At 48.0% G+C, this 60,948-nt stretch overlaps 1 protein-coding gene and 1 long non-coding RNA gene across 4 annotated transcripts; one reads left to right on the plus strand and one right to left on the minus strand.

Moving 5' to 3' along the window:
• Positions 1 to 28,663: 28,663 nt before the first annotated feature.
• On the minus strand, positions 28,664 to 60,549 carry LOC144587218 (uncharacterized). Of its 3 annotated transcripts, none has more exons than XM_078387070.1 (3): positions 59,115 to 60,549; positions 58,433 to 58,779; positions 28,664 to 31,290 (listed from the first exon to the last, which is right to left on the minus strand). In XM_078387070.1, exon 3 carries the CDS (start codon positions 31,079 to 31,081, stop codon positions 29,213 to 29,215), a length of 1,869 nt encoding a protein of 622 aa, XP_078243196.1. In that variant the 5' UTR covers positions 31,082 to 31,290; positions 58,433 to 58,779; positions 59,115 to 60,549; the 3' UTR covers positions 28,664 to 29,212. The 3 variants fall into 3 exon arrangements, with proteins under 3 accessions (XP_078243196.1, XP_078243195.1, XP_078243197.1); XM_078387069.1 differs by lacking the exons at positions 58,433 to 58,779; positions 59,115 to 60,549 and adding exons at positions 35,118 to 35,206; positions 35,704 to 35,832; XM_078387071.1 differs by lacking the exons at positions 58,433 to 58,779; positions 59,115 to 60,549 and adding exons at positions 35,089 to 35,206; positions 35,704 to 35,832.
• On the plus strand, positions 36,237 to 59,160 carry LOC144587325 (uncharacterized). Its single transcript, XR_013542484.1, has 2 exons — positions 36,237 to 37,740; positions 58,353 to 59,160. It is a non-coding gene; the product is annotated as an uncharacterized LOC144587325 (long non-coding RNA).
• Positions 60,550 to 60,948: the final 399 nt, after the last annotated feature.

A 60,948-nucleotide genomic window follows, 5' to 3' on the forward strand; every position in this document is an offset into this window, starting at 1 on the left:
ATACAGGTTGATAAAGAGATCAACGGGTGGCAACGTGCGAACGGGCGTGTTGGGATGCCTTCCTGAGCTCTGTGTTTGGTGAAACAAGAAGCAAGGGCCACGGGGCAAACGACACAATCTCCCCAGAAGGAAGACATGTACTTTTGTCAATTAGAACGGGAATGTTCAAAACTTGAATTTAGGAGGGGTCTCAAGATATTTGTAGTGGACCCCCAGAGACGGGGGCAGCCAGCCAGTCAATTAGCCAGAATAGAGTTAAAAGGGGGGGGGGCGGGTGATGGGCCCGATCTCCCTTCTCCCCGGCTGGCTCTTCTCTTCCACACCTCTCTGCCTCCCTTTCACACCTTTTCCAATCCTCTGGGGATCCATAGCTCACTTCTTGGAAATGACATTCTACAACGAAGGGTGTGTGTGTGTTTGTATGAGTGTGAGTGTGTGTGTGTGAGAGAGAGAGAGAGAGACAGAGAGAGAGGGAGAGGAGATCAGGAAAATTTGGTTTATGAGACTTTTATAAGCCACGAGCTAGATGGCCAGAATAGCCATTTTGGAAGAATCCTCAAGGGGTTTCAGCGAGAACTGGACACAGTGAAAAGGGGCAGATGGCAGCACAGGAAAAATTAACAAAGAAGCTTCAGGCAGCGAAAGGAATAAAATCCCCATCCATCCGACCTCGTTAATGTATTAGTGCAGTGGTTCTTAACCTTTTTGAAAGAAACGCCCCCTTGAGCCATTGAGGAAGTTATCATCGCCCCCCTCCCTGCGGTGATGATTGATTTATTGATTTATTGATTTATTGATTTATTGACTTATTGACTTATTGATTTATTTATTTAAGACATTTAAATCCAATGACCCCTGAAAACAAAATTAAATTCCAAGAAAATGAAATGCCCCCCAAAAAGTAACATTTAATGATTTAGTTGCAAGTGAATTTTAAGATGCAAAAAGAAATATAAAAAGGGCATAAGAACAAATGCAGGAACTAAAAATTTCAAGACAAAAAGTCTGAAACTAAATTAAAATTGGAGGAAAATATATATTCATGCACACTGTAAAAAGGCTGCAGCCATCTTCACAGGTTTGGCTTGCTCCAGCGCCCCCTACTGCCCCCTTCTGCTCCAGCGCCCCCACGCTGCCCCTTTTCGTTCTACCGCCCCCCTGAAAAATGAAATCGCTCCCTGGGGGGCATTATCGCCCACGTTAAGAACCACTGTATTAGTGTATTTAGTGAGGAGGGAGAACCTTTCATAGATATTGATGAGTAGCAAAGCTAATCTCAGCCTGTGAGGCTCTTGCATTTGGGGGCATCATGAGGCAGATTGAAATGTGAACATTTTAAGGGCATGTCTCGAAGGTCTCATATCCCACGTCTGCAATGGGACAGAAAGTGGGGTGGGAGGAGGGAGCAAGTAATAAGAAAGACTATTTTATTGAATATGTTCTATATTCAATTGATTTTTTTAAAAATGCATTGAAATTAAAAACATGCACTGGATCCCATCTCTCCGGTCGGGTGCAGCAGCAGAACAAAATGCTTTCTTAAATGTACGGTCATGTTCTTGACTGTGGCACAGGAGCTTTGGGCTCCCGACACACACGCTCATCCCTTCCAACCATCATCCTTCACAGTCTCAGCCCAAAAGGGAACAGGATCCTTACCTGGAGATAATTTGGTCCCAGAAATCTCCAGCAAGAGGCTCTCACACAGAGATCTCTAGTCTTGATCCAGAAGATCCGGGGTCACCTCCTCAATGGACACTGGAAGCGGGAAGGAGAAAACAGTCTTACTGAGTGGAAAAGTGACTACAACTTCCAAATGCATTTTTTTTTAAAGTTTCAGAAATAAAGCAAAGCGTGCTGCTTAACAGGCATAGTCTGAATTTCAGCTTCAGTAATGTGAGTTGCATGTCCAGTTCTCTGACAAACAGGACGGCTGCCACAATAACTTCTCACTGATTTTGAAATAGTGGAAGCGGGAAGGAGAAAGATGACCCATATTTAATCCTCCACCCCTTTCCCCCGACGTGCAGAGAGGCTTTCCTGCCCTCCGTCTCCCAAACACTCCCGGCCGGGACGGGGGAACCGGCCGGCTCCGAGAGCCCTTGCCTGGATTGGGTATGAAGGAAAGAATTTATTTATTTCAAAAATTCATTGACGTTTTGTCTTAGGGTTAGTATTCTCAGGGGTTTCTTAGAAAAAAAATGATCCTAACCACCACCACCCCGAAGACCAACATTTGCTCCACAAAGAGGGCATAGAGGGCACCGTAAGCAAAATGAATGGTGAACAAATACCTTCCTATATTTCCTAAATTTTTAAAAATTTTTAAAATGCCCCTCTCCCCCCCCCAAAAAAAAGGAATCACAAAGGCCCCATGGCCAAGCATGGGTGGAAATCCCTTGGTGTGTTTGTGTGTGGGGTCACCGGGAGAGTCGGCGGGGAGGAGGAAGTGAAGGGGGAGCGGAACACGGAGGGGGGGGAGAGAATAAAGGGAGGGAAGAGACCCAGTCACCGCCCCCCCCCCAGGAAGGAAAGCCAAAAAGGCACGGGGGGGGACGACAACCCACCCCCAGAGAATGATTCCCTGCACGCACACGCACTTGTGTTCCCCCTCCCCGGTGGGATCGGGACCCTCCCTTCTCTCTTCCCCCCCCCTGAAGAAAAACATTCCCCCGACAAGAGGAGGAATAATAAAAGGGGGGGGGTTGAAACCAGGGTCCTTCTTTCTTCCTTCCTTCCCTCCAAGGGGAGCAACCTTTTCTGGAAATCCCCTCCAACCCACACAAAGACCCACAAAAACACCACACACACACACACACCTGCCGACCATCAACACCTCCTTCTAAGTCCTCTGGCGGGAAACGGTGGGGGAACCATAGAGGTGGAGGAGAGAGAGAGAGAGAGGCCGGCGGGCACCCGGCTTCCGCTTCCGGTCCCCCTGGGAGAGGCCGGTCCTCTCTACCTCCTTCCTACCTCTATGGTCTTCCCCCTCCCCCCTCGCTTAATGGTTTCCTGAAGGGAGACCAAGGAGGACGAAGGGGGAGGGGTAATAATTATTCAGAATAATTAAGAGCCCTCGGCCTTTCGTCTTCTTGGCGAAAGGAGAGCTCTCAGGATGAAATAAGTCAAAATATTAAAAGACAAATTAATATAGGATTTGAATTAAAAGGTGAAAAAATGGATACATGTTTTTAATTGATTCTTTTTAAGAATCAATTAAAAACATGGATGTTTAGGCAGGCCTTCCCATCAGATAATTCCTGACGCCCTTTCCCCCCCCCCTTTCCTTCAGCTTTCCCATTTTGTTCAGTATTTCTGTGATGTGAATTGTCTTTATACGTATATTTATTGTATTATCTTTTAATGTTGTTAGCCGTCTAGAGTGGTCCTGAAACGACCAGATAGGCGGGATATAAATAAAATAAAATAAATAAATACTATTGAAACTCTCTGCTAAAATGGGGTTCAGGGATTCACTTGTACTGTAATTGCTCAGGGAGAGAAGGGCCAAAACAAAAATTAAATCACAAAATAAAGGGAGGAAAAGAGACGAAATGGGTCATGAAATGAGAACAAGGGCATGAGCTGAAGGCCCTTGGAAGCCACGGAAGATGCGCTCGTTGTTCGGGGCCACCAGGTTCTCAAAACCTCGTGTCGACCCAAAAGGCCGGATGAAGGGGAGGAAGAGGGTTCCCATTGGGAGACTGGGATCTGGGGGGGGGTCTTGTGGGCTCCCCAGGGGGCATCTGGTGGGACCAAAGGGGAGAAACCTAGGAAGCGGGACTAAGAGGGGCCCGGGCCTGATCCACCACAGGACTCTTCTTCGGTTCTGATGACCCTGTGAATAAGCACTCTCCAAATCGCCCGGTCCTCAACAGTCCTGCTGCTACTTGTCCTCTGCTCTTCCTCAGTAGCATGTTGGACGCCTTCCGACCTGAGGGTCCCATCTTCCAGCATCATATCTTTTAGCCTTTTGTTTCTGTCCATGGGGTTTTCTTGGCAAAGGTCCTGGAGTGGCATTGCCAGTTCCTGCTCCAGGTGGATCACATTGAGTCAGAACTTTCCACGATGTCCTGTCCGTCTGGGTAGGCCTGCACGGCGTAACCCATAGCTTCTGTGAATTACTCAAGCCCCTTCGGCAGCAATTTGTGAAGGGATAATGGAAGGATAGGAAGGATAACATTTTAAAAGAATCAATGAAGGGGTGTTTTTGCAGAAGAATACTTAATTTGGTTAAATCTGTTATGAGTGGAACAGCAGTTGAGAGAAGGAGTAAAAATTAAATTGAAGGATAGGCAACGAACAAAGTTTGAACATATCATAAAGATTATGGAGAACGTGAGATGAAGAGAAAAAAGGAGAAAGAGAGAATTGGTAGTATTTATAAAATATTGACAGAAGAGGCAGATCAGTTTAAAAATCAGATGGGAGGCAGATTAAGGAAAAATGAAGAGGAATGGGAAAATAGATGGAATAGAAGGGTGTTTAAACCATCTCTCTCTCTCTCTCTCTCTCTCTCTCTCTGTTGTATTAACGGATGGTCATTGAGGTGAGGGGGTGCACTATTATTTTTTTCCACTTATGTTTTTATTTTTCTCGAATGTAAATAAAACTTTTTTAAAACTATATTAAAAAGAAAAGAGTTGCAGGAGAAAGAAAGGGTTTCTGCCGATTTTTTTTTTTTTTTTTTTTGCGGAGAGGGATCCCTAGAACCCACACGCACACACGCACGCACGCACGCACGCACGCACACACGCACACACACAAATACCATGGAAAGGGTGGAGGATGTAGGGGGGAAGGCCAGCCCGCTTTCTTAGCCCCTCCTCCAAGCTCACCCCCCCCACCTCTCCCTCCTGGCCTTCCAGTCCAAGCCTGGCCTTTCTCAAGAGACCTGGAAGGGCTGGGTGTTCAATCCCTTTCTCCGGCCTTCCTGGTGGGTCTGCAGAGGGACAGACCCCCCCCCCACCTGGCTCTGCTGAACCTCCTTGGCTACCTGGAGAGAAAACGGTGGTCGGATCTCCTCTCCCTCCTGTTGCTGAATACTTAACAATAAAACAAGTTTACAATTTACCCACCAATTCACAACCTGCAGAAGCGGGAAGCCCACCAGTGGAGCCACGATTGGCAGGTGGGACCTCCACCCTCTGTGGAAACAGATAATTGGGGGGGCTTTGCCTCTAACAAATGGGAGTGGGAAGTTTCCACTGTGGGAGGGGTGGGCAAAGGAAGCCCACAGGATGGGTTAGGGAACCCTTGAGTCTTCAGGTCCTTTTTTGACTACAAACCCCATTATTCCCAACCATCTGCCATGCGGCCAAGCCTTCCGGGAAGTGAAATTCAAAACATCTGGAGGGCCAGGCCGTTCGGTCTCTCTCCCCTCCAGAATAAGACAGGATGCCTCCCTGTGTGAACCCCAAGCTGCTCCAGCTTTTGAGAGTTTTTATTATTATTATTATTATTATTATTATTATTATTATTATTATTATTATTATTATTATTATTATTATTATTATTATTATTATTATTATTATTATTATTATTAGGCATTTTTATTACCTGATAAGGGGAATCAAGTGGTTCACCATATTAAAAGAGCAGAATTAAAAACATCAGAAGTTAAGCATGTAAAAAAACAACTGTACACCAATTAAAGGACCATAGTCTAATTAAGGACCATAGTCTGCTTCATTGACTATGCAAAAGCCTTTGACTGTGTGGACCACAGCAAACTATGGCAAGTCCTAAAAGAAACAGGCATGCCTGACCACCTTATCCATCTCCTGAGAAACCTATATGTGGGACAATAATCAACAGTTAGAACTGGATTACGGAACAACGGATTGGTTCAAAATTGGGAAAGGAGTACGACAAGGCTGTATATTGTCCCCCAGCTTATTTAACTTATATGCAGAATACATCATGCGGAAGGCTGGACTGGAGGAATCCCAAACTGGAATTAAGATTGCAGGAAGAAATATCAACAATCTCCGATATGCAGATGATACCACTCTGATGGCGGAAAGTGAGGAGGAACTAAAGAACCTTGTAATGAGGGTGAAAGACGAGAGTGCAAAAAACGGTCTGAAACTCAACATCAAAAAAACTAAGATCATGGCCACTGGTCCCATCACCTCCTGGGAAATAGAAGGGGAAGATATGGAGGCAGTGTCAAATTTTATCTTCCTGGGCTCCATGATTACTTCAGATGGAGACAGCAGCCCTGAAATTAAAAGGCGCCTTCTTCTTGGGAGGAAAGCGATGACAAATCTTGACAGCATCTTGAAAAGCAGAGACATCACCTTGCCAACAAAAGTCCGAATAGTCAAAGCTATGGTTTTTCCTGTAGTGTTGTATGGAAGTGAGAGTTGGACCATAAAGAAAGCTGACCGCCGAAGAATTGATGCCTTTGAATTGTGGTGCTGGAGGAGTCCCCTGGACAGCAAAGAGAACAAACCTATCAATTCTAAAGGAAATCAACCCTGAGTGCTCACTGGAAGGACGGATCCTGAAGCTAAGGCTCCAGTACTTTGGCCATCTCATGAGAAGAGAAGACTCCCTGGAAAAAACCTTGATGTTAGGAAAGTGTGACATGGCTGGACAGTGTCTGCAAAGTTACCAACATGAATTTGACACAACTCCGGGAGGCAGTGGAAGATAGGAGGGCCTGGCGTGCTCTGGTACATGGGGTCACGAAGAGTCGGACACGACTAAACGAAACGAAAGACCATACTGCCGACCTATTTACAAAACCTCTTCCAGAAGAAAGACATGTAGTTTTGTCAAGTAGAACAGGAATGTTCAAAACTTCAATCAGGAGGGGTGTCGAGATATTTGTAATGGACCCACAGAGATGGGGGCAGCCAGCCAGCCAATCAGCCAGAATGGGGTTAAAGGCGGGGCAGGTGATGGGCCTGACTTCCCTTCTCCCCGGCCGGCTCTTCCCCTCTGTGCTTATCCACCTCCCATTCACACCTTTTCCAATCCAGAGATCAATTCTTGGAAATGTCATTCTATACAACACGTTTCTCTTCTCTCTCTGTGTGTACGTACGTCTATGTGCATCTGTGTGTGCGTCTGTGTGCGTCTGTGTGCGTGTGTGCGTCTGTGTGTGTGTGTGTGTGTGTGAGAGAGAGAGAGCCTTTTATAAGCCACATGTTAGATGACCGGAATAGCAGCTGATCAATTTTGGAGGAATCCTCAAGGGGTTTCGGCTACAACAGGACACAGTGAAAAGAGGGCAGATGGCACTACAGGAAAAATTAACAAAGAAGCTTTGGGTAAAATCCCTTCCATCCCACTTCGTTAATTTATTTAGTGAGAAGGGAGAATCTTTCAAAGATATTTTTTGGTAGAAAAGCTAATACAGTGGTGCCTTGCTTAACGAGTGCACTTTAGAACAACGAATCCGCATACCGAGGACGTTTTTGCGATCGCAAATGCGATCGCATACTGATGGCCCCTATGGCCGAAAATCGCTTTGCGAAGATCGTTAAGCGTTTCGCTTACCAATCTTCGCAAAACGAAGCCGCGGATCAGCTGTTCGGCGGCTCCAAAATGGCCGCCGGAAGCCCCGAAATGGCCGCGCGCAACGTTTTCGCGCCCTCCCCTCGCTTAATGAGGGCGTGAAAATGGCTGCTGCAATGGAGCAACATCGCTGAACGGTGAGTTTTGGAGCCTATTGAAACGCATTAAACGATGTTTAATGCATTCCAATGGGCTTTTCTGTCCCATTCAGCGGTTTCGCCATAGCGATGATTTATCCGTAACGGATTAACCTCGCTATGCAAGGCACCACTGTATCAGCCTCTGAGTCTCTTGAATTTGGGGGCGTTGTGAGCCAGATTGAAATGTGAATATTTTAAGGGCATGTTTCAAAGCTCTGATATCCCATGTCTGCAAGGGACAGAGAGTGGGGTGGGAGGGGGGGAGCAAGTAATGAGAAAGGCTATTGCTCTGTTTATGTACTGGACAACTGATTTTTAAAAATAAATTGAAAACCTGCACTAGATCCCAACTCTCCAGTCGGGTGCAGCAGCAGAACAAAATGCTTTCTTCAATGTGTCATGTTCTTTACTGTGGCACAGGAGCTTTGGGCTCCCGACACACACGCTCAGGGCACTTCCGTTGACCGAGGCATCTTAGCAGGGCAACCAACCATCATCGCAACGAGACCCTTACCTGGAGAAACTTTGTTCCCAGAAATCATTTCCAGCAGGAGGTCCTCGCGCAGAGATCTTTAGCCTCGATCCAGAAGATCCCATCCTCTGAGTTGGAGTCAATATGGGGTCATCTCCTCAAAGGACACTGGACGTGGGAAGGAGAAAAGGCAACACGGGTTTATCCTCCAACCCTTTTCCTGACGTGCAGAGAGACTTTCCTGCCCTCCGTCCCCCAAACAATCCCAGCTGGGACGGGGGAACTGGCCGCTTCCGAGAGCCCTTGCCTGGACTGAACAGGTACGTCATGGGTATGAAGGAAGGGAGGAATGTGTTGATTTCAGGGATTTATGGGGCTGCTACTCTAAGGGGTTTCCAAGAAAGAGTGGCCCTAAAGCCCCCCAAGACCAACGTTCCTCCCCCACAAAGAGGGCAAACAGGGCATTAGAAGCAAAACGACAAAAAAGGGGAAGAAAACTTAACTTTTAAAAAAGGGATGGCTCTCTTCTCCCCACAAAAAGGAATCTAAAAGGCCCCATGACCAAGTGTACGAGGAAAATACCGTGGTGTGTGTGTGTGTGAGTCACCTGGAGAGTTGGTCTGGAAGAAAAGAGGGAGGGAGCAGGGAAGACAGAGGAGGGGAGAGAATTAAGGGGGGGAGAAACCCAGTTACCTCTCCTTCCCTTTGGACCCCCCCAAAGGAGGGAAGGAAAGCAAAAAAGGAAAAAGGGGGGTTTCTATGCAGGAGGAACCCCCCCCCCAGGATGATTCCCTGCACAAGCACACGCACGTGGCATGAAGGGGATCTGGCCAGCTTCCTTGTTCCACACACACACCCCGGGGTGAGAGCGTGACCCCCCCATGGAAGAAAGAAGGGGAGGAGGAGGGAAAAAAGGAGGTCCTTCTTTCCTTCCATGTGGAGCAACACAGGCGGGGTAGCCCTCCTCTCCCCCCCCCCCCGCGTGGTCCCTGGGGAGCCCCTAATGTTCATTTTTGGAAATCCCCTCCAACCCACAAAAACTCTCCTACTGACCTCCACGCTCCTCTTTCCGGGTCGGGGAGGAAGACCATAGAGTTGGGAGGGTCCCCTCTTGCTCCTTACTACCTCTATGGTCCCTCCCCTTCTCTCTCTCTCTCCCCCCCCCCCCAGTTGCCTGAAGGGAAGAAATGGGGTGGGGTAGGGAGAGTTAATACAGTAATTAATAAGACTAATGAGGAGCCCCTCCCTTTTGACTTCTTGGGGAACCAGAAGGGCAGCAGGCGGGAAGACAGAAGAGGGGGGGCACTTTGGGGGGGTGGATGGGGGGACCCCAGGTGTTGACCTGAGAGTAAGGTTTTCGGGGGAGGGAAGAGAGAAGAGCAGGGGAACCCCCACCCCCGACCCTCTTCTTCTCCTCCAGGATCCGGAGGAGGCTCTTCCCGCCCCCCCCCCTCGAAGGAAGGAACCCGTGGGGGGGGTCTCTCCATGTGGGGCGGAGAGAAGGCTGAGCTTCGGGGGGGGCGCTTTGCCTGGGGAAGGCAAGGAGGGGGGAGGAGAGCATGGGGGAGGAAGAGGAGGAGGAAGAAATGGGGGGGGGTTTGAAACGAGAGTCCTTCTTTATTTCCCTCCAGGCGGAGCAACCGCGGGGGGGAGGGGGTCGCTTGCTGAGATTTTTTTCCACCGGAAGCCCTCCCCCCCCCACACGCTAATGTTCATTTTCCGAGATCCCTCCCCCCCCACCACAACCGTCTATTACAGACACACACCTACCAACCAACCTCGCGCGCTTTCCTCTGGCGGGAAATGGGTGAGGAATATGATAGAGTTAGGGGAGACAGAGAGGACGGCAGGCTTCCGCTTCCGGTCCCCCTGGGAGAGACGCTCTCCCTCCTTCCTACCTCTATGGTCCTTTCCCCTCCCCCCCCCCTCGCTTAACGGTTTCCTGAAGGGAAGAAACGGAGGGCGAAGGGGGAGGGGTAATAATTATTAAGAATAATTACGATCCCTCGGCCTTTCGTCTTCTTGGGGGAAAGGGGAGCTATCAGGAAGAAATAAGTTAAAATATTAAAAGACAAATTAATATATGATTTCAATTAAAAGGTGAAAACATGGAAAAGATTAAAACTCTCTGCTAAAATGGGGTCCAGGGATTCACTTATACAGTAATTTTCAAAAGCCTGTCTGAAGAGATGGAGGTCTTTGGCCGTTCCTGATCTCCTCAGGGAGAGGGGGCCCAAAACAAAATTAAAATTACAAGATAAAGGGGAAAAAAGAGATGAAATGAGTCATCAAATGAGAAACCAGGGCATGAGCTGAAGGCCCTTGGAAGCCATTGGAGAATTGCTTGTTCTTCAGGGCCATCAGCTTGTCGAGGCCTCGGGTCGACCAAAAAGGCCAGATGCAGGGAAGAAGGTTCCCATCGGGGGACTGGAATCTGGGGGTCTCGTGGTGGGGCGGTGGGGGAGAAACCTAGGAAGTAGGACCAAGAAGGGCCCTGGTCCTGATCCACCACAGGGCTCTCCTTCAGCTCTGATGACCCTGTGAAGGAGCGCTCTCCAAATCGCCCGGTCCTCACTGGTCCTGCTGAGCGCATGCATCAACTCCAGGCTGGGGTTTCTTTTAGGGAGTCCGTCCATCTCGTATTGGGTCCTCCTCTTCTCCTGCTGCCTTTCCTCCTTTCCCAGACTAAGGGTCTTTCCCTGCCTTCTCATGATGAGCCCCAGAGGAGATTTGTGGCCTGGCTGACAATGAAAGGCTTCCTTTTTTGATTTCTGGGCACACATAGCTTGGTCGTACTGCTTGTCTGCACCCTGAAATGGCCCCAGGAAGGCATGAATCGGTGGCAGATTGCCCCCCAATGATGGCGTCTCTCCTGCTGGAGCCATGCAATAGGATTTTGACCGATAGCTGGTGCCCTCTCTCACTCCGCAGCACGAGGTAAAAAAAGCAGAGGTGTGTAAATGGTCCCCCCCACCACCATGTTTAACATAATATACTGTAAACGTAAATTACACTAAGAAGAGCTTAAAATGAGCCAAACCGAACAGACAGACAAACAGATCAATACAATACAGAATAGTATGAAGGGCTCCCATAGATCGACCTTTTTGTCTGATCTTCGTTCAAAAGAGGCAAATTGTCACAGACGTTTCGGCCCCAGGTCAAAACCTTCCTGTTCCAGAAGGCTTTTAATTGAAATAACATCAACTGTGGGTCCTGATGGCAATTTTAATTGTATTTTAATCATTTTATCTTTTATTGAATTTTAATTGTTGTAAGCCGCCCAGAGACCTTTGGGTAAAGTGGGCAGGATATACGTTAAATAAATAAGTGAATAAATAAATAATTAAATTCTTCCATTCGCAGAAGGGTGGGAAGATCTGCCTCTCTGCAATCTTGAGCTCGGCGCCTTCTTTCCATCCTCAGAGGACTGGGGGGGGTCCCGATCCTTCCTTCCCTCTCCAGACTCCAGGAAGGCCAGAGGGTCCCCCCAAAAGCCCTGCACCTTCCAAGTGGGGATGGGGTCTCTGTTCCTCCATAATTTCTCCTCCCCATGGGGAGAGTTGCCTCCTCCCTCCTGCCCTCCCTCCCTCTCACTTGTTATGTCTTAAGCTCCCCCCCCCTTCATTTCTCTTTCCAAGGGGAGGGAAAACAGGGTCCGGATCGGCTCTTTTCCCTCCAATCAGAGGGGGGGGATGCTTTTCCTAATTCTTCTGTTCCCCCCCCATCCTCCCACCTTCCCAGTATAGGGGGGGAATCCAAGGATGGGGGGGGAAGGCTGCTGGGGAGGTGGAAGAGGAAGGAGATGGTGGGGTGGATTTTTTGGGTAGGGGGGAAACCTTATGCCTCTTCCTGTCTCCCTTCTTGGGTCTCCATCCAGATGCAGGGAAAAAGATCTATTCCCTTCCTCCTTCTAGATCCCCAAAACTGGGGGAGGGGGGGGCAGGAGAGATTCCCAAGAACGCCCCCCATCAGGTCAACAGCAGGGTTAGGGTCCCACTAAGAGTTCCTGACCTCTGTGAGAGGGTGAGGTGGGGGGATGAGCAGGATCTCTGGCAAGAGGAAAAGACTCTGCCCATGTGCAGAGAGGCAGGAAGATTCAGGAGGCCTGGGTTCAAATTCTTTACCAGCAGGTGGGGGGGGAACGGCAGCCCATCCTCCCTCCCTTGGAGAAAAGAAAAAGGCTCCAGCTGGAGAAAGGAAGTTAATGGCAATTATGAGATTAAAGAGGTTTGACTCTGTTACGGTAGCGGTGACATCATCTGCCCGTCACTGCTGTGGCTGTATGGCATCTGCCAATCGCGTGACGGGAGGTGGGACATAAGGGGTGGAGCTAAGGTATATAAGGGGGAGTGAATGAGGTGTGTGTTAGATAGGGTCTGAGAAAGGGACCGGATAGGGAGTGAGGGCTTGTACCTATTGTGAAGAACTGTGCTTTATAGATAGGGTCTGTGAGAGAGTGTGTGAGTGTGTGCTACTTTATTAGTTATTGCCTTATTATTTAAGCAATTAAAGTGATTTACCATTCCTTTTGTTCTAACCAATAAACACAAGTTCTTTTATTTTGAAAATCATTTATTTGCCTGAAGAGTCTTTTGAGGGAATGGTTGGTGGCAGCGTGAATATAGTGTGTATGTGAGTGTGACGTGGCACCTCCTTTGTGACGTGTGAGGAGGCTGTCACAGACTCGCAGGGTGTGCCTTTCCCCTCCTTCTCTCCTGTGGGGGGGGGCCTGGCCTCCTGCCCCCCTCCAGAGAGGAGACAAGGTGGAAAGGGCAAAGCAGCTCACAAAGGGGCCAATGAGAGATGCAAAAAAGGGAGGATGATGCCTGGGGAGGAGGGGGAAGGAGGGACAGAAAGAGATCAAGAGGGATCTGAAAGGGGGAGACCTGGAGATCTTCTGAACCAGGTTGGGGTGGGGAAAGGGGTGGGTTGGCCCCGGAGGGAGAAAGTCTCCCAGGATCCCTTTCTCTGGCCTTCAGGGGGGGCACCCCCAGATGTCAGAACCCCGCCCTCCCTCCCTTTTTTGGCCCTGCCTCCCCCTCCCCAAGGGGCAAATCCTGGACACCCACCATCATCCACCTCCCTCTGGCTCTCTTCTCATTTCCACAAACGCCTCTCCCCCCAAAAAAAAACCTTTCCCCATTTCCTGCCCATTTCAGGGATTCCCCACCCCCACCTCCAGTTCAGTCTCTTCATTTTCTTGGGAGATGGACACGGCTCGGGGGGGGGGTTCCTGCATCAGCCCCCTCCCACCCCGCTGAGCCCCACCTTCTCCCCCCCAACCCTCCTGCTGCCCTTCCTCCCCCCCTTGGCACCTCTCTTTCTCCTCTTCCTCCCTTCACCTTCTTGGTCCCCTTTCCCTCGGGGGGGGGGGCGGTGAGATTTGCAACTAGCTTGTTTGGAAACAAAGCTAGTGATAAGATAGTGTGGGGGAATGATTTCATTCATTGTGTACCTGTTTCTGCGAGAAAGGCTAAATTAAATGTACCGTGAAAAGTAAAACAGTGAGAGATAACATTCAGTTTGAATTTTAACTAAAATTGTGCTTCAAAGCAGCTGTCCTTAACCTTTTTTAAGCCATGGCTATAAGGACAATATTGAAGAAATAGATTGAATCAGTGTGGGGGAGTTCGGTGTTATCTTTATGATATTCTGATTCAGGAAAGACGAAAGATGCATTCTGATTATGAAATAAAGTATTTTTATTGACAAAACTGGTATTCACTCTTTCTTCAACTTCAACTGGTTTCTGTAACGTCAAATGGGGTGGAGAATTATCACAAAACCATGCTAACGTTTTATCAATAGGTAATTATTTTAATAATAAGTTTTCGCAGCTTTCTCCTTCTCTGTGGGTGCTCTCATGAAACCGTTGTGGACCACACACAGGGTCCCGCAACAGGGATGGCGGGACCAATCCCCCTCCCTCGACAGCTCTTTACTGCAGGATCTAACTGATGTACCATTTTCTCTGGACTGTGAGCCCTGTGATATACCAGAACTGTCCATTCTTCAGGGCTGAGACGTGGTATTATGGGTCTGAATTTCCCTTAGCCGAATCTCATAACTCTTCATTAATATCACACTCAACTGGTCTTTTCAGTGGGACTGAGAACACTTGCACCTCTTCGTCTTGTTTGTCAATCGCTTTCTCTTTTATCACGGTCACCTTTTCAGTTTCCTTTGATCTATTTCCTTCTTCTGTTGTCAAAAATACGTCAACTCTCTCCCTGTCACTGCTCCAATCTCTCTTTTCCCTCTCCACTGCCGCTTCAGACCATTTCTTCCGTTCTTTCTCCTCGTGCTTATCCCTGTCCCGTATTTCTCCTATCTCTGCCTTGCAATCTTTTCTCTCTTCCTCAGCGTGCGCATCTATTACTTGCTTTACTTTTTGTCTTGCTCCTAACTCTCTCTTGGGTTTTAGCTCTTGATCTATCTCGGATGGTTGAGGGGACAGCTCACTCCTTGATGTTATTCCTATCTCTTCCTCACAATCAGGACTTGTTAAACACCGTGTTACATGGGTTGCTTACAAGTATTTTCCAAAAGTTTCCCCATGCGGTCTGTGACCCCTTTGATGTATGGCAGAAATACTTTGTGGGTGGCTGTTTTTCTTCTTCAGTTCGGTGTTGTTTTCTTGGTTTGATGGATCTTGTGATTTCATTTTTGGAGTAGCCATTTGCCTGTAGGGCCCAATTCAGGTGGTTGAGTTCAGTGCTGAGAAACTGAGCTTCACAGTTCCAATTTGCACGGTCTACCAGTGTTTTGATTATGCCTCTTTTCTGCCGTGGGTGGTGGTTGGCGTTTTTGTGTAGGTACCTGTCTGTGTGGGTGGGTTTTCTGTAGACTTTGTGTCCCAGTCGGAGGTCAGTTTTGCGTAGGACCATGACGTCTAGGAATGGGAGTTCGCCCTCTATTTCTTTTTCCATAGTGAATTCTATATTTGGGTGGATGCTGTTGAGATGGTTGAGAAATTCTTCCAATTTTTCTTCACCGTGACTCCAGATTGTAAAGGTGTCATCCACATATCGGAACCAGACTGTGGGTGCGAGGGGTGCCGAAGCCAGGGCAAGTTTTTCAAAATGCTCCATGTAGAAATTTGCTATAACCGGGCTGAGAGGGCTGCCCATGGCCACTCCATCTGTCTGTTCATAGCATTCATTATCCCACTGGAAATAGCTGGTTGTAAGGCAGTGTTGGAAGAGGGCCTTGATGTCTTCTGGAAATATCTGCTGGATGAGTATCAGGGTGTTCTTTACCGGTACCTTCGTGAACAGGGATACTACATCAAAACTGATCAGTCTGTCCCCAGGGTTGTTTTAGGGTGCTGATCTTGCTTATGAAATGTCCTGAGTCTATCTCACAAACTAGCCTTCTCACAGCCATAAATACTCCACTCCCAAGCCTACCCAGAGCTGTCCTCTGAAGATGCCGGCCACAGAGACTGGCGAAACGTTAGGAAGAACCACCTTCAGAACACAGCCAAGAAGCCCGAAAAACCAACAACAACCATTAGATCCCAGCCGTGAAAGCCTTCGCGAATACAGTAATGGGAGATTTCAACTATCCCAATAGATGTTGGCAGTCAAAATCTGCCAAGAACACAAGGTCCAACAAACTCCTTACTGGCCTCGCAGACAATTTCATGGTCCAGAAGGTGGAAGAGGCAACAAGGGGAACAGCTATTTTAGGTCTGATCTTAACCAGCAGGGAGGATGAGGTTGAAGTGTTGGGAGCTTTAGGTGGGAGTGACCATAAGGTAAAGGTAAAGGTTCCCCTTGACAATTTTTGTCCAGTCGTGTCCGACTCTAGGGGGCGGCGCTCATCCCGCTCTTCAAGCCATAGAGCCAGCGTTTGTCCAAAGACAATCTTTCTGTGGTCACATGGCCAGTGTGATTTAGACATGGAACACTGTTTACCTTCCCACCGAGATGGTACCTATTTATCTACTCACATTTGCATGCTTTCGAACCGCTAGGTTGGCGGGAGCTGGGACAAGCGACGGGTGCTCACTCCGTCGCGTGGATTCGATCTTACGACTGCTTGGTCTTCTGACCCTGCAGCACAGGCTTCTGTGGCTTAGCCCACAGCGCCACCACGTCCCCGGGAGTGACCATGCTCTCTTGGAATTTGTTATACAGTGGGAAGGGGAAAAGTGTAATTGCACATCCATTCTAGACTTCAAGAAAGCCAATTTTTGTAAATTTCGAGAGAAGCAGATCTACAGAGCTCCGATCCAGACCTCTATAGCCAGGGCACTTTGTATGTTCAACATTCTCAATTCTTTCAGTAATCTAAGGTTATCTAGTCCAATCCCACCACCTACTGCTGCAGAGAATCTGATACCAAAACATCCTTAACAAGTAGCCCTCCAGATTGTGTTCAGAAACTCCCAATGTAGGGAAGTCAACGTTTCCCAAGATCTAGCTTTTGCATTTTAGAAAAAGATATTCCACATTTACAAGTGACATATCAACAAAGCACAGAAGCCAGGCATGGAGGTAACTGTGGTGCCCAGAAATGAGCAAGTATTCCAGGAGAGGACTGACCAAAACAGAATGGTTGTTCTTTGAGTTAGGGTGACAGTTGCAACCTCCCCAGTCAGTTCTCATGGCTGAGGAAGGATTTGACCCCAGATCACCTGAGTTTAAGTCAGACACCCCGACCACTGCTCCGCACCAGATCTCAAAGCAGAACATGTGGTACAGTTACTTCCCTTGATTAGGATGCCTTATTTCTGTCAAGGCGGCCTAGAACTGCCTTCCCACCAAGGTGGAACCTATTTTTCTACTCGCATTATTACAGGCTTTTGAACTGCTAGGTTGGCTTTTAATCCTTAAAAGCATATAATTCTTGCCAAGCCAGACAAAAAGACACAATGTGAAATCGTGAAATAGAACAGATGCAACTAAATGTCTCGATGTTTAAAATGTTTGTTTTATCAAAAGATACAGCCTCTCCAACCATAGGAAAAAGGACAGCTTACCAAGGTTGTCCAGCATCCGGCAGATCTCCTCCGTGACTTCTCTGAGCAAAGCTTTTTGGTCCAGATCCAGCCATGCCCACTCTTCCTCCATGAAAGGCAGAGCCACTTCCTCAAAGACCACCAGGTTCTAGAAGAAAAGGGGAAAAAATCCTCCTTCTCAGAGTGACCAGAGAGGGCGGGTTGGTAGAATGGACTAGAAGGAGAAAGAGGAGGAACCGTGGCTTCCACCTGGAAAGATGTGCAGGGGGTGGTGGTGGTGGGATAAATCAGCCAGGTGGCCTCCCACCCATCTCTCTAGAGAATCTTCAACCTACCTGACCAGGTGCCACGATCTCCCACACCTTACAGGTGAAAACCAGCTTGAAAGCCCTTCTGCTTTCCCATCCAAACCAGATCTTCTTTTAGAGGAATCTGCGATTGTATCCTTCAGAGGTGAAAGAGAGCCACTTCCCTCCCCTGGGTCTGAAAGGTGCCAAGACAATTTTCTGGCTTTTTGCCTGTCCCTAGTGCATTAATCCAACAGCCAGAGGCGGGGAGATCCAATAGATATTTGTTTATTTTCACCTGAAAGAAAAGCAAATAGTTGCAGACTTCACTCACAGAAAACATGCAAAGGAGCACGCCATGCTCATTACAGAATATACTTTTATCAGTGCCATTCCACAGGCTGGTCAGTAATCTAGTGCACAGGCCATACATCTAGGCTAGTTCAGTCCACCTGTCCAGAGACCTTTTGCCCAGGGCACCCTTTTGCCCTAAAAGTTGCACCTGATCAACACATGCATGAATGGATTTGCCAAGGGCTTGCAACATATCAGGTATTTACCTGCAACCTCATTTCAGGGATTTTTTTCACAGGAAACACTTGTAATTCAGGTAGGAAATGAAACTTAGGAAGAGGGTGAAAAAGGCTATCTGGAATCATGGGGTCACCATCCGTTGTTCCCCCCCCCTTTAAATCATTAGCTAGCCTAATCAATAAGGACAAAAAGAAAACCTAGCTGCCCAAATGGGAATCCACCACCATCTTGTTAAAAATGCTGTAGGTGGAAGTAAACTTGATCTGAGGAAGCTCTTGAAAATCAATAGTGGGAAACCCATACGGAAGTCCCTAATGATAGGTGATCATTTTGTTAATTGCCATAATGTTCTTACATTGTGAATCTTCTAACAAGCAAACACTTTCAATATTTGATTAGCATACAGCGGCAGGATGTGAGTAATATTTGGAAAAGCAGACTCAGATTCCGATTTGTCTCCTAATTTGATGTGGCTGAAGTGGAGGACTATACAATGCAGGGCGTCACTCGCCAGGAAGTGCCCATGGCCTGAGTTTGGCATGAGTGGCACCATTTTGAATGGAGCACAATATTTTCTTAGAAAGCGTCTGAATCTGTTAATTTGCAAATGCTTGTCACGCCTTTCTGCTCCTCTTTCCTCTCTTTCAGTTTTTTTCTGTTGAAAAAAAAAGAACTGAGTGGCTAATGGTCACCTGTTTTTTTCTCACATCCTGCTCCTTTCTTTGCCAGAATTCCTGGTCTCTTTGAGTCCCTGTTAAAAACAAGCGTTTTTTCAATGGTGGTTGTAGGTTTTTCGAGTTGTCTGGCCGTGTTCTGGAGAAACAGCCAAAAAAACATACAACAGCCATCAGGTCCCAGCCCTGAAAGCCTTCAAGAATACAAGCTTTTTTTTCCCTCAGAAAAAGGGGAGAGGTCGGGTGGGTTCCAAGTCAGCAGTTGAGCCTACGAAAGAAACCCAAAACAAAACCTGGTCAGGTCTGAGTGGAGTCACAGGTGCGCCTCGACAGTGAGTTGCCTCTCCACTCCTGGCCTCCATTTGGGGGGGGGGAGTTCTTCTCTTGCCCCATTCAAACGCATGCGGAAAGAGGCGGCGGTTGGGACTGGAGGGAAAGCCCGACCCTGTTGAACTTCTGCCTGTCACGGAAGCCTTTAGAAGGGCAGGGTGTGGACGTGACGACACTCAGGTAAGAGGCGGGCGCGAGTGAGCCCCTGAACCTGATGGAGAACAACAATGCACCCCACTTTCTCATTCTCCTGAGGGAGGAATTTTGAACAAAATCAGGGGCTTCTAAAGCCTTTCTGAGGCGAGCCGTTCCCACCAAGGGCCACCTCCTCAACTGTTCAGGCGCCACTGGTCCCTCCCTCTCCCCCTCCACTAATCCATGGGCCCCTCGCCGTCCCCCTCCCCCGTGGGGAAGAGGCGCGTGTGAAGGTTCGTTATTGGGGCCCCTTGTATCTGTAAATAAAGCATGAGACGGTTGTAAGTCCAACAAAGTATGAGTTTTTATTAACTTAGGTAACGGAACATTAACTTCGCTATGCTCAGGCTCAAACTTCTCTTGCGGCGGGAATGGTGCATGCAAGGGCATCTTAAACAGTTCTTCCAACTGGTTTTCTTTGGTAAAGTCCCAAGGTCCCCCCAATATCCGCCCCGCGTCTGGACCTTCTCCATCGTCCCCTTCCTCAGGGGTTAGAAGTGGGAGGGTTTCTTCGTCTCCCAACCACTCCCATATCGGGGTCCCATCTCCCGGCGGGTCGAGCCAAGGTCCGGGTAACACCCCATCTTCTGCAACTTCGCCAGAAGCCATTCTTTCCTCGCCTCCTGCTCATGTTGGACTCGTTCTCTCTCTGCCTTTATTTTCTTTCTCCACTCTTTGGCTTCTGACTCTCCCCAATACAAAGGCTTTTGGGGCAGACCCTGGTGGCGTCTCCGTTCCGCCTCAGCATGAGGTACTCTCACCTCCTCCCACTTCCCAGACCATGGGTCCTGCGCCCAGATCTTTTCCCATCCGCCCGGTATATTGTCTCGGGTTCTTTTTATATCCCTCATTCCCGCTTCAATCACCGACCGTTGCTCTTTTCCCGCCCTTTCTCCTTCCGTTTGCATAGCCACATTTAACCTCCTCAGTTCTTTCTCCAACTCCCAAGTATCCACCCCTTGATGTTTCCACCCTCTCCTCCACGCTAACCCTTCCAGTTCACATGTATCCACTGTCTGATCCTTCTTCCTGGCTGGTGAAGGGGGAGGGATCGTCTGGGTTTCCGTATGCTTCGTATGGAGCGGTGGCACATCCATGAACGCCTCAAGCTTCGGGCTTGGGATCTCACAGCGCGCCTGCGCAGGGCAGGGACGGAGAGCAAGCAGAGAATCCCCTGAGGAAAAGGAGGGGCATGGGCGAATGCAGCATCCTGTGAAGTGCCTCTGGGAGAAGCTGACCAGGAGCCCTGTGGAGCCCTGAAGTCGAAGGCCTTGGCTTCCTGGTGATTTCAGGCCAATTTCCTCTGAAGGGGAGGCTACCTTGGGGGTGTCTCCCCCCCTTCAGCCTTTCAGGGGACCTCCTTGGTCCTCAGCCCCACTTTTTATCCCCAGGGAGCCCACGCCCCCTCCCTGCCATGGAGTCCACGCAGGGCATATTGGGGAGGGGAGGCTCCGCTTGCCATCTCCCCCCCCTCTCCCCTCTCCATCCAGCCCTTCGCCCCCTTTTATGGCGGGGGTGGTGGTGGCGCTCCTCCTCCTCCTCCTCGCTTCCTTTTCTGAGGGGGTCGCCTCAGCTGCCATCCTCCTCCTCTTCCTCAACGGCGGAACGACCCAGACTCCCCCCCCCCCGCCCGGACTTCTGTGGTCTAAAGAGGACAAGGCTGAAAGGGGGGGGGGACTGAGTCCGTCTGCAGGCTCTGGCTCCGCCCAGGGAAGAACAATGGCGACCCAATGAGAACTCGCTCCTGCCCGTCACCCGTTGCTGGGCGGAGCCCTCCAGGGCATCTATTCTGGCGTCTATGAGGGGGTTCTTCATGGATTGCTGCCTTGTCGTGGCGAAGGGGCTTGAGTAACTCAGAGAAACTATGGGCTATGCCGTGCAGGGACACCCAAGACGGACAGGACATAGTGGAGAGTTCCGACTAAACGCAATCCACCTGGAGTAGGAAATGGCAAGCCACTCCAGTATCTTTGCCAAGAACGCCCCATGATCAGAAACAAAAGGCTAAAAGATATGACGCTGGAAGATGGGCCCCTCAGGTCGGAAGGCGTCCAACATGCTACTGAGGAAGAGCGGAGGACAAGTACAAGTAGCTCCAGAGCTAATGAAGTGGTTGGGCCAAAGCCGAAAGGACGCTCAGCTGTGGACGTGCCTGGAAGTGAAAGGAAAATCCAATGCTGCAAAGAAAAATACTGCATAGGAACCTGGAATGTAAGATCTATGAACCTTGGGAAGCTGGAGGTGGTCAAACAGGAGATGGCAAGAATAAACATCGACATCCTGGGCATCAGTGAACTAAAATGGACAGGAATGGGCGAATTCAGCTCAGATGATTATCATATCTACTATTGTGGGCAAGAATCCCGTAGAAGGAATGGAGTAGCCCTCATAGTCAACAAAAGAGTGGGAAAAGCTGTAATGGGATACAATCTCAAAAATGATAGAATGATGTCAATACGAATCCAAGGCAGACCATTCAACATCACAATAATCCAAGTTTATGCACCAACCAGCATTGCTGAGGAGACTGAAATTGAACAATTCTATGAAGATTTACAACACCTTCTAGAACTGACACCAAAGAAAGATGTTCTTCTCATTCTAGGGGACTGGAATGCTAAAGTAGGGAGCCAAGAGATAAAAGGAACAACAGGGAAGTTTGGCCTTGGAGTTCAGAACGAAGCAGGACAAAGGCTAATAGAGTTTTGTCAAGAGAATAAGCTGGTCATCACAAACACTCTTTTCCAACAACACAAGAGGCGACTCTATACATGGAAATCACCAGATGGGCAATATCGAAATCAGATTGATTATATTCTCTGCAGCCAAAGATGGAGAAGCTCTATACAGTCAGCAAAAACAAGACCTGGAGCTGACTGCGGTTCTGATCATCAGCTTCTCATAGCAAAATTCAAGCTTAGACTGAAGAGATTAGGAAAAATCACTGGGCCACTCAGGTATAATCTAAACCAAATCCCTTATGAATACACAGTGGAAGTAAAGAACAGATTTAAGGAACTAGATTTGGTGGACAGAGTGCCTGAAGAACTTTGGATAGAGGCTCGTAACATTGTCCAGGAGGCAGCAACGAAAACCATCCCAAAGAAAAGGAAATGCAAGAAAGCCAAGTGGCTGTCCAACGAGGCCTTAGAAATAGCAGAGAGGAGAAGGGAAGCAAAATGCAAGGGAGATAGGGAAAGTTACAGAAACTTGAATTCAGACTTCCAAAGAATAGCAAGGAGAGACAAGAGGGCCTTCTTAAATGAACAATGCAAAGAAATAGAGGAAGATAACAGAAAAGGAAAGACCAGAGATCTGTTCAGGAAAATTGGACATATTAGAGGAACATTTTGCGCAAAGATGAACATGATAAAAGACAAAAATGGGAGGGACCTAACAGAAGCAGAAGACGTCAAGAAGAGGTGGCAAGAATACACAGAGGAATTATATCAGAAAGATTTGGATATCCCAGACAACCCAGACAATGTAGTTGCTGACCTTGAGCCAGACATCCTGGAGAGCGAAGTCAAGTGGGCCTTAGAAAGCCTGGCTAACAACAAGGCCAGTGGAGGTGATGGCATTCCAGTTGAACTATTTAAAATCTTGAAAGATGATGCTGTTAAGGTGCTACATTCAATATGCCAGCAAGTTTGGAAAACTCAACAGTGGCCAGAGGATTGGAAAAGATCAGTCTACATCCCAATCCCAAAGAAAGGCAGTGCCAAAGAATGCTCCAACTACCGTACAATTGCACTCATTTCGCACGCTAGCAAGGTTATGCTCAAAATCCTCCAAGGTAGGCTTCAGCAGTATGTGGACCGAGAACTCCCAGAAGTACAAGCTGGATTCCGAAGAGGCAGAGGAACTCGAGACCAAATTGCTAACTTGCGCTGGATTATGGAGAAAGCCAGAGAGTTCCAGAAAAATATCTACTTCTGCTTCATTGACTATGCGAAAGCCTTTGACTGTGTGGACCACAGCAAACTATGGCAAGTTCTTAAAGAAATGGGAGTGCCTGACCACTTTATCTGTCTCCTGAGAAACCTATATGTGGGACAGGAAGCAACAGTTAGAACTGGTCATGGAACAACTGAGTGGTTCAAAATTGGGAAAGGAGTACGGCAAGGCTGTATATTGTCCCCCAGCTTATTTAACTTATATGCAGAATACATCATGCGGAAGGCTGGACTGGAAGAAACCCAAGCCGGAATTAAGATTGCCGGAAGAAATATCAACAACCTCCGATATGCAGATGATACCACTCTGATGGCAGAAAGTGAGGAGGAATTAAAGAACCTTGTAATGAGAGTGAAAGAGGAGAGTGCAAAAAACGGTCTGAAACTCAACATCAAAAAAACTAAGATCATGGCCACTGGTCCCATCACCTCCTGGGAAATAGAAGGGGAAGATATGGAGGCAGTGTCAAATTTTATCTTCCTGGGCTCCATGATTACTTCAGATGGAGACAGCAGCCCTGAAATTAAAAGGCGCCTTCTTCTTGGGAGGAAAGCGATGACAAATCTTGACAGCATCTTGAAAAGCAGAGACATCACCTTGCCAACAAAAGTCCGAATAGTCAAAGCTATGGTTTTTCCTGTCGTGATGTATGGAAGTGAGAGCTGGACCATAAAGAAAGCAGACCGCCGAAGAATTGATGCCTTTGAATTGTGGTGCTGGAGGAGGCTCTTGAGAATCCCCTGGACTGCAAGGAGAACAAACCTATCAGTTCCAAAGGAAATCAACCCTGAATGCTCACTTGAAGGACAGATCCTGAAGCTGAGGCTCCAGTACTTTGGCCATCTCATGAGAAGAAAAGAGTCCTTGGAAAAAACCTTGATGTTAGGAAGGTGTGATGGCAAGAGGAGAAGGGGACGACCAAGGATGAGATGGCTGGACAGTGTCTGCGAAGCAACCAACATGAACCTGACACAACTCCGGGAGGCAGTAGAAGACAGGAGGGCCTGGCGTGCTCTGGTCCATGGGGTCACGAAGAGTCGGACACGACTAAACGACTAAACACACACACCCTTTCTCTCCCGTCGAGTGACTGACAGGCTGCCCTCCAAGCCCACCCAGGGCTCGTCTCTGCGCACGCGCGAGATCCCCTCACAGGCTGCTGAGCCCCCTCTCCCTCCCACGCATGCGTTCCTCTTCCCCCCCACAGAGGGGGGCGTGTGTTAGCCAGTTTGGGGGAGGGGGTCTGTGGCGCGTGCGCAGTTGAGAAGGCGGCCAGAAAATCTTGCCTCAGGAAGGCGGTTGGGCGAGTTTTTGCTGTTGTTTAGTCGTGTCCGACTCTTCCTGACCCCTTGAACCCACGCCAGAGTTTTTGACCTCAGGGGACCCCCAAGGGGAGGGGGAAACCCGACCTCAACATCCCCCCCTTCTGTCAAACCTTGGCAAAGTTTAAGGCTGTAAGTCTTGGAGGGGGGAGTGAGCCTGATGGGGTTGCAAGGAGGAAGAGGAAGGGGGGCTGCAAAAGTGGGGGGAAGCAAGGGGGTGATGGTTTCGTTTCGTTTCGTTTAGTCGTTTAGTCGTGTCCGACTCTTCGTGACCCCATGGACCAGAGCACGCCAGGCCCTCCTGTCTTCCACTGCCTCCCGGAGTTGGGTCAGATTCATGTTGGTTGCTTCGGTGACACTGTCCAGCCATCTCATCCTCTGTCATCCCCTTCTCCTCTTGCCATCACACCTTCCTAACATCAAGGTTTTTTCCAAGGACTCTTTTCTTCTCATGAGATGGCCAAAGTACTGGAGCCTCAGCTTCAGGATCTGTCCTTCCAGTGAGCACTCAGGGTTGATTTCCTTTAGAACTGATAGGTTTGTTCTTCTTGCAGTCCAGGGGATTCTCAAGAGCCTCCTCCAGCACCACAATTCAAAGGCATCAATTCGTCGGCGGTCTGCTTTCTTTATGGTCCAGCTCTCACTTCCATACATCACGACAGGAAAAACCATAGCTTTGACTATTTGGACTTTTGTTGGCAAGGTGATGTCTCTGCTTTTCAAGATGCTGTCAAGATTTGTCATCGCTTTCCTCCCAAGAAGAAGGCGCCTTTTAATTTCAGGGCTGCTGTCTCCATCTGCAGTGATCATGGAGCCCAGGAAGGTAAAATTTGACACTGCCTCCATATCTTCCCCTTCTATTTCCCAGGAGGTGATGGGACCAGTGGCCATGATCTTAGTTTTTTTGATGTTGAGTTTCAGACCGTTTTTTGCACTCTCCTCTTTCACTCTCATTACAAGGTTCTTTAATTCCTCCTCACTTTCTGCCATCAGAGTGGTGTCATCTGCATATTGGAAGTTGTTGATATTTCTTCCGGCAATCTTAATTCCGGCTTGGGATTCCTCCAGTCCAGCCTTCCGCATGATGTATTCTGCATATAAGTTGAATAAGCTGGGAGACAATATACAGCCTTGCGTACTCCTTTCCCAATTTTGAACCAATCAGTTGGGGTGATGGTGGGGTACCAGAAATGACATTTGCAGGTTAGGGGCTTGATCTAGGCTCCTGGGGGGGAGGGAGACCAGGACGTTGCATATGTGGGGGGGCAGAGATGGAGAGGGGGGTCATTTCCCCCCCAAAAAGAGCAAACCATATCTATGGGGAGGCTGTGGTGGGAGGGTCTCCTTAGCCTCATTGCAAGGAGAGAAGGACGTGGGGTGGGTGGGCAGGAGAAGGGAAGGAAGAAGAGTCTAAGCAAGACAGACAGAGATGTCCCACTCACCCCAAGGCACCTCCTCCCAAGGGGTGGGGCATCTCCTCCTCCTCCTGGTTCCTCCCCCCCCAAAGGGAATCCAAAAGGCCCCACAGTCAAGTGTGGGCAAAGGAAGGCCTGGGGGGCTCTTCAGGAGAGTTGCCGCCTCTCCTTCCCTTTGGACACCCCCCCCCCAAAAGGAAGGAAGGAAAGTAAAAAAGGAAAAGGGAGGTCTCTATGCACAGGAGAGAAAAAAACCCACCCTAGGATGATTCCCTGTATGCTCTCACCCCCTGTAAACCATCCCTGTAAAAACTACATATGAAAAAGACATGCTCTAATGCAGGAGTCTCAAACTCAATTTACCTGGCGGCCGCTGGAGGCAGAGTCTGGGTGAGGCTGGGCCGCATCAGATTTTCCACCAAGCGGAGCAAGAGCCTGAGGAAGCCGCCCAGGAGTTTCCTTAGCGTGGCTGAGGCTCTGAGGAGAAGGAGGAGGGGCGCATAAGCCCTCGTCACCAGCCACAACCCCCTCTGGCTCCTTCTTCACTACTACCAGCAGGAGTAGCAGGACAGAGAAGGGAGGGAGTGCCGGAAGGTTGTACACACATGGAGGTCCAACAACCTTCCGCTGAGGGCCCCCCTCAAAAAAGCTCACTCAGCAGCAGCAGCAGCAGCAGCTACCCCCACCACGACAGAGGAGCAAACTTTGCGAGGCGAGCCCAAGCACCCTCTAGAGCCGAGGCGGCTGAACCAGGAGGAGGAGGAGGAGGAGGAAGCACTGTCAGGCACTGAGGCTGCCGCTGGCCGGGCTGGTGCTGGGGGTGCAGAGACACAAAGAGAGCCAGAGAGCCACTTCCCTGGAAGAGGTGGCGGCAGCTGCTGCTGGTGGCGCTCTCCCCCAAGACAGCGCCTCTTGCACCCTTCATCTGGAACTGCAGCCTGCCAGCCAGGAGACAGGTGAGCTGGTTGGCAGGCTGCAGTTTTGGATGGAGGGTGCAAGAGGTGCTGTCTTCGGAGAGAGCCGCCGAGCAAGGCGAGGCTTTTTTTGACTCTTGACAGCAGAGGGCGCGTGGGCCACAAACTATCATCTGGCGGGCCGCAAATGGGCCCCGGGCTGCATGTTTGAGATGCCTGCTCTAATGTTTCAATTTCTTTATCATTACAGTTACAGGGCCATAGTCGATTTTTATAGGGTAACGTCCCTCTAAAACTGTGGATGGAAGGCAGTTAAATCTCGCTCCGGAAAAGGCCTGCCGGTATTTTGGGATGGTTGAGTTTTCCAGGCAGTGAGCTCTTTGGTGGAATTTGAAATTTAGACCAAAGATGCTTTTGAGACTGAGCCCCCTTCCTCGTCCTCCTCCCAACCCCATCAGGCTCGCTTCCCACGCCCAGCCCCACCCTGTAAGACTTGCAACCTTAACCAAGATTTGACAGAATGGGGTGGGTGGGTGGGTTTGGGGGGAATGTTGAATTTGGGTTTCTCCCTCCCCTTGGGGGTCCCTTGAGTGGGGGTGGGGAGAGAGTCAGGCCCCTTTCTCTCCTTCCCCTTTGAAAACCCAAAGGGAAAAGGTGTGATTTTTTTGTGGGATGGGGTGGGGTGTTGCCATGCAGGGAAACCCAGGACCGCCCCCCACCCCCATGGGTGCCTTGCTCAGAGGGGGGTTCTGGACTCCGCTTCCCCCCCCAAACAGACAGACATTCCCCTCCGCCCCACACAAAGGGCGGGGGACTCAGAAGAAGCAAAAGGCCAGCCTTGGGGGAGATTTGCCATATGGGCTCCTTTTCCCTTTTTTTTCCTGGAGAAATGACCCCCCTCTCTGTCTCTTCTCCTCCCCCACAGCTCTGCCTCCCTCCCTCCGCGACCGCCCCATCTCCACATGAGAATTGGAGGTTGTTCATGACTTTGTGTACCTTGGCTCAATGATCTCTGACATACTCTCTCTAGATGCTGAGCTAGATAAACACATTGGGAAAGTAGCTACCATGTTCTCAAGACTCACAAAGAGAGTATGGCTCAATAAGAAGCTGATGACATATACCAAGATCCAGGTCTATAGAGCCTGTGTCCTGAGCACACTCCTGTACTGCAGTGAGTCCTGGACTCTGTGCACGGCAGGAGAGGAAGCTGAACACGTTCCATATGCGTTGCCTCTGACGCATTTTTGGTATCACTTGGCAGGACAAAGTTCCAAACAGAGTAGTCCTAGAACGAGCTGGAATTTTTAGCATAGAATGGCTGATGACCGGATTCCAAAAGATCTCCTGTATGGAGAATTAGTGCAGGGAAATCGCCCCAGAGGGTGACCACAGCTGCGATACAAGGACATCTGCAAGTGGGATCTGAAGGCCTTAGGAACAGATGGGAAACCTTGACATCTGACCGTTCAGCCTGGAGGCAAGCGGTGCATCATGGCCTCTCCCAATTTGAAGAAACCCTTGTCCAGCAGGCCGAGGCAAAGAGGCAGTTACAAAAGCAGCAAAATCGGAGCTGGACAGGGGACAGATTGGATTTGTCTTCAGTGTGGAAGGGATGGTCACTCTAGAATCGGCCTCCTCAGCCACACTACACGCTGTTCCAAGTCCTCCATACAGAGCACATTACCATAGTCTTTCGAGACTGAAGGATGCCTAATAAATTATTGACAGCTTCTCTCTCTTCACAACTTGCTTTTCTTTCATCAGTTAGCCCTAGAAAATCCATCCTTTTCTCTATTTACACTAATTTTCTAAAAGCTTCTATTGCACAATATATGCTTATTTTCATTTTTTAGCACAATGCCCCACGTCTATTTTGTGATCTCTCATTAACTAATGATGGAAGTAAAAGACATCACAAAAGGCACTTCAAAATCTACTCCATTTATTCTCTTTTCTCTCAGTTTTGCATTACGTCAGTGTGACAGCCTCCTCTCACGTCACAAAGGAGGTGTCACATCACTCTTACATACACACTTTACACGCTGCTACCAACCACACACATATCTGACTCCTCAGACAATGGTATGGATTTTAAAAATAAAACGATTGCTTATTGTTACAACATAAGTAATAGTAAATCACTGTAATAACTAAACAAGGCAATCAATATAATAAAGTATCCCCTCATACACATTCTCACACAGACCTTCACTAACACAGTACCTCATAACCTGCACATGCCCTAAGTCCCTAACAAGACCCTAACCAAGTCCCTATCTAACTCACACATCATTCACTCCCCCTTATATACCTTAGCTCCTCCCTCTGAAGTCCCACCTCCTGTCCTGCTATAGGCAGATGAACTCCAGCCATAGCAATGACAGGCAGGTGACATCATCACAGCCAGCATTCTGTTGTTTATTCTTTCCAGTGGAAACCAGGACAAAATTGCATGAGCTCCTTACGCCTTCTTATCAGGAGCTCTGAATAAAGCTCTTTCCAACATCTCTTGTATTTCTATGGTTTCTTTGATGTACACTAAGCTGACCACTCTGACTAAAGCTCTTTCCACATTCCATGCATTTATGTGGTTTCTCCCCAGTGTGAGTCCTTTGATGTAATCTAAGGGCATCCCTGCGAATAAAGCTCTTTCCACATTCCATGCATTTATGTGGTTTCTCCCCAGTGTGGATCCTTTCATGTAACCTAAGGTCACCACTGCGAATAAAGCTCATTCCACACTCCATGCATTTATATGGTTTCTCCCCAGTGTGGATCCTTTGATGTAACCTAAGGTCACCACTGCGACTAAAGCTCTTTCCACACTCCATGCATTTATATGGTTTCTCCCCAGTGTGGATCCTTTGATGTGCCCTAAGCTGACCATTCAAACAAAAGCTCTTTCCACATTCCATGCATTTATGTGGTTTCTCCCCAGTGTGAGTCCTTTGATGTAACCTAAGGTCACCAGTGCGACTAAAGCTCTTTCCACACTCCATGCATTTATGTGGTTTCTCCCCAGTGTGGATCCTTTGATGTACCCTAAGCTGACTATTCTGACAAAAGCTCTTTCCACATTCCATGCATTTATGTGGTTTCTCCCCAGTGTGGGTCCTTTGATGTAACCTAAGGTCACCACTGCAACTAAAGCTCTTTCCACACTCCGTGCATTTATGTGGTTTCTCCCCAGTGTGGATCCTTTGATGTAACCTAAGGCCACCACTGAGACTAAAGCTCCTTCCACATACCATGCATTTATGTGGTTTCTCCCTAGTGTGCATCCTTTGATGTAACCTAAGGTCACCACTGCGACTAAAGTTCCTTCCACACTCCATGCATTTATGTGGTTTCTCCCCAGTGTGGATCTTTTGATGTAATCTAAGGGCATCACTGCGACTAAAGGTCTTTCCGCATTCCATGCATTTATGTGGTTTCTCCCCAGTGTGGATCCTTTGATGTACCCTAAGCTGACCATTCTGACAAAAGCTTTTTCCACATTCCATGCATTTATGTGGTTTCTCCCCAGTGTGGGTCCTTTGATGTAACCTAAGGTCACCACTGCGACTAAAACTCTTTCCACATTCCATGCATTTATGTGGTTTCTCCCCAGTGTGGATCCTTTGATGTAACCTAAGGTCACCACCGAGACTAAAGCTCTTTCCACATTCCATGCATTTATGTGGTTTCTCCCCAGTGTGGGTCCTTTGATGCAACCTAAGGTCACCACTGCGACTAAAGCTCTTTCCACACTCCATGCATTTATGTGGTTTCTCCCCAGTGTGGGTCCTTTGATGTAACCTAAGGCCACCACTTAGACTAAAGCTCTTTCCACATGCCATGCATTTATGTGGTTTCTCCCCAGTGTGGATCCTTTGATGTAACCTAAGCTGACCATTCTGACAAAAGCTCTTTCCACATTCCATGCATTTATGTGGTTTCTCCCCAGTGTGGGTCCTTTGATGTAACCTAAGGTCACCACTGCGACTAAAGCTCTTTCCACACTCCATGCATTTATGTGGTTTCTCCCCAGTGTGGATCCTTTGATGTAACCTAAGGCCAGCACTGAGACTAAATCTCTTTCCACATTCCATGCATTTATTTGGTTTCTCCCCAGTGTGGATCCTTTGATGTAACTTAAGGGCACCACCGTGACTAAAGCTCTTTCCACATTCCATGCATTTATGTGGTTTCTCCGCAGTGTGGGTCCTTTCATGTGACCTAAGATTATCAGTGCGATTAAAGCTTTTTCCACATTCCATGCATTCATACGGTTTCTTCCCTGTGTGAGTTCTTTGAAGTGAACGCAGATTTCTTCTCCCGCTTAAACTCTTTTCACATTCCATGTTTTTGTATGATTTCTCTCCTGGGTGATTTCTTTAAACTGAACTAGTGGCACTGGTCTGAAGCTACAGTATCTCCACACTTCAGGTGTTTAAGCTGTTTCTCCTCTGGCTGATGGGTTTTTCTAATCTTTTCTTCCCGGCTTCACACTTGACTCTTTTCTGGGCCAAAAGAAGTGCCTCTGTATAATTCTGGTCATTTAGTTTGTTACCTGATAAGGAAAAAAAGATGTCTTGAGAATGTAGCACAGAGCATAATCTCCTGAAGGTTTTACTGGCAACATTTGAAAAATTTGTCATGCAGTAGGCCCTCTACTTATGAACTTAATCTGATAAGTTTGTCAGCAGAATCAGCATTTCCCATAGGAATGCACTGAAAACCATTTAATCTGTTCAGGATGTTTTTGGTTCTTAAGTCATGCAGTGGTTTGTAACTCAAATCCTTAGTTCCCATAGGAACTAATGCAAAGCTGCTTAATCCGTTCCTACCATTAGGGGCAGAATTTTTTCTTATTTTTTCTTTTTTTCCTTTTAACCTAAGATGACTTAGGTTAAAAAAAAGGAAAGGAAAGACGGATGGAAAGAGGGAACAGACACTTTTTCAACAGAACTCATTGAAAAGCACATTTTCAGACAAGACAAGACAAGACAAGGACCGTTTAGGGGGGGGAAAGGGACAGCAAATGAGAGAGGGAACAAACACCTTTCAGACAACAGAACACCTTGAAAAACACTCCTCAGCACAAAGAGAGACATGGCTCTGAACTCCATTTTTCACTTGCTTGCAAGCAGTTTTTCTTCCCAACAGAATTCCTCAGCACAAAGAGAGACATGGCTCTGAACTCCATTTTTCACCTGCTTGCTTGCAAGCAAGCTTTCTTCCCAACAGAAATCCTCAGCACAAAGAGAGACATGGCTCTGAACTCCATTTTTCACTTGCATGCAAGCAAGCTTTCTTCCCAGCAGAATTCCAGGAAGACCCATGCCTCATTTGGAAAAGCAAGCCGGGCTGCTGGGGAGAAATCGGCTCCCTCCTTTCACCTGATGCTGAGTCCCCTTCGTGCCAGCTGAGCTGAACCCAGCGTGAAGGGGACTCAGCATCAGGTGAAAGGAGGGTGCCAATTTCTCCCCGGCCAACCGGCTTGCTTTCAAAGCCAAAAATGCAGGGACAAAGGGTGGGAAGTTTGAACTTCCTGCCTTTTCTCCCTTCCTTTTTGTCTTCTAAGGTTTCAAAGGGCTTCCTCCAACATCGGAGGAAGCCTTTTGAAATCTCCAAAGGCAGGGAGGAAGGACAGGAAATTTGAATTTCTCGCCCTTTCTCCCTGCCTTTTGGGTTCATAACGCGATCTGGGTTCGCAAGTAGGGTCTGCTACTTGCGATGAGATCGGGTTCATAACCCAAAACGTTCACAACTAGGGCCGTTGTAAATTGAGGGCCCACTGTATTGTGAAAAAAGCATGGATTCCCCAAAGAGACAGTGATGGGAAAATATAGTTGATTTATAATAATATTAATAATATATAGAAGCAGAAGACATCAAGAAGAGGTGGCAAGAATACACAGAGGAATTATATCAGAAAGATGTGGATATCCCGGACAACCCAGACAATGTAGTTGCTGAGCTTGAGCCAGACATCCTGGAGAGTGAAGTCAAGTGGGCCTTAGAAAGCCTGGCTAACAACAAGGCCAGTGGAGGTGATGGCATTCCAGTTGAACTATTCAAGATCTTGAAAGATGATGCTGTTAAGGTGCTACATTAAATATGCCAGCAAGTTTGGAAAACCCAACAGTGGCCAGAGGATTGGAAAAGATCAGTCTACATCCCAATCCCAAAGAAAGGCAGTGCCAAAGAATGCTCCAACTACTGCACAATTGCACTCATTTCACACGCTAGCAAGGTTATGCTCAAAATCCTACAAGGTAGGCTTCAGCAGTATGTGGACCGAGAACGCCCAGAAATACAAGCAGGATTTCGAAGGGGCAGAGGCACTCGAGACCAAATTGCTAACTTGCGCTGGATTATGGAGAAAGCCAGAGAGTTCCAGAAAGATATCTACTTCTGCTTCATTGACTATGCAAAAGCCTTTGACTGTGTGGACCACAACAAACTATGGCAAGTTCTTAAAGAAATGGGAGTGCCTGACCACCTTATCTATCTACTGAGAAATCTATATGTGGGTCAGGAAGCAACAGTTAGAACTGGACATGGAACAACTGATTGGTTCAAAATTGGGAAAGGAGTACGACAAGGCTGTATATTGTCCCCCAGCTTGTTTAACTTATATGCAGAATGCATCATGCGGAAGGCTGGACTGGAAGAAACCCAAGCCGGAATTAAGATTGCCGGAAGAAATATCAACAACCTCCGATATGCAGATGATACCACTCTGATGGCAGAAAGTGAGGAGGAATTAAAGAACCTTGTAATGAGAGTGAAAGAGGAGAGTGCAAAAAACGGTCTGAAACTCAACATCAAAAAAACTAAGATCATGGCCACTGGTCCCATCACCTCCTGGGAAATAGAAGGGGAAGATATGGAGGCAGTGTCAAATTTTATCTTCCTGGGCTCCATGATCACTGCAGATGGAGACAGCAGCCCTGAAATTAAAAGGCGCCTTCTTCTTGGGAGGAAAGTGATGACAAATCTTGACAGCATCTTGAAAAGCAGAGACATCACCTTGCCAACAAAAGTCCGAATAGTCAAAGCTATGGTTTTTCCTGTCGTGATGTATGGAAGTGAGAGCTGGACCATAAAGAAAGCAGACCGCCGAAGAATTGATGCCTTTGAATTGTGGTGCTGGAGGAGACTCTTGAGAATCCCCTGGACTGCAAGGAGAACAAACCTATCAGTTCTAAAGGAAATCAACCCTGAATGCTCACTTGAAGGACAGATCCTGAAGCTGAGGCTCCAGTACTTTGGCCATCTCATGAGAAGAAAAGAGTCCTTGGAAAAAACCTTGATGTTAGGAAGGTGTGATGGCAAGAGGAGAAGGGGACGACCAAGGATGAGATGGCTGGACAGTGTCTGCGAAGCAACCAACATGAACCTGACACAACTCCGGGAGGCAGTAGAAGACAGGAGGGCCTGGCGTGCTCTGGTCCATGGGGTCACGAAGAGTCGGACACGACTAAACGACTAAACACAAACACTAAAACACCCAGCGAGGGTGCCAGGGTGATTTCTGGCTGGAACCTTCCAAAAAGACACCATGGATTTGAAGAAAAGGTCTACTCTTGCAGAGAAGCGAGAAAAAGAAGGTGGCTCTCCTCCATCTTTCCCTCTCCAACAATCTCGACATGCAGGAGTGAATTCTTCATTTCACCTTCTTGGATCCCAAAAGAGGAAAGGAGAAATTCCAGTAGGAGGGGGCAGAGGATTGGAAAAGAAGAAGAAGAAGGCTGTCTTCCGTCATTCCCTCTCCAACAATCCCAACATGCAGGAGTCACTTCACCCTCTTCAATCACAAAAGAGGAAAGGAGAAATTCGGGGGGGGGGCATGCTAGGCTGTCCAGGGCTGGAATCTCACGGACAGCATCTGTTCTTGGTGTCCACAGGGTTGAGCCAAGCAGGAGTGGGAAACAAAACAAAAACACTCTGCACATGTTCAGAGAAGCACTGCTGTAGACAGTAACACTGGGACTCACGCAACCCAGATTGAAACCTCCACTCGGCCAGGGAACTGACAGTGTGTCTTTGCTTTCACAAACCAGAGGCCTGCATAACTGGGCGACAGAATGAAGTTGACAGAAGAGGCACAAAAGGGAAGCTCAGAATATGGGGATTTCACACCAACTCAGTCTCCTTTGCACTGTCACGCCCCATCTCGGAGGCCCCTCTGGCCCTCACCAGGCACCATGGAAGGTCTGCTGGAAGGCGCTCTCCAAACGCTCCCGATGCTTGCTACGATTGGGCTAAAATTCTCTTAAATACTGATGTCAGCTTCGCAAAGTCTCGCATCCTGCTAATCATAGGGTTATCGTTTAAGAAATAAACAAACACAGTGTCGCACCTGATCTCAAAGAATGAAAGGGATCTCACCTGCCGTTCAGGTTTTAGGGGGGGCTTCGGATTCTTGCCTTTTCATGCAGAGAAAAGCCTGGAAAGCATCAGGTGAGTCTCACCCCGTCCTTGGGAGAGAAGAAGGAAACGACAAATCATTCTGGAGCCTTCTGGCATAGAAATGAAATATCATCATCATCATCATCCACATCCCTCCCCCCCCAGCCGACCCAGTATTTTCTCCTTCCTTAAAGCCCCATTTCTCTGCCCCCTCCTTCTCTCCCCACACCCCGTACACCCACCCGCTTGCAGTTCCCTCCTTCCTCCTCCTCCCCCAGAAAAAGTCCCCCTTTCCCCAAGCTTTCCAACAAAAGGGGTTTCCTGGGGGGGGGGAGGCGAGCCTGGGGGGACTCTGCGAGGAAAACACACACACAAAGAGGCGGCCCTTGCCCTGACTTTTCCCTACAAAGACACACACAAGCCCCACTAAAGATTCCCGCCCCTACAGGAGAGAGGCCCCCTCCTCGCCCCCCTTCGGTGAATATATCTCTAGGGAACCCCCCCCACTGGTCTCTCTCTCTCCCCCCCTCCCCCCTCCCTCTCCTTCCCCCCAAATCCCCCCCACCTCCATTCGGATCCTCAGGCGGGGAAAGAGGTGGGGGACGGGGCGAGAGAGAGAGGAAAAGGGGAGGAAGGGGCACGGCCTCCACTTCCTGTTCCGGAGTGGGGGGGTACGCAGCGCCAGAAGCAGCCCCTTCTCATCCTCCTGCCCCGCTCCTCTCACACTTTCGTAGCTCTACATTCTCCCCCCCTTCCCTCCCAACCAATCGCCGCTGAGAAGAGGAGGGGGCGGGGCATATAATGGGTTAACTTTGAGTGTCCATCCTGGCGAGGGGAGGGAGGGGGAAGAACGTAGAACTAGGAAAGTGGAAGAGGAGTGGGTGGAGGGGGTGCTTCCGGCGCTGCGTTCCCCAGAACCGGAAGTGGAGGCCGTGCCCCCGCCCTTCCCTCTTTTTTTCCTCTCTCGTTGTTTCTTCCGGCCTCTTTCCCCCCCCACCCAAGGATCGAAATGGAGGTGGGGGGGATTTGGGGGCCTTTTTTGGGCGGGGGAGAAGAGAGAGGGAGGGGGGAGAGAGAGCAGTGGGGTGGGATTGGGGGGGCCTAGAAAGAGGTTCCCACTCGCTCCCTCCCCCCCAGGAGGGGCCTTTTCCGTTCCTCTTCCCTTCCTGGGGGGGGGAGGGGGAGAAATCTCCGGGGGGGGCCCTTTGTGTGTGTTTGTGTTTCTCGCTCAGCCTCGCCTCTTCCCCCCCCCGGTTGTGGTTGCGGTTCTTTCTCCCCCCCCAAAAAAAGACCTTTTTCCAGCCGAGGTCTGAGCGGGAACCTCCCCCCCCCGCCGCCGCCAGGAAACCCCTTTTGTTGGAAAGCTTCGGGGGGGGGGGATTTCCTGAAAAGCCCCAAGTGGGAATTGGAGGCCTTTTTTGTGGGGGGGGGGAGAAGAGGGAGACTGAGGAGGGTGTCCAGAGAAATGGGGCTTGGAGGTGGGAGAAGATACGGGGGTCAGCTGGGAGGGAGGGATGAGTTTGATGAGGATGATGATATTTCATCTTCTATGCCGCCCCATCTGGCAGCCAAAGGCGGCTGCTGAAGCCCCTGCAAGGGAGGGAAGTTCCTGGAACGCGAAACAGGCCTTGACACACACACACACACACACACACACACACACACACACACACACACACACACACACACACACACACACACACACACACACACACACACACACACACACACACACACACACACACATACACACACACACACACACACACACACACACACACACACATACACACACACACACACACACACACACACACACACACACACACACACACACGGTGCTCTTCCCACCCACAGCAATGGAGGCAGGAGAGCCCCGGGGGGGGGGACTGCCCGTTTCCTACACTAGGAAAAAAAGTGTGTACAGTGGGGGCTTGACTTGAGAACTTAATCCGTATTGGAAGGCGGTTCTCAAGTCAAAAAGTCTGTAAGTCAAGTCTCCATTGACCTACAGTGCATTGAAAACCGATTAATCCCGTAACAGGCCGTTTTTGTTCCATTTTGGTTTTTTTCTGCTCTGTAAGTCAATTCTCAGGCTGCAAGTCAAACCTAAATTTTGCGGCCAGAGAAGTCTGTAACTCAAAAAGTCTGTAAGTCAAGCCGTCTGTAAGTCAAGGGTCCACTGTATGTGTGTGTGGAATCTAGTGTGAGATTTGCTGCTGCTGCTTTGGATTTAAAAAAAAATATTCTCAGGAATATTCTCTCTCCTCCCTCCCTCCCTCCTCTTCTCAGGGGCGCTTGGTTGGGAGGGAAGGGAAGGGCGTCCCCCCCACCGGAACTTCTCGTTCCGCCTCCTCATCTCTTGACCCTCCATCGATGTGAGAAAGAGGGGAGGGAGCCACATTCGATAGGAGCAGGAGGAAGGCACCTCCCGCAAGGAAAGATTTTTTTTAAAATTTGCTTTATGCATAAAATCCTCCCAGCTGATCTTTTCTGTTTTTCTTTTCTCCTAGGAAGGGTCGAAACTGAGTTGATGTCTCTTTGCTTTATTTTGGGACCAAAAACAAAGAACTAAATCCCAGATCCCTCCAGCATTTGCAAGGTCAGTGAGATTTCAAGAGGTGGCTGAAGTAGCCTCCCCCCCCCTTGCCACACACACACTCTCTCTCCTCTCAGTTTCCCTGGCCCAGCAGGGATTTGAATCCAGGTCTTCTGGTTCCCAGTCTGGTACTCCATCCGCTACACCTCTCTGAATGTGTGCAGAGCAGTGGTGTTTGAAGGTATAGTTTTGGAGGGGTTTTTTGCATTGTATTTAGGTTTTTATTTTAAAAAAAATCTCAATCCTGCTCACCCCAACCCCATACTTGCCAAGGGCAGGTCCTCTTGATAAGAGGCAAACCTCCATCATCCAGATATGGGGGGGGGTGTGGGGGGAGGTTCCCCTTCAAGCCTCCTTTCTTGTTTCCCCTTAACAGACAAGCCAGGCTGGGGGATTTTGTGCACTCTCCAGATTTGTCCATGCACAGAGAGTCTCAAGAATAGACTACTGTAATCCTCTTTCTGTGGGGCTTCCCTTGAGGCTAACACCGGACTCTCCCCCTCCCATAGTCTCCTCTGGGAAGGCGATTCCACACCCCCACATGGGGGAAGGTTCTTCCGTTTCACATTCTCTCTTTTCTCCTCTTTCTATTTGTGTCCACTCTTCCCTTATCTTTCGGCTCCATCCTCCTTTGCTGGCTGAGCGAGGGTTCCTTCCCTTTTCTGCCTCTTCTCTTGGTATCATCAACCTCTCCCAGATAGGAATCCATGGGTTCTCCATCCAGAAACATTCCCACCCATCTCGCAATACCTTACTCTCTTCATCTGATTTCGGTATTGCCCACCTAGTGATGTCCATCCGTAGAGTAGCCTCTTGTGTTGTTGGAAAAGGGTGTTTGTGATGAACAGCTTGTTCTCTTGACAAAACTCTATTAGCCTTTGCCCTGCTTCGTTTTGAACTCCAAGGTCAAACTTCCCTGTTGTTCCTTTTATCTCTTGGCTCCCTACTTTAGCATTCCAGTCCCCTAGGATGAGAAGAACATCTTTCTTTGGTGTCAGTTCTAGAAGGTGTTGTAAATCTTTATAAAATTGTTCAATTTCAGTCTCCTCGGCAATGCTGGTTGGTGCATAAACTTTGGATTATTGTGATGTTGAAAGCTCTGCCTTGGATTCGTATTGCCATCATTCTATCATTTTTGAGATTGTATCCCATTACAGCTTTTCACACTCTTTTGTTGACTATGAGGGCCACTCCATTCCTGTTTGACCACCTCCAGCTTACCAAGGTTCATAGTTCTTACATTCCATGTTCCTATGCAGTATTTTTCTTTGCAGCATTGGACTTTCCTTTCACTTCCAGGCACGTCCTCAGCTGAGCATCCTTTCGGCTTTGGCCCAACCACTTCATTACCTCTGGAGCTAGTTGTACTTGTCCTCCGCTCTTCCTCAGTAGCATGTTGGACGCCTTCCGACCTGAGGGGCCCATCTTCCAGCGTCATATCTTTTAGCCTTTTGTTTCTGATCATGGGGCATTCTTGGCAATGATACTGGAGTGGCATTGCCAGTTCCTACTCCAGGTGGATTGCGCTTAGTTGGAACTCTCCACTATGACCTGTCCGTCTTGGGTGTCCCTGCACGGCATAGCCCATAGCTTCTCTGAGTTCCTCAAGCCCCTTCGCCACGACAAGGCAGCAATCCATGAAGGGGAGAAAATAGTCCAAGTAAGTATAAATGTCCATTGTCCATCATTATCCTGTAAAACATCCTATTCTAATAATCCATATCCTACCAATCAAAAATCTAATAATCATTGTGCTAACTAACTCCGTGTTAACTAACTAACTCTCATAATCATCCTCCACGTCCATAGGCAAAAGTTCCTTTTTCAAGCTTAGCTGGCACATCCCTTATCTTCCACTTCTCATGATGTCATCCAATCATGGCACGATGTCTGGTAAACAATCCCTCTTTATCTTCTGTCTTCCCTGCTCCATTCCTTTCCCATGGGTAACAGGTGTTGTTTGGGTTTAGCCATCTGCAATACGCCACAACAAAGTCCATCCATCTTATCTTGGAATGTTCTTCTCAGGCCTACAGAAAAACATTCGCCCTTCCTACTAGAAAAATACTTTGTCAGCACTGCAGAAATCATCTATGCAGAGAACCAAAATGGAATCCATTTCACTTTGTTCATCACTACATAACCCATCTTCTGTTCAAGATCTACACTAGAAGGTCTTGTAAGTCTTCATAAAATTTCAGTCTCCTCAGCATTAGTGGTTGGTGCATAACCTGGATGTTGAAAGGTCTGCCTTGGATTCGTATTGAAATCATTCTATTATTTTTGACATTATATCCCATTACAGCTTTTCCCACTCTTGTTGACTATGAGGGCTACTCCATTTCTTCTACGGTATTCTTGCTCACAATAGTAGATATGATAATCATCTGAATTGAATTTGCCCATTCCTGTCCATTTTAGTTCACTGACACCCAGGATGTCAATGTTTATTTTTGTCATCTCCTGTTTGACCACTTCCAGCTTCCCAAGGTTTATAGATCTTACATTCTAGGTTCCTATGCAGTATTTTTCTTTGCAGCATCGGACTTTCCTTTCACTTCGAGGCACGTCCACAGCTGAGTGTCCTTTCTGCTTTGGCCCAATGACTTCATTAGCTCTGAAGCTACTTGTACTTGTCCTCCGCTCTTCCTCAGTAGCATGTTAGACGCCTTCCGACCTGAGGGTCCCATCTTCTAACATCATATATTTTAGCCTTTTATTTCTGTTCATGGGGTATTCTTGGCAAAGATACTGGAGTGGCTTGCCAATTTATACTCCAGGTGGATCGCATTTTGTCAGAACTCTCCACTATGACCTTTTTGTCTTGGGTGTCCCTGCACAGCATAGCCCATAGCTTCTCTGAGTTACTCAAGCCTCTTCGCCAAAACAAGGCAGCAATCTATGAAGGGGTTGTAATATTATACCTTCTTTCACATATATCATATATATATTATTATATATTATAATATGATATCTTCTTTCATCCTTGGTAGGGTTTAAATTATCTTCCTCTTCATCCATTAACATTTATCTTTATTTATCAAGACTTTAAACCATTCCATTTTAGCATCACATCTCCATTTGGTCCCATACTCTGACAACATAACTCAGCAAAGCAACACATAATACAGTAGTGCCTCGCTAACGAGCGCACCGTTTAACGACGAATCCGCATAGCGATGGCGCTTTTGCGATCGCAAAAGCGATCGCACTGCGATGTTTAGGTAGGGAAAACCTCACATTGCGATGATCGGTAAGCATTTCGCTTATTGATCTTCGCATTGCGATGTTTTTACAACAGCTGATCGGCAGTTCCAAAATGATCGTCGAGTGCCCCAAACGGCCGCCGCAAGTGTTTTCGCGCCCTGCCCTCGCTTACCGAGGGTGCGAAAATGGCAGCGCTATGGAGGAACTTCGCTGAACGGTGAGTTTTTCCCGCATAGGACCACATTAAACTAAATTTAATGCACTGGTAACAACCAGACTGGATTACTGCAATGCGCTATACGTGGGGCAGCCTTTGAAGACGGTCCGACGACTGCAACTGGCACAGAACCGGGCTGCGCGGCTGGTAAGTGGTGCCGCCGCACGGACTCATATCACGCCGGTTCTGAAAAATTTACACTGGCTGCCGGTTGCTGCTCGGGCCCAATTCAAAGTGCTTACTTTGACATATAAAGCCCTAAACGGCTTAGGACCTGGTTACCTAAAGGACCGCCTTCTTCCATATGTGCCTGCCCGTCCTCTAAGATCAGGCCAGGAGGCCCTTCTGAAGGTGCCATCCCTGAAAGAGGTGAAGGGGATGGCATGTCGGAATAGGGCCTTCTCGGTTGTTGCCCCCCAACTTTGGAACACCCTCCCTAGAGAGATCCGCCTGGCTCCGACACTCTTGGCCTTTCGGCGCCAGGCAAAGACCTTTCTGTTCACCCAGCATTTTAATTAATTACTTTTAATGTTTTAATTGTTTTAAGAAATATTTTAATATATGGTATTTTATACTGTTTCTTAAAATGTTTTTAATGTTTTTAGGTTTTAATGTTGTACGCCGCCCAGAAGCCACTGGCAATGGTGCGGCTAACAAATATTGTAAATAAATAAATAAATAAATAAATAAATAAATAAATAAATAAATAAATAAATAAATAAATAAATAAATAAATAAATAAATAAATAAATAAATAAATAAATAAATAAATAAATAAATAAATAAATAGGAGGAATGAGTCTTCTTCTGATTCTTCCCAAAGCCCCCTCCGTCCATCAAGAGGAGCCTCCAAAATCAGAGGCCGCAGGAGAGGTGGTTCGTCTTCGGAAACGAGGAGCCGGCCTTTGGAAAACGGGCTGGCCCGGAAGGGGGCCTTTGGGACCCGACCCCCGGAAAGGACTCTTCCTGGCAGCCAGGAGAAAACTTTGAAGCAGAGATCTCCTTTCTTGGGGGGGACCAGAGGAACTGGCCCGCAGGATCTAACCCTCCAGTGCTGGCCCGGGAGGGAGGAGGGGGAAAGGGACAGAAGCCACCTGGTCAGAGGGCAGACTAAGGGGCCTGAATCTAGCATCCCTCGCTCCCAGCCAACCCCCTATCCTATCCCCCCCTCCAAGCCCCATTTCTCTGGGGCCCCTCCTACGCCCCCACCGCCTACAATGGAACTTCACTTGAGCATCCAGATGGAGGTGGGTGATGGCCCTGGGGGGAAATGAAGCAGAAAGGGGGTGTCCCTAGAAAGATATTTCCCCAAAGGGGAGAAATATACCCCCCAGTCGTCACGTAGGCAGGGGGGCCCTCTCCATTCCTCGTCTCCTCCTGGGGGGAGGGGGGATCTTTAGTGGGGCTTTTTGTGTGGGGAAAGAGATATGGGAAGTCAGGGTGGAGCAGGAGGGACCCCTCACGCAAGGCACCTGGACCCCCTTTGTGTGTATTTGTGTGTTTTTCTTAGTGAATACACTCATGTCTCCCTCCCCCGTTGTGGTTGTTTCTTCACAAGAGTGGTGCCGTGTTTTTATTAGCGCCTGTTGCTGAAGCTCCTTGTTCCAGTCCCAGCAGTCAAGAAAATCAGGCAAGGCTATCAATGTGGTAAAAGGTGACATCCTAGTCAGTTTCAAGAACATTGTTTTGGAATATCGTCAGTGGCAAAAGAACAAAATGGTGGGTGATCTCAGTTTGTTGGTGTCTTAACTGAGGCTCTGGAGGTAACTTGGATGCCATTTCCCATGTTGAAGTCAGTGCCACTTACATATTCATCTATTTAATACTATAATTCATCTAGTCCCAAAGCCTAATCACTTCGATCATTGTTGTTGCTTAGTCGTTTACTCGTGTCCGACTCTTCGTGACCCCGTGGACCAGAGCACGGCAGGCCCTATTGTCTTCCACTGCCTCTCGGAGTTGGGTCAAATTCATGTTGGTCACTTTGGTGACACTGTCCAGCCATCTCGTCCTCTGTTGTCCCCTTCTCTTCCTGCCTTCACACTTTCCTAACATCAGTGTCTTTTCCAGGGAGTCTTCTCTTTTCATGAAATGGCCAAAGTATTGGAGCCACAGTTTCAGGATCTGTCCTTCCAGTGAGCACTCAGGGTTGATTTCCTTCAGAATGGATAGGTTTGATCTCCTTGCAGTCCAGACAACTCTCAAGAGCCTCCTCCAGCACCACAATTCAAAGGCATCAATTCTTCGGCGGTCTGCTTTCTTTATGGTCCAGCTCTCACTTCTATACATCACTACAGGAAAAACCATAGCTTTGACTATATGGATTTTTGTTGGCAAGGTGATGTCTCTGCTTTTTAAGATGCTGTATAGTTCTCTCATCATTTTCCTCCCAAGAAACAGTTGTCTTTTAATTTCGTGGCTGCTGTCACCATCTGCAGTGATCATGGAGCCCAAGAAAGTAAAATCTGTCACTGCCTCCATCTCTTCTCCTTCTATTTGCCAGGAGGTGATTGGACCAGTGGCCATTATATTAGTTTTTTTGATATTCAGATTCAAACCATTTTTTCTACTCTCCTCTTTCACCCTCATTATTAGGTTCTTTAATTCCTCCTCACTTTCTTCTATCAGAGTGGTATCATCTGCATATCAGAGGTTGTTGATATTTCTTTCGGCAATCTGAATTCCAGCTTGAGATTCCTCCAGTCCGGCCTTTCGCATGATGAATCCTGCATATAAGTTAAATAAGCCGGGGGACAATATACAGCCTTGTCGTACTCCTTTCCCAATTTTGAAGCAATCAGTTGTTCCATATCCAGTTCTAACTGTTGCTTCTTGTCCCATGTATAGGTTTCTCAGGAGATAGATAAGGTGGTCAGGCACTCCCATTTCTTTAAGGACTTGCCATAGTTTGCTGTGGTCCACACAGTCAAAGGCTTTTGCATAGTCAATGAAGCAGAAGTAGATGTTTTTCTGGAACTCTCTGGCTTTCTCCATAATCCAGTGCATGTTAGCAATTTGATCTCTAGTTCCTCTGCCCCTTCAAAATCTAGCTTGTACTTCTGGGAGTTCTCAGTCCACATACTGCTGAAGCCTACCTTGTAGGATTTTGAGCATAACCTTGCTACAGTGTGAAATGAATGCAATTGTATGGTATTTGCCCAGAGTGGTCGCAATGACCAGATAGGCGGGGTATATATAAAATAAATAAATAAATAATAGTTGGAACATTCTTTGACACTGCCCTTCTTTGGGATTGGGATGTAGACTGATCTTTTATTTATTTATTTATTTATTTATTTATTTATTTATTTATTTATTTATTTATTTATTTATTTATTTAATGCATACCCCACCTATCTGATCAGTCATGACCACTCTAGGTGGCTTACAACATAATAAAATACACATAAAATACACATATAGATATAAAATTATTACGTGATGAACAATAAACAAAATCCAACGAGACAAAAAACAAACAGTAGGAGAGGAGAGGGAAGGAAAACATCAGGGATTAACTGGAGGGAAGGCTTGCCAAAACATCCACGTTTTTAGTTGATTTTTAAAGATACCCAGTTAGGGAGCCACACGAATCTCCGGAGGTAGGTTGTTCCAGAGGCGAGGACCCACCACCAAGAAGGCCAGGTTTCTTGTTTTTTCCTTCCGGGCCTCCCTCGGCATCAGGCTCCTCAGCGTCACCTCCTGACTCGCACGTGTGACACGGGTAGAACTTGGTGGGAGTAGGCGTTCCGCCAAATATCGAGGCCCTAAATCGTTTAGGGCTTTGTATGTAAGCATCAACATTTTGAAGTCAGCGCGGAAATGAATGGGCAGCTAGTGCAGCACGGCCAGAATGGGAGAAATGTGATGGAATTTTCTCCCTCCACTAAGGAGTCTGGCCGCCGCATTCTGCACCACTTGAAGTTTCCGCATCAACCTCAAAGGTAGCCCCACATAGAGCGCATTGCAGTGGTCTAATCTGGAGATTACGAGCACATGAACCAAGGTAGTGAGCACCCCCGTATCGAGATAGGGCCGCAGCCGGGCTATCCGCCAAAGACGGAAAAAGGCAGAACGGACCACCGACACCACCTGAATTTCCATAGTGAGCGCCAGGTCCAAATGGATTCCCAGGCTGCGGACCCCACTCTTTGTGGCAAGGGCGACCCCTCCAAATGAGAGTCACCCAAGCCACCGACAGTGGGGGCACCCACCCTCAGAACCTCCATCTTGTCCGGGTTCAGCCTCAGTCCGTTTTCCTGCATCCATTGCAGTACGGCCTCCAGGCAGCGCTGGAGGGACAGAACGGCATCTCCTGCAGTAGGTGGAAAGGAGATGTAGAGCTGGGTGTCATCAGCATACTGATGACACAAGGCTCCACACCCCCTAATGACCCCAACCAGCAGCCTCATATAGATATTAAACAGCATTGGGGAGATAATCAACCCCTGTGGAACCCCACAGTTGAGACTCCATGGGGCTGAGACTCCCCAAGCTGTACTCTCTGGGGGCGGTCCCCCAAGAAGGAACGTAGCCAGGCAAGTGCCAGGCCGCCAATTTCCAACTTGGAGAGCCTCCCCAGGAGGATACCATGGTCGACAGTGTCAAAGGCCACCGAGATGTCGAGAAGGACCAACAGAGATATTTTACCCCTGTTGGCCTCCCTCAGCAGGTCATCATGCAGGGTGACCAATGCCGTTTTTGTACCGTAGCGCAGCCTGAAGCCCGACTGAAACGGATCCAGGGCATCTGTTTCATCCCAAAGAGCCTGAAGCTGGTCGGCCACCACCTTCTCCACCACTTTGCTAATGAAAGAAACATTGGCGACGGGCCTATAATTGCCAATTTCGTCCGCCACCAAATTAGGTTTCTTTCTTATGGGCCTAATGAGTGTCTCCTTGAGGGCGTTAATTATCGCTGTGGCCCATTCTGTTGTTATCAGCCTAGCTGCTTTGATCAGCCATGCCGGGCAAGGGTCAAGGGAGGAGGTGGTGGCATGACACCGATCAAGCACCTTGTCCACAGTTTCCGGTGTAACAGGCTGAAAGCGATTGAGGATCACCGGGCAAGGCGGTGCGCTGGACATCTCTGCTCGACTCACTGCATTCAAAAAAGGAGAGAGCTCCTGGCAAATGGCCTCCACTTTAGATTTTAAAAATGCTGCAGATTGGTCCGGTGAAAAACTAGGGGGAGGCCCATCACTCAGACCAATTCCGGATAGGTTGCGCACTATACGGAATAATTCCGCCTTCTGGTTGGACGCTTCACTTATCCGGTTAGTGAAGTATGTTTGATCTGCAGCCTTTACCTTAGCCAGGTAAAGGTTAGTGGCGACCCTAACAGCTATCCAGTTGTAATCCGTCAGGTCCTTCCTCCACTTGCGCTCCAGTCTTCTCCGAATCTGCTTCATCGCTCGTAGGTCCTGGTTAAACCAGGGCGCTGGCCGAGCTCTGCGCTGGAGAGGGTGTTTAGGTGCAATTGTGTCTATTGCCCTGGTGCAGCAGTGAACCAGCCTTTAACTAGAGCCTCAACAGGAGCGCCAGCCAAGTCAGCCCTAACACCTCTCATAGCATCCTGGAATCCAACAGGATCCAGTAGCCTTTTAGGGTGGACCAGAGAAATAGGTCCCTGCTCCCTGTGAGGGGGGAGAGCCATTATTAGGGTGCCTGTAGACCCGGCTTTCCCATCGCAGAGCGCCTAGCAACCTCTAAGCTGTTTTTGTATATAATGGCTACTCCCCCCCCGCCCCTCCAGTCTACCCTGGTGTTGGACAGCATAACCGGGCGGACAGATGAGTGCTGGGGGGGGACCCCCCTCTCCGCCAATCCATGTTTCGGTTATGTATGCCAGGTCTGCATCCTCCTCCAGGATAAGGTCATAAATTACCTGGGCCTTATTAGATACAGACCTGGCATTCAACAACACCAGGTGTAGAGTGGAGGGCTGGCTGGTCTGGCTACCTCAATACTGGGGGTTGGTCACAGTCTCAGAACAATGAACAGCCTTCAAGCATCTGTTCATTGTTCTTCTGACACAAGTAGGGACAGTGCCAACACCATATCTCCCTCTACCCATGATCACAGAGATGTTTGGGGGGCCCTTGCTGGGAGGGTAGGCCTTCCATTCCATATCAAAGAGGGGAGGGGGGAAAGGAGGGGAGGGAGGGGGAAAAGAGAGAGAAAGAAGAAAGGAAAAGGAAAAAGGAAAAAAGAGGAAAAATTAACTTAATACAAACAAATTAAATAACAAAAGAAAAAGAAAAACCAAATGCAGTGTAAAAATATGTATATATAGCATACATAACATACATAGACCAAATACAGTGTAACAACAAAACAAAAAAATCTAATTACACAATTCCACTATGTTTATCCCCCACATATAACCCAGAACTGTCTTTCTCCATCACGTAGCTTTGTCCTTTTTGATGTTAAACTTATTGGTGTTAATGGCGGCACTGATTTATGGTTTTCGCTCGAGGGATAGGACTCACAGTTCTCACTAGTGGGCTCAGAGTTCACTATGAAGTGCTTAAACAGAATCAGAAGTACCAAAGTCCAGGAAGAGCTCAGTCTCTGCCATTTTCCACCCTTGACGGCCGGCTAGGGAAACATCTTTGCTGGATAAGTGAGAGCAGGCGAAGAAAGGGGGACCTGAAGGAAGAACTTCCAACATGGTGCCAGCGTTCCGACGTTCCGGCGCTCTGGGGACCTCACAGGCTCTCTCCAGCTCTCACAAAGACCCTGCGCCCTCCTGGCTGCTTCTGATCCCAGTACTCCATCCACCCACTCTGTCAGGGGGATCTCACCGGTCTCCAGATGCCAGCTACTGGGTCCTCTGCTAAGATGCCTCTCAGATCAAACAAGGAGCCTCCGAACTCCGCCGAGCAGTCAGCAGACGACCCCCGCGTTCCAAGCTCCGGCTCTGTTTTACTCCATCTGCTCTTACTCAAGCCCCACAGCCCACAGCCCAGGATTCAGAGCTCTTTCCGAGCTCACCCCCAGTGCTTTGGGACAAGGGGGGAGAAAGACAATTCGGAAAAGGAAAACAAGCAGAAAAAACAAAAAGATAAGGAAAAAAGAGTATAAAAGGTAAGAAAGCTAGCCGGGCGGTGGCGGTGAAATTGCTATCCGCTCACCACCGGCGCCATCTTATAGAGGCCCTCTGGCCACTGTTGAGTTTTCCAAACTTGCTGGCATATTGAATGTAGCACCTTAACAATGTCATCTTTTAAGATTTGAAATGGTTCGACTGGAATGCCACCACCTCCACTGGCCTTGTTGTTAGACAAGCTTTCTAAGGCCCACTTGACTTCACTCTCCAGGATGTCTGGCTCAAGCTTAGCAACCACACTATCTGGGTTGTCCGGGATATCCAAATCTTTCTGGTATAATTCCTCTGTGTATTCTTGCCACCTCTTCTTGATGTCTTCTGCTTCTGTGAGGTCTCTCCCATTTTTGTCCTTTATCATGTTTGCCTTTGCACAAAATGTTTATATTTTCTCTGTTCTGAACTGCCCAGAGTAGACAATGTCTAGTGCAATCAATCAATCAATCAATCAATCAATCAATCAATCAATCAATCAATCAATCAATCAATCAATCAATCAATCAATCAATCAATAGGTATTGAGGTAATAGAATCTGAGAACTGAAGAGCTAGAAGGGAAGTGAACTCCCAACCTCTGGCTCCAGAGTTAGATACTGAAACCAATGTGTATGGAAAGGGGGGAGGGAAGAATTTGATAAACCACATCTGTGAGAATAAAAGCAAAAATTTAAACATTGAAATTGAGAAGGTATTTGAACCCAGCGAAATTAAATATTATATATTCTAAATGCTGCATATTACAGTAGTATCTCGGTTTACAAAATCAATGTGTCCTCCAGGATAGAATCCGAAACCCCCATTCCATGGTCCAGTGCCGGTCCGTGGCCTAAGAGGGACCGGGTCGCAGAGGCGCTCCTCCCGCACTCCCCACACACAGGTCCTTTGTGCATGTGTGCGTGTATGCGCCAGCAGCCATGCATGCGCTCCCCCGCCCCTTTCCACATGCGCACGAGCGTGTGTGCCCTGCACAAGCACCCTCATGCTCATTTGCACCCATGCCTGCGTGTGGGCGCACATGCGCAGGAGTGCCCCACCTTCCCCAATCAGTCTGTGAGTTGAAAGTTTGGGGACCCCTGCTACAGAACACTACATCATGCGAAAAATACATCAACTGGAACGCAGATTGCCATAGCGACGGTGGCGGCACTAAAGCCTCCAGGCGCAGAGAAACTTCCTTCACAAAGCGAAAGAAATGGGGAAAAAGAAACATAAACCAAGGCATTACTGCGAACTAATTTCTGTTTGTAAACCAGAAATTACGTAAACTGAGATACCGCTGTATCTCAAAGTTAGCGTTCTCGGAAGTGCTCCCTGTTCAACGCACAGGCCCAGCTAGGCAGGCGGAGCTCAGGGGCCTCAACGCGTGAATGAGACGGTGGTGTCAAGTGGAGAGGTTCAGATTCTTTTCGCACCCGGGCTTGTATAACAGGGACAGGCTTCACTTGAATGAAGACGGAACCAGACCGCTGGCGCGTAACATTAAAAAAGTGGCAGAACAGCTTTTAAACTGAATCCCGGGGGAAAGCTGACAGGAGCCGAGTGGTGTCCATTTTGGGACTCCTCATCCCTGTGGAATGAAGGTGGAAAGGGTAGAGAACCAGAAAGTGATGGCAGCGTAGGAATTAGGACTGGGAGTGTGATGGGATGGGACTGTTGGTCTGCTGGAAGGAGAAGCAAACAAGCAGCCCTTCTTGGGGGACCCGTATATGCAGGTGCTTTTATGCAAATGCCCAAAAGGTCTGAGCAGAGATGAGACAGCCGGGAAATTTGGTGGCTAGGAATAACATTGATATGGTGGCCATTCAGAGAACCAGCTGGATACCGCAATCCCAGATGATAAACTCTACAGGAGGGACAGGGAGGGGCGTGTGAGAGGTGGGGTGGCCATCTAGTCAAAGAAGGGGTCGAATCCAGCAGAAGGGAGGTGGGTGGCGACTATGACTCCATCACAGAATCACTGTGGGTCAAACTGCCAGCCCGAAGGAGCAATGTGATAGTGGGGAGGGAGTGCTATCATCCTCCAGATGAAAAACCTAAGGGGGAAAAGCGGAGGGAAACTTGAGGGAGGAAATTTGAGATGCGGAGAGAAATCAGGGAGGTGTCCAAAAGGGACAGGATTGTAATCCTGATGAACTTCAATTCTCCTCACATTGAATGGGCCAATGTATGCTCGGGTCAAGAAAGAGAGACCGGGTGTCTAAACATGCTAAACGACTGTGCCTTGGAGCAATTTCTCATGGAGCCCAACAGAGGACAGGTGACTCTGGATCTAACATCATGTGGTACTCAGGAGCTGATTGGGGACGGGAATGTCACTGAGTCGCTAGGGAATATTGACTATACTGCCATCTCTTTTTCCTTGCATGTTGGGGGGAGACTGTCATGCAAATCTGACACAAAAACCCTTGATTTCCGAAGAGTGGATTTCCCTCAGACGAGGAAGCAAGTTAGAATAAGCTGAAAGGGACGTTTATATAAAAAAAATATCTCCTGAGGGCATGGAGTCTGTTTAAAACAACAGCAGTAGAGGGCCAGTGGAAGTATGTACTGCAAAAAAAGGGGGATCAACGAATTCCAAGAAGGTGCTAGAATGGTTAACAAGGAAAGTTACCGAGGCTTTAACGGGAAAGAAGGGGTCCTTCCATAAATGGAAATTCTTCCCAAATGAAGAAAATAAAAAGGAACATAAACTCTGGCAAAATACGAAAGGCAAAGAAAGACTTTGTGGCCAGCATATGGCCAGCAATAGAAGGCGGAATAATAAAAGCTTCTTTAAATATTTTAGAAGCAGAAAACTTGCCAGAGAAGCAGCTGTCTGTCTGGATAGTGAGGTAGGGGAAAGGGTGGTAAAGGGGGACTTGGAGATTGCAGAGAAATTAAATGAGTTTTTTGCATCTGTCTTCACGACAGACGACTTTGGGCAGGTTCCACTGCCCGAACGGCCCTCCTTGAATAATGAATTAAATCAGATACATGTTATTCTACTAGAGCCACAGATATCACCAGGAGATCTTCTCCGGAGTTCTGGAAACAGTCAGCAGGGACTCAAATAGGAAGAAGTAGAAGTGGCAGAAAACTATTGTGGGGGAATGCTTCTTCTCAAAGTTGATAAGCTGTTGGCTGATTCTCCAGTGCAGCGAATGCTCTCCTGGATGATGTCACAGCTGCTTTTGAGAGGAGGAGCTACTACCCATTCTTCCTCTTTCTCATAGTGATAGAGAGCTAACTTCAAAGCCTTTCTTTGGGCCAATCCTAAAGGCATTATGTAAATTTTGTCCTATCTGAACTCTGTCAACTATCTGTGAGCTTGTAAGTTTAATAAAAGAGAGTCCTCCTGGGGGCATTGCCCCAGAGCTGTATGCAGAGTTGGATCCAAAGGTCTGTGAGGAGGACTCTGCTGGCAGACATCCTTCTGTGTGTGGCTGTCTTTCCAAGACCGACCTTTCAGTGATTCGTGACCTACTCTTCAGCCCTTTGGGACTCACCCTAATGTCTTTCGAGACAGGCTGGTGGCCTACCTACATGGACTGGTTCCTATGCTTTGCTGGATTACTTTTGAACTTATGGGATTTTTCCTAAGGACTGCGCATGGACTATTTTCTATGGACTGTTACCTATGGAATATTCTTTATGAACTCCTTTTCTTGGAATACTCCATATGGACTATGCTCTTGTAATGTTGTAAGGACTATGGTATATTTACTGGATTTTTCTTTTCTAAGGACTATGGGACATATAAGGGATGCAGAGTTGGATCCAAAGGTCTGTGAGGAGGACTCTGCTGGCAGACATCCTTCTGTGTGTGGCTGACTTCTTTAACGTCTCTCTCTAAGACTATTTGCTATCCTAATTATCTGATGATCACCAAGCTTTCTTATTTCGTGATCGTACATATTGGCGCCTGAATAGGGACCTTGCAAGTTATTAATCAAAGGCACGAAAGACAGGCTCCCGAGGAAAAAGGGCTTGAGGAACAATTTTAATCTGTCTAAACAAGAACATAGAGAACACTTTTCCTCCCTCCTTATCTCCTTTACAAGAAAAATACCAACAGGAGTTAATTCATGGCCTGCAAATGGAAAAAGAGCCTCGTGGCGCAGTGGTTAAAACGCTGTACTGCAGCTAAAACTGTGCTCACGACCTGGGGTTCAAATCCCAGGTAGCCGGCTCAAGGTTGACTCAGCCTTCCATCCTTCCGAGGTCGGTAAAATGAGTACCCAGCTTGCTGGGGGGGCAATGTGTAGCCTGTATAATTAAAAATTGTAAACCGCCCGGAGAGTGCTTGTAGCGCTATGGGGCGGTATATAAGTCCAATAAATAAATAAAATAAATAAATAAATAAAAACATTTTACTGCTAGATCTGAATCATCATTGGAAAATTCTGCCCTAAATCGGCACAAATATCTCTCTTTCTGACACACGCACATGTCCACCCGCCCATCATTCATCCATTTTCTCCATATATTTAAGCAAGCTTGATGAAGACACCCTTTTTTCTGCCTTAATTCAAGCCTCGCCTGTTCCTTTTTTCATAGCTTTGAGTCAGTCTCTCTCTCACACACACGTCCACCCTCCCTCCCTTCATCCATCCATTTTCTCCATATATTTAAACAAGCTTGTTGAAGCCACCCTTTTCCCACCTTAATTCAAACCTTGCCTATCCCTTTTTTCAGTTTTGAGTCAGTCTATCTCTCTCTCAGTCTCTCATTCACACATCCATCCACCCACCCTGCCTCCATCCATCCATTTTCTCCATATATTTAAACAAGCTAGATGAAGACACCCCTTTTCCCACCTTAATTCAAGCCTCTCCTGTTCCTTTTTTCATAGTTTTGAGTCAGTCTCTCTCACTCACACACACACACATCCACTCACCCACCCTCCATCCATCCATCCATCTTCTCCATGTTGAGAGTTGTGTGGTACTTGTGTGAATTCCCAAAAATGCACAGCAAGAAGTGCCAGCCAGTTAGGCAGAATTAACTGGAAGTTCCCCCTTTTTGGTAATCTCCCCTTACCAAACACTAGCACATAACAAAATACTCAGGAGGTCTTTTTATCATTAAATAAAGAATTCTATTTTACTCACATGAGGTTCATTCTTAAAGGATTCAGTTTGTTACATAATTTATTTGAATCCCACCACTGCACGGAACGCCGTTACCTTCCCACCGAGGTGGTCCCTATTTATCTACTTGCATTTGCATGCTTTCAAACTGCTAGGTTCGCAGGAGCTGGGACAAGCGACGCTCCGTCGCGTGGATTTGATCTTACAATTGCTGGTCTTCTGACCCTGCAGTACAGAGGCTTCTGTGGTTATCATAACCCCCCCTCCCCGTGGTGATGATATCTTATTTATTTATTTATTTATTTATTTATTTATTTATTTATTTATTTATTTATTTATTTATTTATTTAAGACACTTAAATGCAATGACCCCTGAAAACAAAATTCAATTCCAAAAAAATGAAATGCTCCCCAAAAGTAACATTTAATGATTTAGTTGCAAGTGAATTTTAAGACGCAAAAAGAAATATAAAAAGGGCATAAAAACAAACTGCAATGGAGGAACTAAAAATTTCAAGATGTAAACTCTGAAACTAAATTAAGATTGGAGGAAAATATATATTCATGCACATTGTAAAAAGACTGCAGCCATCTTCACAGGTTTGGCTTGCTCCAGCGCCCCCCTACCGCCCCCTTCTGCTCCAGCGCTCTCACACCGCCCCTTTTCGTTCTACTGCCCCCCTGAAAAATGAAATCGCCCCCTGGGGGGCATTATCGCCCACATTAAGAACCACTGGTTTAACCCACAGTGCCACCACATCCCTAAATTATAATGAACCCAAAATTTTGGTTTTCTCAAAGTCATGGAAGCAATTTCAATAGAATTTGAATGGGCACAAAAGAGAACATTTAAAAGAGGATAAATATCTAGCCATCCTATTCCATTACAAACATTCCTGGTCTCCCTATCGCAAAATGGTTATAAATATAGCTAGGTTCACTGGTCAATCAATACTTCGTTTCTATTATAATTCTGGCAATTGTTATGTTCCGCGGACTTAACAGGTTTTTAAACCCAAAATTATCCCACAAATTTAGTATGGCATCCCAATCTGGTTAAATGCCATGGATAGGTCAATTGAACGGATGAAATCTCAATCCTTACGTAAAGTGCTAGGGCTAACAAATTGTGTCTCCTGCTCGGTGCTTTGTCTAGAGACTGGATTTTCCTCTTTGGAAATGATGGCTTGGCTGAGAGCATTTCAATTCTGGCTAAAGCTTTTTTAAACCTCTGACCCAGTTAGTTTATTATATCAACTATTTCTGGACTCTAAACCTCCCTTTGGGACGACTGCCCTTTTAAACAAACTGAAATGGATCAGCTTAGATAGTGACTCCTTGGGCTCACTAAATCAAGGGCAAGCCTTCCAAATGATCAAAAGAAGAATTTTGGACATTGAATTCTAGGAAATATGGAACAGAGTTAACTTATATTCCGGCTACTCTACCAAAGGTCTCTGGATGGCTTACAAAAATTAAAATACAATAAAAAAGATAAAACACTTTGCTCCAACACTTTGCCCAATAAGGTAGGTTCGCCAGTGGTCGGTAGCTATCCAGAAGGACACCATGGTCGATGGTGTCGAAAGCCGCTGAGAGGTCCAGGAGTATCAACAGGGTCACACTCCCCCTGTATCTCTCCCGGCAAAGGTCATCGTACAGGGCAACCAAGGCAGTCTTCGTACCAAAACCTGGCCTGAAACCTGATTGAAATGGATCCAGAAAATCCGTTTCATCCAGCAGCGCCTGGAGTTGCCCAGCCACAACCCGCTTCAACACTTTGCCCAAATAAGGGAGGTTTGCCACTGGTCGGTAGTTGACCACCAGCCTTGGGTCCAGGTTAGGTTTTTAAAGGAGTGGATGAATTACCACCTCTTTCAAGGAGGTAGGGACCACTCCCTCTCTGAAAGAGGCATTCACGGCCTCCTGGACCCAAGTGTGAACGCCCTCTGGCAGATCTTCCAATTAGTCAAGATGGGCAAGGATCAAGCGGAGTGGTGGTAGAACGGACAGATCCAAGCACCCTGTCCACATCCTCAGGTCTCAACCATTGAAACTCATTAATACTTGACCTAAGCATGGTGCACTGGACACATCCTCTGATTCTGCAGTAACTGTGGAGTCCAACCCACTGCGAATCTGAGCGATTTTTTCCTCAAAATGGATAGCAAACTCATCACAGCGAGCTGATGAGCAGTCTGGGACCTCCACCAAATTTCCCGGTTGAAGAACATCCCGGACCACCCTAAACAGCTCTGCTGGATGACATTCTGATGAAGGAATATGGCTAGAGAAATATTGCTGTTTCGCCAGCTGTATTGCCATGAAATAGGCCCGATAATGGGCTCTAAGTCGTGTTCAATCAGACTCACAGTGGGATTTCCTCCATCTGCACTCCAGCCGTCTCCCCTCTTACTTCATCGCCCGCAGTTCAGAAGTATACCAAGGAGCTGTCTGGGCTTGGTGAGCAGGGAGAGGATGCAATTGTGTCAACCGCCCGGGTCATCTCCCTATTCCATAGGGTGAGCTGAGCTTTGACAGGAGCGCCAATGATATCAGACGGATAATCCCCCAGAGCATTCAGGAATCCATCCGGATCCATTAGTCTCTGGGGCGGATCATCTTAATAGATCCCCCACCCTTGCAGAGGGGAGAAGCTAATAGACTAAACTTGATCAGGAAGTGGTCTGACCATGACAATGGGGTTACAACCAGCCTCTCCACGTCCAAACCACCACCTTCCAGTCCCGTTGAGAAAACCAGCTCCAAGGCATGGCCCTTCTCATGTGTTGGGCTGATGACATATTGAGACAGGCCCGTGGTTGTCATGGCGGCCATGAAGCCACAATGTCTCTCACCCAGTGCCTGAGGGATGGCAGATGGTGAAAAAGACTCCCCCCCCGAAGGCAGGAATGCTGGCCTGGAAGGACCCTGGCACAGGCTTCTGGCTTATAAAGCCCCCCTTCCCCCCTCTTTATGAAGAGTTGGATTCAGGTTCATGGGATTGGTCTTGTTTAGACAGAAGAAAAATGAGGCAAATGTTTTAACAAAACCAGTTCCAGTGCAAGGGCACGAGGAATTGTCAAAGAGCCAGGATTGAGTTCAATGCACGAGTAAATTGGAGGGGGTTTGTCAGGACATTATAACACACAATCTAGAATTTACTCTTTGTACACGAACCAACTTTTGTTAAGAGGAATCCACCCTAAAACAGGTGTGCAGCCACAGAGTCAGCACACGGAGCTGATGCCTCTTATTGGACACAAAGCCAGAAGATATCAGGCAATGTGTCCAGTGATGGGGGTTGTTCAAACGATGCGAATGCTACACACTATGATGTGGTGTGGAGTGTTGTGTTGGAGGCTTGGTGCCTGAGGTGCTGTCCGTCTGCTTACAGAAAGTGCATTATGGGTCTGTGGATCGACATAAATCGTCCTATTGGACATCGTCTGTACATACACGGTGGTGACGGAAGACCTTTGTGACTGGAAGACTGACTTGACTCGGTGGGCCAATTTATTCTTGTAAATCGTTGTTATATTTTAATTGTTTGTATTCCACTTGTTGTGAGCCGCCCAGGGTAGTCAAAGACTAGATTGGCAGAATATAAGCTAAATAAATAAATAAATAAATAAATAAATAAATAAATAAATAAATAAATAAATAAATAAATAAATAAATAAATAAATAAATAAATAAATAAATAAATATTTTACACATATATCTGTAGATATTCTACAGTTAGAACGACTTCAGGGAGATTAGGAAAAAGGAATATCCACCAAATAAGGATAGAAATAAATAAGAGTCTGGGGTCCAGGTAAAGAGAGGAGAGGGAGATGGAAAGAGAGGCGGGACTTCCTCTGATCAGTTTAGGCGCACCTTGGATCACCCAGACCAAGAGGGAAACAAGGGCCGGGAGTAGGTGATAAAGATCATCCTGCCTGGATTGATGGGTGTGCCTACCCAGTTCGGACACCCGCTTTTGAAAAAGGGCTTTTGAATAAAGGAGAGCTGCTTTGTTTTCGTGGTTGTCTGGTTCCTGCATTTAAGTAACAAGGGTGTGAGCATTTCTCACAATTGGGGGCTCGTCCGGGACCCAAGTCTCCTGCCGTAGTCTGCTGCTGAGAAAACAGGGAGATGCGTCCCATCGATTTCAACGGCCTACTTTCCCTGGCGGGGACCTCGGCTGCGCAGGTGGGAGAACCCGAGACACCTGAGGCCCCGGTGAAGCAGACCAGGATAATTTGTTGGGCACAAATCTAACAACCAGGCCACTCCGTGCTCGGACCAAGGTAAGAAGAGGGGACTGTTAAGGATCGGCTTGGTGTTTGGGATCGGGACTGACGGACACGAGTGCGAGAGACGTGTCTTGGACCCAAAGGCAGTGTGGAGTCCTGATCCGCGGTTCCGTTGTCTCCGCAAGGAGGGTCCAGCCAGGAAAGAGGGGAAATGGGACAAAGGAGAAAAAGGGAAACGTTGTCCCCCTGACGCGGGATGTAAAGGGGAGATAAAAGGAAGGAGACTAGAAATAAGAAGGACCAGGAGCAGAGAGGGAGAGGGAGAGAGGGAGAAGTGGAGGCCAGGACGGCAGAGGTGAAGAGAGTAAGCGATTGCTAGAAGGACAGGACAGATCCTGAAGCTGAGGCTCCAGTACTTTGGCCATCTCATGAGAAGAAAAGAGTCCTTGGAAAAAACCTTGATGTTAGGAAGGTGTGATGGCAAGAGGAGAAGGGGACGACCGAGGATGAGATGGCTGGACAGTGTCTGCGAAGCAACCAACATGAACCTGACACAACTCCGGGAGGCAGTAGAAGACAGGAGGGCCTGGCGTGCTCTGGTCCATGGGGTCACAAAGAGTCGGACACGACTAAACACACAGAAGGGTGGGAAGGTTTCTGGATGGAGAAAGCATGGATGCATATCTGGGAGAGGATGATGATAGAAAGAGACGAGGCAGGAAGGGGACTGAACCATCGCCCAGCCATGAAACCTTTCTACTGGGTAAACAGGAGAGAAGAGGATGGAGGCGAAAGAGAAGGAAAGCGTGGATGCAAAGAGGAAAACAGAAGAGAGGGGTGTGCGGAAATACCTTCCCAGAGGAGACAATGGGAGGGGAGAGCGGTGGACGGAGGAGACGCTGCCCTTCTTTTATCGGATGCCAAGGAAACAATACCCTCAAGCACCAGCACTCTGCACATGTTCAAAGAAGACGTGTGGTGTCATAGATGGAGTACCAGACTGGAAACCAGGACACCTGGATCCAAATCCCTGCCGGGCCAGGGAAACGGAGAGGAGAGAGTGGGGGGGGCAAGGCTCCTTAAGCCACCCCTTGAAATCTCACTGACCTTGCAAACATTGGGAGGGATGTGGGATATGGGTTCTTTCTAATGGGTCCCAAAAACAGCAGAGAGAAATCACCTCCGTCTCACCCTTTTCCTAGGATAAAAGAGAAAAACATGAGAATGGAGGCTTTACGGATAAAGCAAATCAAAAACATTTCCTTCCGGGATGTGCCTTTCTTGTGCTTCTATTGAACGGGACTAAATCCCCATCTCTCTCGAGACGAAAAGAAAAGCAGGCAGGCAGGCAGGCAGGCGGGCATAACTTCCCTCTCACACATGCAATGAAAGTAGCAGAATACAAGAGGATAGGTCTCTCAATGTCGATTTAAAATATTTTTATCTTGCCTTTCTCATGAAAAAAAACCAAGACCGCTTACGTGCCTCAGAAAAAGGCAACATTTAAAAGTGAAAAACAGCAAGACTACAAACCTTAAAATGAATCAAACCGAAGCTGCACTAAGGATGGTAAACGAAATCAACATCGAGAAAACGCCAGAGCCCCGCGTGATGTAGTGGACCGGACTCTCTGTTGTCACGGGAGCATCTGTAATTCAAATTGTGGTTCTTGTTATAGGGGGGGTTATTTGTACGTGCTATATCTAGACTTTGGCCTCTGTCTGTTGCCTATTGTTCATGAAAGGCTAAACCAGTGGTTCCCAACCTTTGTTACTCGGATGTTTTTTAACTGCAACTCCCAGAAACCCCAGTCAGCACAGCAGGTGGTGAAGGCTTCTGGGAGTTGCAGTCCAAAACTCCTGAGTAACCCAAGGTTGGGAACCAGGGGGGCTAAACCAAGAGGAGCAGATTTAGATTCGGCGTCGCTTTTATTGTCAGAATTTAAAGGGGGGGGGAGTGATACTTGGATATAGCAGAAATTAAGTTTTATTCCTGTTCTAAGGAGTAGCAAATTTTATTCTACATACGTATTATGTTCTTAGCCACATTCCTGTTCTTTTGGTATTTGTCTTAAGTCAAAAGGGAGCATCTCCCTTAAGTCAATAGTCTCCCACTATTTATTTACAATATTTTTACCCCGCCTTTCTCCTTAAAAAGGACCCAAGGCAGTTTAGGTACATCATTAAAGGGCAATATTCAAAAGTGAAAAACAAAACCTCAAAATGAATCAAACCAGAGCTGCACTAAGGATGGTAAACAAAATCAACCTCTAATAAAACACCAATCCCCCCCCCCCCGTGTGATGGAGCGGACCGAGGGCTGGACCGGACTCTCTATTTTCACGGGACCCTTCGTTATTTTCGGTCTCTTCGATGATCCCAAAGCAGGGGGGGGCGTCTCTAAAAGGGCTCCTCGACCTCCGGGCCCCCTCCGTGGGCCAAGGGTCCTATATGTCTTGGGGTTGCCCACCCGGGGCGGGCCGAGTTCAGGTCTCAGGACTTTTCTCGCCTGCTGTCTTCCAACCCCTTGGGGCTCACTGCTCTTCCTTTGGAGCTCACTGCCAACTTCACAGGGCCTTGGAGGGGCGGCAACCGAGGGTGGGTGGGTGGGTGGGGGGTCTTGGTGTCTGGGCTGCCCCTGCTGGAAAGCAAAGCGTTTTGTGATCCCTTGGTCTGGAAGGGACCCTTCGGAGCCATTCACTCTGCAAAAGACCTGCCAGGAGAGGGAAAACCTGCAGATCCAGAGGGGCTGCGTCGCCTTAATATCCGGTCCTTCTCTCCTCCTGTCCTCCCTGTGGAAGGACAGGAGCCTCTTTCGGCCTCTTTCCAAAGCCCCTTCTTTCCTCCACCCTATGGAGGGCTGCGAAGGGGAGGCAGGAGGGCGAATCCCTAGGAGGAAGAGGGAGGATCCGGGGGGGCAGGTCTTTTGCACAGCCAACGGCCCTCTCTCTCACACACACACGAAAACACACATACACACAAAGAGAGAGAGAGAGAGACCTCCGCCCTTCCCCATTCAAACGTGTGGGGAAGGAGAACAACAGCGTATCCCCCCCCCCCCGTTTTCTCTCTCTCTCTCCGGAGGGAATAATTTTTTAAAAATCAGCGGTTATTAAAACTCGCCCAACCCCCTCCCTGAGGCAAGATGTTCTGGCTGCCTTCTCAACTGCGCATGCGCCACAGAACCCCCCCAAATGGCTAAAACCCCCCGTTGCCTCTGTGGGAAGAGGGGCGCATGTGCGGGAGGGAGAGCAAGCAGAGCAGCCAGAGAGATCTTGCGCCTGCACAGAGAAGAGACGTGGGTGGGCTTGGAGGGCAGCCCGTCAAAGTCAGGGGGTCGGGGAAACGGTGGCTCTTTCCCAGCCAGT

The sequence above is a fragment of the Pogona vitticeps genome, chromosome 2 (assembly GCF_051106095.1).
Source record: "Pogona vitticeps strain Pit_001003342236 chromosome 2, PviZW2.1, whole genome shotgun sequence".
Classification (NCBI taxonomy): Eukaryota; Metazoa; Chordata; class Lepidosauria; order Squamata; family Agamidae; genus Pogona; species Pogona vitticeps.

What these genes read in the sequence shown, in the direction of transcription:
- LOC144587218 (XM_078387070.1), bottom strand. Translation starts at nt 31,081, where the DNA reads ATGGAATGTGAAAAGAGTTTAAGCGGGAGAAGAAATCTGCGTTCACTT.